The sequence below is a fragment of the Magnolia sinica genome, chromosome 3, assembly GCF_029962835.1.
Source record: "Magnolia sinica isolate HGM2019 chromosome 3, MsV1, whole genome shotgun sequence".
Lineage (NCBI taxonomy): Eukaryota > Viridiplantae > Streptophyta > Magnoliopsida > Magnoliales > Magnoliaceae > Magnolia > Magnolia sinica.
The window spans coordinates 32,755,444-32,827,532 of NC_080575.1; the positions used below are offsets into that span (position 1 = coordinate 32,755,444).

General features: G+C 40.0%; 1 protein-coding gene, 1 long non-coding RNA gene and 1 other non-coding gene across 3 annotated transcripts; 1 reads left to right on the top strand and 2 right to left on the bottom strand.

The window, feature by feature from the left end:
- Positions 1-12,738: 12,738 nt before the first annotated feature.
- On the bottom strand, positions 12,739-12,845 carry LOC131241632 (small nucleolar RNA R71). The gene has a single exon (XR_009169192.1). It is a non-coding gene; the product is annotated as a small nucleolar RNA R71 (small nucleolar RNA).
- An 11,561-nt stretch (positions 12,846-24,406) lies between these two features.
- LOC131241500 (uncharacterized) lies at positions 24,407-27,100 on the bottom strand. The gene is made up of 3 exons (XR_009169069.1): positions 27,006-27,100; positions 25,357-25,457; positions 24,407-24,726 (listed from the first exon to the last, which is right to left on the bottom strand). It is a non-coding gene; the product is annotated as an uncharacterized LOC131241500 (long non-coding RNA).
- Positions 27,101-46,314: 19,214 nt separating this feature from the next.
- On the top strand, positions 46,315-49,871 carry LOC131238849 (ankyrin repeat-containing protein At2g01680-like). The gene is made up of 2 exons (XM_058236444.1): positions 46,315-47,021; positions 48,702-49,871. The coding sequence occupies exons 1-2, from the start codon at positions 46,368-46,370 to the stop codon at positions 49,617-49,619; spliced, it is 1,572 nt and encodes a 523-aa protein (XP_058092427.1). The 5' UTR covers positions 46,315-46,367; the 3' UTR covers positions 49,620-49,871.
- The last annotated feature ends 22,218 nt before the right edge of the window (positions 49,872-72,089 follow it).

Below are 72,089 nucleotides of genomic sequence, written 5' to 3' on the forward strand. Positions count from 1 at the left end.
TCAGAATTTTCTAAATCAGAATTTTCTTGAGAAATTTAGAAGATTTAAGGGCGATAGATTTACCTTTAGGAGCTTTAAAGTTTAACTCATAGGTTTGTAAAGAACTAACTAGTTCTTCTACCCTCATATTGTCCATATTATGAAGTTCCTGGATCGCGGTTACTTTAGAATTGAACCGTTCAGGAAGTAAGCGTAGTATTTTTACACACACTTTACTTTCTAGGATTTTATCACCAAGACCCCACATAGAGTTTATAATGTCATTTAATCTTGTATAAAATTCCACAAACATTTCATTTTCTTCCATATGAATTTCCTCAAATTTGGTTGTGAGGAGTTGGACTTTAGATTTCTTGACAATTGAAGTACCCTCATGTGTCATTTCTAAAATATCCCAAGCTTGCTTTGCAGTATCACAGGATATAATTCTTTTGAATTCATCCAGTGATAGTGCGCAAGTGATTGCATTTAGTGCTTTTGCTTTGGCACTACTCTCACTTTTCTGAACTGTGGTCCAAGTGAAATATGGTGAAACTTTTATTGATTTTGAACGATCGATACCAGTTACTTCAGTGGTAGAGGGGTTTCATTTAGTCACTGTGGCTTGCCATACGCTCTTGTCCATGGATTTAAGAAAAATTCTCATCCTCGCTTTCCAATAGGCATAATTGGAGCCATTAAATGGTATAAAGAATTAGAACGAGTTATTAGGCTCTGATACCTCTTGAAAAGGCCTAGCGATGTCCTAAAGGGAGGGGGGATGAATAGGATTATGTCAAATTTAAAATAATAACAGCGGAATAAAACAATAGGATAGCCAAGAACAAGAAAGATAATAATTCACAATAAAGAATGTAAAGCAATCACAGAATCTAGTTGTTCTAAGGACAACCTTTCACCATAAAAACCAAGGGTTTATGGTAGGACAACCTTACTAGAACAGTTAGAGAATTAAAAGCTAAAACTATAAAGGAACAAAAAGGAAATAGCAAGAATTGAATTCTAAACTATTACAACATTCCCCACAGTGCTTGAAATGTAAATATTACAACATTCACATCCACACATACATCCCACAATTTTGAATGATAAATGATATAGAAATTAAGCAAACATTCAAACCACAATACACAAAGAATTATAGTGGTTCGCCTGTGTGTTCACCAACTATTAAACAACAGCCACACAGATTGCTACTCCACTCTTAATATCCTCACACAGGGGATATCAGCGTTCACTATGAAAATAGGTTTCACAAGTTCACCTAAAACCTTCACAATTGTGTCTTTCAATGAGCTTACACAATTCAAAAACCCCACTTCTGAGTTTTCGTGGCTCTCCTTAGATAACCAATAGATTGAGATTTTTCTAGCTTAATCTCAAACAAAAACCAAAATGAAGGAAATTTACAATACAGTAAAATACTTGGATTTCTCCTTTTGTAGCAACCTAGAAGAACCAATCGGAGTAGAAGTTCAAATTTGGAAGTTCAATATCCAATACTCATTTTAAAATGGTTCTAAGTTCTAATTGATTTTAAATTAAATCCAATTAGGGCTAGCTCTATTTGATTTTAATTCCAAGAAGTGGAATATCCCAATTCCTCTTTCAAATTAGATTGGAATGCAGAAACAAAATCAAATAAGAAAAAGCTAACAAAAGAGAATATTAAATATGCACAATTAGCTTAAGATTGAACACAGACTTATCTCAGAGTGATGCCTTGATTTTACTTGAATTGCATTATAAAACTCTGAAATTCGTGTTCTATTTATAATTGCAGAAATCCCATCTACGACTGGTCCTGAGGACACTATGACTGGTTGTAAACCGAATAGATTTTTAAAATTTTAAGCGCGATCGAATAAAACCGTTTCATGACTGGTCGTAGAGTGTCTACGACTGGTCGTGAGCATCCTAGGACTGGTCATGAGGTACCTGATTTAATCATTGTAGTTTGAGTCGAAAGTGCACGACTGGTCATAGAACGAGTCGACACTGTTCCTACAACCGGTCGAGCAGTCTCCAGGACTGGTCGTAGCTCAACCAAAAAATTTTAAAAAATTGCAACAACTTAGGACTGGTCTAGGAATTTCTTAGACTAGTCTAGCAAGAGCTAGGACTAGTCGAATAGAGTTCAGGACTAGTCTTAGAATAGACCAAACATCTATAAAATGATTGAATTATATACAAAATGACCTACCCTAAAGTCAATCTAAGGTCAATCATACCTTGAAAGTGAGGTATGAACATTAAGACTTCATTTCTTCATATGATAGTTGACCTTTGAAGATTGTGAAGCTTGAGATCTCTCTACTTGATGTAACATTGATCTTAAGATCTTTTAGAGCTTGAATTACACTTCATCTTGCGTTGTATACTAACTTGAGTCTTTGAACAAGATCACTTCTTTCGTTGTAGCTTGTTCGAAGTAGTTCTTCATTCTTGGCTTGAAGCAAAGTGTTTAGAGAGGTGACGCAATGTCTTGATCATATATACCAATGAGCTACACAAGGCATAGATTGATATTTTGGCACCACAAAATTTGACAACCAAAGGAGCATAAAACCATAACACTTACACTGACCTCAACAGTGGATATACCAAACCTGATACCACCGATCTTTTGGTCCGTCGCTAAAATATCTGTGAATTAAAAAAAAATATTGCTATATTTTTTTAAATTATTTTTTTATTTTGAATCTTACACTGGATAGTCATTTAAAAAATAATTCACATGATTGTTTAATAAGAATCCTATTCAAAAAATTACGATGAATCTTGTTCCGCCATCTACTATAGCAAGAAAAATGATAATTACAAACACGCTATGCTATAGAACAAAGTCTAAAGGAAGAGAAAATACATATTGGATGAAAAAAATGATTAAGATGAGTCTCGTGACTTCAGTCGAGTTAATTTGTTGAGTTTATGGCCTTGTTTTGGATAGACTCGACGAGTTGTAGAACTATGGATGATGATCTGCCTATTGGATGCACCCTCTTCGACACGAGATCAGTCCCTTAAAATATGAACTCACGTTAAGCGATTGTGAAAACAATTAATTAACCAACTAATTTTCTGAGTGCATGAAGAAATCAAAAGGGGAAATATGATCTCATAATGTCACAAAGAGTAGGAGATTAGCATGTATGTGTTATTTTTCTACATCCAACACCAAATTTATCCCAATTTGATTATGTGCTATTTCTCCCACCAATAACTTATTCTAGCATTTTAACACCATTTTATCGCCATTTAAAACTCATTCAGATGCAAGTTATAATAGATCCCAATGGCATCAAACAATTTATTTAAAAAACATGAAGGAATAACATCAACAATTAAGTAACATGCAAGATATACTCACCATGGAAGAATTCAATTGTTCTTGTAACAAACCATTATGAGCCCTCAAGTTGCTTAGGTTTCCATATTATGTTCTTTTCCTTCTGCAACTTGGAAATGTTCTCGGCAGCCAACACTGCATCCGATTGAAGATTGTTGTTGTATTACTGCAAACTCAATGTTATATTCTTACAACCACTTGTTAACATCCTGAAGAGATGCTATCTACAGAATCCAACAATACCCAGTTGGGGATTTCAATTGAGATTCATCCAAAATGAAAATTGAAATAAAATGAAATAAACAAATTAATTAAACTAAACATTCGCATGCCCTTTTGATTGGAGGTTAATGGCTCTTGATGGGCTTTTTCAAGCTCTCCTGACAAAGAAGCATGCAACTTTTCAGAAGCAACTCTTGCCTCAATCTCTTTCCTATGAGAATTTAATCACTACCTTTCTAAATGCATAAAAGGAAAGACACAAATATCAACAATACTTAATATAAAATATTCATAGAGAACTGCGATTTTCTCAAATTCTCACCAATTTATGGGCTTTCCCTTTTGTAAGTTTCATCATGCAAAGAGTCACATTTCCCCCAAAGTCTGTAATCATTTCAATTAACTCTTTTTTCCTTTTGCTTCATTTTTGCCTCTAAGAAGATACAGATTTCAGGTTGCTATCTACTACATTGGCCGACTAAAGAAGAGTTGGTTAAAGGCCTTTTTAAGTTGTCTAGGTAGTGTTATAGTTCACCTACTCTATAATGCTAAGAAAATCTTTTTCTAAATGCATAAAAGGAAAGACATAAATATCAATCACTTATGAATCACATTTCCCCCAAAGTCTACAATCATTTCAATTAATTCATTTTCCTTTTGCTTCATTTTTGCCTCTAAGAAAATACATGATTTCAGGTTGTTATCTACTACATTGGCCGATTAAAGAAGAATGGACCGATATTTGACTCTAATATTAGCTAAAGGCCTTTTTAAGTTGTCTAGGTAATGTTATAGTTCACCTACTCTATAATGCAAAGCAAATCTTTTTCTTTCTTTATTTGTTTCTTCTTCTTCTTCTTCTTCTTCTTCTTCTTTTCTTTTAGATGGTTATAGGAGCGACTAAAAGACATTGGAATTGTCTGTTACAGGTATAGGTTAGGTTGTAAAGGGTTGGGATGTTGGCATTGCTGGTAGCTGCTTAGAAGATAGAGAATTTGCTGCCAAAGTTGTGGGGTGCAAGATTTCTTCTAGCTACATTGTTGTGCTCACACCCTAACATGAGCGGGCAAAACAGATTGATGCGATGGATTTCTCAAAAACATCATGATAGGCTTTAGGTTGGTTTCAATAGGTCCTCACTTCTATTGGTGTGGTCCACTTGAGCTTTGGATCAACCTCATTTTAGGCTCATGCCCTAAAATGAGTTGGCAAAATGGATGGACTGCATGGATAAACCATATACATTACATGGCCCCATGGAGTCGCAGCAAGGTTGGTAAATAATTATCCAATAGCATCACCCATGCATGAATGCATGCATTACTAATACCTTTGTGTAAGTGTGGAGATTGAATGTCAGCCCTTGAAACACTTGGGCCCACCATAATGTTTCTAATAATTCCACTCCATCCATCATTTAGGTGGCATCATTTTAGGTGGTTGGCTCAAAAATGAGGTAGATTCAATATTCAAGTGTGCCACACGGTTTGTATTGAACTCTGATTGTTCAACTTCAATCATTTGTGGGGCCCATCGCAATGTATCTAAGAAATTCACTCTGTCTATCAGTTTTGCCAACTCATGTTATGAGATGAACCCAAAAATGAGACAGATCCAAAACTCAAGTGGGCCACACGGCAAGAAAAAGTGGAGATTAAGGGTCAAGGGTCATAGTCCAAACATTTGGCATCACCGTGATGTTTTTGAGAAATCCATCATGTCCATCTATTTTTCCACCTCAAGTTGAGACATGACCTAAAAAATGAGGCAGATCTAAAACTAAAGTAGGCTACACAACTAGAAGTAATGGGAATTGAATGCCATAATTATCAAACAAGTTTTTTTTTTTTTACTTCAGATTTCATATTCAGGCTTTCGATTTTAGATTCAGGCTTTAGATTTCAGATTCAGGCTTTAGATTTCAGATTCAGTCTTTAAAATTCAGATTCAGGCTTCAGATTTTAGATTCAGTCTTTAGACTTCAGCCATAATTATTAAACAAGTTTTTTTTACTTCAAATTTCAGATTCAAGCTTTAGATTTCAGATACAGGCTTCAAATTTCAGATTCAGTCTTTAGAATTCATATTCAGGCTTCAGATTTCAGATTCGGTCTTTAGACTTTAGCCATAATTATCAAATAAGTTTTTTTTTTACTTTAGATTTCAGATTCAAGCTTCAGATTTCAAATTCAGTCTTTAAACTTTAGCCATAATTATCAAACAAGTGTTTTTTACTTCAGATTTCAGATTCAGGCTTTAGATTTCAGATTCAGTCTTTAGAATTCAGATTTAGGCTTCAGATTTCAGATTCGGTCTTTAGACTTCAGCCATAATTATCAAACAAGTTTTTTTTTTACTTCAAATTTCAGATTCAGGCTTTAGATTTCAGATTCAAGGTTCATATTTCAGATTCGGTCTTTAGAATTCAAATTTAGGCTTCAGATTTCAGATTCGGTCTTTAGACTTCAGCCATAATTATCAAACAAGTTTTTTTTTTACTTCAGATTTCAGATTCAGGCTTTAGATTTTAGATTTAAGCTTTAGATTTCAGATTCGGTATTTAGATGCTTGTTGATTGATCCATGAGAGTTTATACACACCATCCAGCCATTTGTACCAGCTCACTTTAGGGTACGGGCTCAAAATCAAGACTTTTAAATTTCAGGTGGATCATAACACAGAAAATGATCGGTTTTCCATCGTAAACATTTTTGTGGGGCCCACTGTGACATCTATCTGTCATCTAACTTGTCCACTAGGTCACTTGGACTTGGATGTAGGGTCAGGGTTTTAACAATCCTAATTTTTGTGACCCACTTAAGACTTTAACTAAATAAATTAATAATTTTATTTTACTATTACTAATAAAACCAAACACTTGGCCTTTTTAGTAAGAGCATTCCTAAGGGATAGGTTGAGGGGTTGACTCTTAACATTGCATAAATTTTCTTTTGCCAAATGCACAAAAAATTTGGTGAAATATTTTAGAATTAGTATTCTTTCTCTATTTAAATGGAAGATTTAAAGAGAATTCTACCCAAATATCCTTCCAAAAGCTAATTCCAGGACCCCGACCCACTAAAAATCTAACTACAGGTAATGGCTTGATTAGACTCTTGCCAATCCGCCTAATCGCCCCCCACATATAAGATCCAACCAGATAAAAAATTTAGTCACATACAAAAAATACTGGACCTAGTATTATCAACTATTGTCACACCCTAAACTCGGAAACTGGGCTCAGAAAATTTTCGATCGCCAAATCCGGTGCCGATAGCATCCATAGAACCCCATTCTCAGCTCCCAGTGCCCATCCGCCAGGTTCCGATCCTGGGATGCTACGAGGAGGATTTTCAACATCAGTTCGATTCGTAATAAGCATAACCAAAGGCATAACCCACAAACAACAACCAAAAACTCTATCACATTTTCACTATGATAAAAAAACTTATAAGTACAATGCACATAAAGGGAAATACAATGATGATAGACAAAAGCTCTAAGATGATCTGCCACATGCTCAAGCCTCAGTACTGCTGCGATCCAACATCACCTGTACGCAACGGTCGTGCATAAGCTTATAGAAAGCTTAGAGAGTGGAGAAAGTGTGTATGTAATGTAGTAATACAATTATGCAGTATTAGAGTAATGCGGAATATATTGATGAATCCATGAATACTATTGGCCGTACCAAGGCCATACGATGCAAGGCATGAATGATGTCGGCCATACCAAGGCCATGCAATGCAAGATGCAATCCAAGCACACCAATCCTCATCTAAGTCCACATATCAATACAGCTCAACTCTGTAATATCACAGGGGTTTAGTACACTCCAAACCAGATTGCCACCCCATCGCACGTAACAAGGTGAGTGGAAGAGACCTCACTATCCGCCTGCCAATATCGAGCCCGGCTCGTCGATAACGGACCCATTCCTCGAGCTGGTCAAACTCAGCCTAGCTTTGACCCCTCCACTCGGGTGGGTAAGGCCACACCCCCTTCCAACCGACCACAACACAGTGAAAAGCGCAGCCTCCTGGTATTCGGCACTCGGCGCTCATGCATCTACTCGATCTAGACATTGGAGCAACCTCCTAGTACCATAAAGGTTTAGGAAATTTCACCCAGGGACATCTATAGCATCCCAAGTAGAATAAGATTTCTAGTGTCCAATCCTGCCAACCACGATACGCCTGTGGAAGCTACGGCCCTGATGTCACTAGGGCATACAGTATACATGTCACACAATGCGAGATGCATGAATCACGCAATCTAGTCATACAACAATCATGCGCGTACCACGCGCTCATGTGGGCAACTCCCTTTATCAGGGAGTCCCATAACAATCTGCCCAATGGCATGTGCTATGATCAATCACTCATCTCATCACAAGCATGCAGATGATGTGTATGGGCATGTATCATGATGCTATGTTGTCATATACATATAATCGGTATCGATAATCGGCATCAGCCTTGATAAATGACACCGATAATTAGCATCGATAATCGGCACCAATAATCAGCATCAATAATCGGCATCAACAATCAGCAATAAATAGGGTAGGGTCCATAGATGAACAGCCAATCAACCATAATATAAAGATCGACCCTCGGCCATGGTTATATCAAATCCGATAGCACGGAGCCATCCATCTATGGCAAATGGGGCCCACTTATTTGGGTTAAGCCACAAAGAAAATGATGAGAATGATCCTAACAAGGCCTAAGGGAAGGTCACAATGAGGACTTTCAACCATCATTGCCCATCAATGTGGTCATTTAACTAGCATTGCTCCCAAGGAGTGGCCCACACAAGGAATTCATACACAACATAACGGCCACACATACATTACATTGGGCCTCCCTCATGGGCCTCACATACATCACATTGGGCTTCATTCAAGGGCCTCAAATGTATCACAATGGGCCACACCCATGAGCGTCGAATACGTCACAATGGGCCGCGCCCATGGGACGCAAACACATCACATTGGCCTCATCTAGGGGCCTCAAAACTGGGCCTCATATATAACGAGTGGGCTGCATCATATGGGCCTTATGCATATCAAGTGGACCCCGTCCACGAGCCACACTAATGGGCCTCAAACACATCAAGTTGGGCCCATCCTTATGTATTTTTTAGATCTGACCTATTCATAGGTTAACATAGAGATGAATGAAGTGAAAACCAAATATCGACTTGAGTGAAAACTACGGTGACTCTTAAGAAGTTTGAACGGTGAATGTCATTGTCCCCATTAATTTTCGATGGTGGGAGTTGTTGAGGGTCGAATATTGCATATTAGACCCCAATTACTACCTGGATTTACGAACATAACACCGCTTAACAGTTTATTTTAATCGTGTTTGTGATGCAAGGTGAATCTAGGAGCGTGGACTGGAAAGTATGCTAAAAGCATGGATTTAATGCTCAGGCATCACCAAGGCATTGGACGGGGCTCTATGAGACCAAGATCGAGGATTTACATGCCAGAGATCAGAGAAATTCTAGCCACTCATCTTAAACAGGCCTAAAAGACGTCCAAAATGCAAGATCATAGGGTTCCCACCATCTGATCGGTTCAAAACTTTATACAGAGCCTAAGGACTATAAATTAACTGTACACGTCAAAAACCTGATTGGATCATTGTGAAAGTGGTCCAACGGATAGATCAGCCCCTGAAAACCTGATTTGGGGCCCACCTAATATCTGGATGCGCTTCAATGTTGGTTTCAACAGTGTACATGAGGTGAAAAAGTGGATGGATGGATTGGATTTTGTATATACATCAAGGCGAGACACACTTTATGAAAGTGGAGTGCACAGAAGCCGTGCACTCGTCGTGCACTGAGTAAACCAAGTCGGTCAGCAGGCGCTGACCCGACTTCTCTTACTGAAATGGAAGTTTCCATTTTCAATGGTGTGAAAACCGTAAGAGGGAGTTCTGTCGACTCCCGCTGGGCCACCATCATCACATTTTTTGAAGATCCACACCGTTCAGTGAATTCACGAGGTCAAACCGACCGTACCTTGATTCACCTCCTGCTTTTCTCGGATGCTACATGAACATGGAGGTGTAGACGCAGGTTTGGATGGTGCCAAGCAAAACGATGTGAGTCTCGACGAAGCTGATCCAAAACCAATCATGACCGACCGTTTTGTCATGGGGAATCGAATGGACGGACTGGATTTCGCATATGGAATCAATCATGGGTTCACCAACCACAGCGCAAGATTCCTCTATTTGCACGCTGTCCGCCAGCGACCGAACAGAGGATCTCAGTGGGCCACCATCATGATCCTTCTGATCAATCTGAACCGATAATCTATTCCAGGGGATATGCGCGACCACGACCACGACCACATGGATCTTTGGTCCTATGCAAGCAATCGCGAGAATATATCATCCAAACGGAGGATGGATGGTAGAGTAGAAATCCTAATGGGCCACATCGAATTCAAGCCATACCGTGTCATTTCTGAATGGATTTTCGAAAGGATTCCAATGGACGGAGTAGATTTGCTGGAAAAACCCGATCATGGCCCCCATTGATCACAGAAACCTCTATTTTCCGTATGTTTTACGCACTGATGTGAGTTCAGAGAAACCGGGATGATCTGGGTCATTCTACGTCCGTGGCTAAGATCGGACCATCAATCGTATCCATCCAAATCACTCCCCTAGGACGATCGATCACTCCCAAGAAGCCTGTCCGGATCATATTTCAAAATGGACAGTTCGTTTGCTGTTTCTACAGATTGCTGCGCAAGGAAGTTTCCAGATTGCGTAAAAGATACGCACCGCTTCTTCGTGCAGTAGTTCCTTGCAACTGACCTCTCCACCATCTTCCCTGCCTATAAGAAAGAGAGAGAGAGAACGTAAGAGGGGAGCCGGGGCATTCAATTTGCAGGGATCCAAGCTGGGAAGATTCCACGGCCGAGAAGTTGGCTTGCACGTATAAGAGAGAGACAGTAGAGTTTGATTTTATTCTTATTTTTATGTTTTTCCTTGGTTTTAGCATGACCATGCTAGGCTAAACCTCTTAGCTAGGGCTAAGAGGTGAAGCTTGTAGCATGATGGGAGACTTGTTGCTTGTGCCTTTTGTTTAGACTGAAGTGATGTTGATTTTGGTTTAATTAAGGGAATATTTTTAGTTTTTTTTATGGGCTGTTGTAACTAAAATTACAATGGGTCTGCGATAGCTTTGAGCATATTCCTTTCCTTATTTTGATTATGACGCCAGGAAGCCCTGTTGTTCGCCATCATATCACGGGCATGGTTGGATGTCGGTACCCTTCCTAACATTCATATCATGTTGTTGGTTGGTAATTAGTTTAATTCTGTTGTTTACTTTGTTTCCTGGGCATGGTTTAGTGATGGAATCCATTCTAATTCATATAACTTTCATCTCTTTAAAAACTATATCAAATGAAGTTTCGTCTAATTCTCATGGTTACACCCTTCAACTGGATGAAGATGGACTCTAAGTCCAGTTGAGTTTCTGATGCAAGCATAAGATCTCCTTGATCTCTACAAGTGGATCCTCTGAATCCCTAGTTTCCTTCCTCTGAATTTCTTAAGTTTTAGATCAGTAATTCACCATTATTCCTCAAAATCATTCGATTTAGATTTCATCTTAATTTAGTTCTAGATCTAGTGAGTTTCAGATTAGGTACAGGTTTCAGTCCCTTGGGATTCGACCTCGGTCTTACTAGTTTATTACTACATCATAACCCTATACTTGGGGAGTGAACAAGTTTTTGGCACCGTTGCCGGGGATTGACGGTTATGTTTTTCTGAAATTAACTAGTTTTAGGATTAGTTTAAAATTAGGATTTTTCTAACTTCAAGTTTAGATTTTTCTAATTTCTAGAAACTAACCTGTTTTCCTGTTTTGTAGGATCCTGACATAAACTTCTAAATTGGTAATCCCTTTCTAATTCCTCTACTTTTTCTAATTTTAGAATTAGAGTTTGAGTTTTAGAAATTTTCTAATTCGAGTATTTTTCTATTTTTAGGAAATAGTCTATTTTTAGAAACTTTCCTCTTTTGTTTTTAGAAATTAGGTTAGTTATTTCCCTTTTTAGAAATTCTTTCTAATTTTAGAAACTAACTCATATTTCCTTTTGTTTATTTTTAGAAACTTTCTAATTCTAACTCTTTTAGAATCTAACTTTGTTTCCTAATTTATTTTTAGAAATTTTCTACTTATAGATTTTTTTTAGAAACTAACCTTCCTATTTTGTAGGTTTTTAAGATAGAAATTTCTAATTCGGTAAGCTCTTTCTCTACTTTCTATTTTTCAGATCTCTTTTAGTAACTTACTTTCTAGTTTAGGACTTTCCTAATTTATTTTAGAAATTTTCACTTTCCTTTAGGAATTTCTTCTTTTAGAAACTAGTTTACTTCTATCTTTCTTTTTAAGGATTTTCTAATTTTAGACCTTCTCTTTAGAAACTGACTTGTTTTGTTTTCTTTTGCAGGTTTTTAACTTAGGGACTCCAATTTGGTAACTTCTTTCTAACCCTCTCTTTCTTTCTAGATTTGCTTTTCCTTTATTAGGATTGGGTTTCGAATTTGATTGAGGGCTGCGAGTGTTTCATGCCCAAGTGGGCCCGTGACAACACTCGACGACTCTTGACTGAAGGAGGATTGGTCGAGGGGTTGACTATCCATCGCAGGACTAGACACCACGCGAAATCCCCTTAGTTAATTGAAGTGATGGCTAAAAACCAATCTCTTCTAACCCAACCTAGGGTGGAGGACATTCAGGATGAGAATGAGGTGCATCAAGCACCCCCGCCTCTTACTTTACGAGATTATTTACAACCAGCGGGGGTGAGTACGCCCTCATGCATGATTTTTCCTGAAAATACAAGACATATGGACATCAAGCCAGGGGTTATCCAACTCCTTCCTAAGTTCCATGGGCTTGAATCTGAAGAACCATATCTACCTTTGAAAGAGTTTGATGAGATCATAGCCACTTTATATTTTCAAAATGTGTCTGAGGACACAGTTAGGCAGAAACTCTTTCCTTTTTCCTTGAAGGAGAAGGCTAAGACGTGGTTACATTCACTGCGTCCTAGATCCATTGGCACATAGAATGATATGCAAAGGGAATTTATAAAGAAATTTTTTCTACATCATAAAACGATTACCCTTAGAAAAATAATCATGAACTTCACCCAAAAGGAGGATGAAACATTTTACCAATATTGGGAAAGGTTCAAGGATTTGGTCAATTCATGCCCACAACACGGCTTTGAAACATGGCGCATTACAAATTTTTTCTACGATGGACTGACATCTTCCATGCGCCAAATGGTCGAGACAATGTGTAATGGAGAATTCATTAATAAAAATGTCGATGAGGTATGGGATTACCTCGATAGTCTTGCTGAAAAAACACAATCATGGGACTATTACCCAAAATCGAACACCACGTCTAGGCCGACTCAATCTAAGGAGAAAGGTGGATTGTATCTCTTGAAAGAAGAGGATGATCTCAAGTATAAAGTGACTATGCTCATAAGAAAATTTGAGGCCATGGAAGGAAAGAAGGATAAGGTTAATGAAAGTGTTTGCGGCATCTGTGATTGCAACATTCATACAACTTTCGAGAAGTGTTGAATGAACAATCCAATGTCGTAAATACTTATCAAAGACCTTTCAATGGACCAACCTCTAATAAGTACAATCCTGGTTGAAAAAATCATCCAAACTTTAGTTGGAGAAATGGACAAACTGCTATCCCTCAAGGTTTCTTCAATCAAAATCCAAATCAGGGGAAATCTCAAGAAGAACCGTTCAAAATTTCATGCAAGAGCTGACCCAGGCAATGCGAGATTTTATGCAAAAGATGGATTCACGTATGATGGTTATAGAAAAGGGGATGCTTCCTGCACAACTCCCCAATCCTAAACCGCATTATGAGATAAGTAATCTCAGCTCTTCGAATCAAATGGAGCACGCTAAATCCATCACCACTCTTAGGAGTGGGAAGATCATTGATAAAACTCTTCCGGTTAGGCCCGAAAAGCCTCAAGAACCAGAAGAGGACAACAATGATGGATCTAGTGAGGCCCCACAAAAATTAGAACCGAAACTTTTAGAAAAGCCAGTTGCTCCATTTTCCCAATGGTTGGTCGCACCAAAACCTCTCTCTAACTCTCAGAATATCCTAGAGGTGTTGAAACAAGTGAAAGTCAATATTCCTCTACTTGATGTCGTAAAACAAATACCTTCATATGCCAAATTCCTGAAAGACTTATGCACGACCAAACGTCGGCAGAGTATTCAAAAGAAGATCTTCTTGACCGAGAAAGGGAATGCCATCCTAAAGCAAGACGTGCCACAGAAATTCAGAGATCCTGGTAGCCCAACCATATCATGTGTAATCGGGGACCATCGAATTGATCATGCACTTCTTGACTTAGGAGCGAGCGTCAATCTGATTCCCTACTCAGTATACAGACAGTTAGGTTTGGGGGAATTAAAACCCACCCTAACCACACTCCAACTTGCCGATCACTCTGTTCGTGTACCAAGAGGGATAATTGAGGATGTGTTGGTCCAGGTCGATAGATTTTACTACCTTGTAGATTTTATCATCTTGGACACCGAACCCATCAATAACATGAACACTCTGATTCCTGTCATTCTTAGTCACCCATTCCTTGCCACTTCAAACGCAATTATCAATTGCAGGAATGGTGTCATGGCTATGTCTTTTGGGAATATGACATTGGAGTTAAACATCTTTTTCAATAACGGCAGAAACTTAGAGAATGATGACGACTTCCATGATATTAACATGATTGACTCTTTCGTGGAAGATACGACACCTCTGACCTTATCCTCTGACCCTCTAGAGACATGCCTGGCCCACTCCCATGATTTTGATGATGACATGATTAGGGAGACGTGTGCCTTGCTTGATACTACACCGGTACTTGAAGTTAACCGGTAGAGGCCACAATTTGAAGAGTTGCCCCAAACTGATGTAGTGCCTCTACCGTCTAACCTCAAGCCACCGAAGCTTGACCTAAAACCTTTGTCCTCTAATTTGAAATATGTCTATTTAGGTCAAGATGAGACGTACCCGATGGTGATCTCTGCCCATCTGAAAAAAGAACAGGAGAGTAGGCTCATATCTACTCTCATTGAGCATAAGGGAGCCCTTGGATGGACGATAGCGGACCTCAAGGGAATCGACCCCTCGATTTGTACTCACCGCATATATCTTGAGGATAATGCGAAGACCGCTCGGCAATCACAACGTAGACTAAATCCAAACATGAGGGAAGTGGTTAAGGTCGAGGTTCTTAAACTATTGGATGTGGGTATCATATACCCCATATCCGATAGTCAATGGGTGAGTCCAACTCAGGTAGTTCCTAAGAAGTCTGGGATCACCATCATAGCCTTGCCAATAATGAACTCGTGCCGACTAGAGTTACTACTGGTTGGAGAATGTGCATTGACTACAGGAAACTGAATACCGTCACGAGGAAGGACCACTTTCCTTTGCCCTTCATTGATCAAATCTTAAAAAGGCTAGCTGGTCATTCCTATTACTGTTTCCTTGACGGATATTCGGGCTACAATTAGATTGAAATCGCCCCTGAGGATCAGGAAAAGACCACATTTACATGTCCCTATGGCACCTTTGTCTACAAAAGGATGTCATTCGGATTATGTAATGCCCCTGGCACCTTTCAGCGATGTATGACGAGTATCTTTTCTGACATGGTGGGGAAATATCTAGAGGTCTTCATGGATGATTTCTCTATTTTCGGTTCATCTTTCAGCAAGTGTTTAGAAAGTCTTAAATGTGTGCTAAAAAGATGTGAAGAGAAGAACTTGGTACTTAATTGGGAGAAGTGTCAGTTCATTATTCGTAAGGGAATTGTCATTGGACATATTATCTCGTCCAAAGGAATCGAGGTGGATAAGGAAAAAATTGATCTTATCTCTAACCTACCTTCACCCAAGAATATACGGGACGTGCGATCCTTCTTAGGACACGCTGGGTTTTACAGAAAATTCATAAAGGACTTTAGTCTCATCTCTCGTCCTTTATGTAATCTACTTCAAAAGGATGCACCATACGAGTAGACTGAGCCATGTCAGGAAGCTTTCACTAAGCTTATGGGCATGTTGACTAGTGCACCCATCATACAACCACCCGACTAGAGCCTTCCTTTTGAGCTTATGTGCGACGCTTCTGATTATGCTCTTGGAGCAGTTCTAGGTCAGAGAAAAGATAAGAGGCCTTACGTCATTTATTATGTGAGTAGGACTCTAAATCCTGCCCAAGTCAACTACTTGACTATGGAAAATGAACTCTTAGTCGTAGTGTTCGCCTTGGACAAATTTAAGTCATACCTGATCGGATCTAAGATCATTATCTACATAGATCATGCGGCACTCAAGTATCTTCTTTCTAAGAATGACTCTAAGCCCCGTCTGATAAGATGGATCCTTCTAATCCAAGAATTTGATTTGAAAATTAAAGATAAAAAAGGAGTAGAGAACGTAGTGGCCGATCACCTTTCTCACCTTAATACTTCTGATTCCCTTAAGGTGACCCATATCAATGATATGTTCCCTGATGAACAACTGTTCAGAGTCTCCCATTCACCTTGGTTTGCGGATATCGCTAATTATCTTGCCACAGGTTCCATACCGACATATTGGACTACACAAGACAAGAAGAAATTCTTTACCAAAGAACGCAACTTTTTCTGGGATGATCCATATTTGTTTAAATACTACCCACACCAAATCCTGAGGAGATGTGTGCCAGATGATGAGCATCAGAGTGTCATCTCCTTTTGTCACTCACAGGCCTGTGATGGTCACTTTTCTGCCAAAAAGACCATAGCTAAGATTTTACAGTGTGGCTTTTACAGGCCTGTGAGTTTTACAAAGCTTGTGAGCGTTGTCAGAAATTGGGAGCATTGTCCCGTCGAAATATGATTCCCTTGAATCCCATTCTTATCATCGAGGCATTTGATTGCTGGGGCATTGATTTCATGGGACCATTCCCCCAATCTTTTGGAAATCTATATATTTTGCTCGCTGTAGACTATGTCACTAAATGGGTTGAAGCGATTCCGTGTCGAAATAATGACCATCGCACGGTCATTAAATTCCTAAAAGAGAACATCCTTTCCCGATTCGGAACGCCTCGAGCTATCATTAGTGATGGGGGCTCACACTTTTGTAATAAGCCATTCGAGAGTTTAATGAAAAAATACGATATCTCTCATAAGGTGAGCACCCCATATCACCCACAGACAAGTGGGCAAGTTGAGATTTTCAATAGGGAGATCAAACACATTTTGGAGAAAACGGTTAACCCTGACCATAAGGATTGGTCAATCCGATTGACTGACGCCTTATGGGCTTACCGTATTACGTTTAAAACCCCTATTGGAATGTCTCCCTTTAGACTTGTCTATGGGAAGGCTTGCCACTTGCCTATGGAGTTGGAACATAGAGCCTACTGGGCAATCAAAAAATTGAATTTCAATCTGGACAACGCTGGCTCGCTACGCAAACTTCAGTTGAATGAACTCGAAGAAATCCGGAATGATGCATACGAGAACTCGAGAATTTATAAGGATAGAATGAAGGCGTTTCATGACCAACGTATTCTACGAAAATTATTCACACCTAGTCAGAAAGTCCTTTTATATAATTCTCGATTACATCTCTTTCCAGGTAAGCTTCGATCTCGTTAGACTGGCCCTTACATTGTGGTCACTGCGTATCCTCATGGGGCCGCTGAGATAAGAGATCCTGACAATGGCAAGGAGTTTAAAGTAAATGGTCATCGACTAAAGCCATTTGTCGAGAAATTCGACGCAGAGGACATGTCCATGCCTCTGACTGATCCTGTTTACCAGGATTGATCTCCTAGTCTGATGGAGGTATAGGTAGGTTTCCTGTTTTCATATGACTAGGGTAGTTTGCTTTATGTTGTTCTAGGTTAATTTGCTTTCTACATTGTTTTAGGATAGTTGCTTTTGTTGGTTTCTCTCTTGTGCTATCTTGTTTTCATGCTGAGATCTTTGTGGAAAAGCTTCTTGATTCCTTCATCCGGGTATTATCTTCCCATCACTTCTCATTTACTTTCATTATCCCATGCGCATTACATGCTCATATATCTTTTACATTGAGGACAATGTAGATTTTAGGTTGGGGGTGGGAGATTAGGTCTCCTAATCGGTGTTTTCTTGGTTTTAAGCGCAAAATTGTGACAATTTTTAAATTTTTCTGGAATTTCATATGAATTCGAAGTGATTTTGACAACCATCTTGGATTTAGAATTACAAGATAAGTGATGTTGGAAATTTATGACTCTTGGATTCAGCTATTTGTAAGATTTCACAGTTACATTCGAACTATTAATCCATATTTAGAGGTTTTAAACATTGATTGAGTCATGATTTCACAAGACACATCTTGTTTGCACATTATGGTTTCAGTTCAATATTGAAGTGTAACTTGGTGATCATTAGGCATGGAAGGAACCAACCTGGGAATTTGTCCATCATGTTCAATAAGAAGAATGAAAGAAAAAGAAGAAAATACCGAGCTACAAGATAGCTGCCTGCGGAAAGGGTTGGGCGAACGAACTTCACCATATATTTGCTCCCTATAGGTGTAGATTCGATTCCCCATGGTTGACATTTGGGAAAAGTTGGGCGACTAGTCTTCACCATGGGTCTACTCCCTATAGGTGAGGATTCGTTTCCCCTCCTTGGCTTTACTCTTAAAAAGTTGACATAGTGTGAAAATCATCAAAAGCTGGAAGAATGAAAAGACGAACTATGAGGCAGGTTTGGGTTTTAGTTGTCATGAATTCTCTTGTTGGTTACCAATGATATCCTGAAATAGAGAAGTGAATTGTAATAATGTTAAGCCGAGATTACACTATACACTCATGGAACTCAATGTTTAGAATTGTTCTAATTGATGGATTAATATTTGAACTTGATTATGAAGTTTACCATGAGCTTGATTCCAGGAGAAAGTAATGCCCAACATTCATGAATCTTAGAATTCTGGTATCTCGATTATTCTTCATTAATCACTGGTGTTCACAAGAATTGTCTTGTAATTCTCAACTTATTTTTTCGCATACCTTGCTCGGGACTAGCAAGATGCTGGTTGGGGGTTGGGTTGAGGGTCGAATATTGCATATTAGACCCCAATTACTACCTGGATTTATGAACATAACACCGCTTAATGGTTTATTTTAATCGTGTTTATGATGCAAGGTGAATCTAGGAGCGTGGACTGGAAAGGATGCTAAAAGCATGGATTTAACGCTCAGGAATCACCAAGGCATTGGACGAGGCTCCATGGGACCAAGATCGAGGATTTACATGCCAGAGATCAGAGAAATTCTAGCCACTCATCTTAAACAGGCCTAAAAGACGTCCAAAATGCAAGATCATAGGGTTCCCACCATCTGATCGGCTCAAAACTTTATACAGAGCCTAAGGGCTATAAATTAACCGTACACGTCAAAAATAAGTCATTGGATCATTGTGAAAGTGGCCCAACGGATAGATCAGCCCTTGAAAACCTGATTTGGGGCCCACCTAATATCTGGATGCGCTTCAATGTTGGTTTCAACAGTGTACATGAGGTGAAAAAGTGGATGGATGGATTGGATTTTGCATATACATCAAGGCGAGACCCACTTTATGAAAGTGGAGTGCACAGAAGCCATGCACTCGTCGTGCACTGAGTAAACCAAGTCGGTCAACAGGCGCTGACCGACTTCTCTTACTGAAACAGTGGTGTGAAAACTGTAAGAGGGAGTTCTGTCGACTCCTATTGGGCCACCATCATCACATTTTTTGAAGATCCACACCGTTCAGTGAATTCACGAGGTCAAACCGACCGTACCTTGATTCACCTCCTGCTTTTCTCGGATGCTACATGAACATAGAGGTGTAGACGCAGGATTGGATGGCGCCAAGCAAAAAGACGTGAGTCTCGACGAAGCTGATCCAAAACTGATCATGACCGACCGTTTTTTCGTAGGGAATCGAATGGACGGACTGGATTTCGCATATGGAATCAATCATGGGTTCACCAACCACAGCGCAAGATTCCTCTGTTTGCACGCTGTCTGCCAGCGACCGAACAGAGGATCTCAGTGGGCCACCATCATGATCCTTCTAATCAATCTGAACCGATAATCTGTTCCAGGGGATATCCGCGACCACGACCACATGGATCTTTGGTCCCATGCAAGCAATCGCGAGAATATATCATCCAAATGGAGGATGGATGGTAGAGTAGAAATCCTGATGGGCCACACTGAATTCAAGCCGTACCGCGTCATTTCTGAATGGATTTTCGAAAGGATTCCAATGGACAGAATAGATTTCCTGGAAAAACCCGATCATGGGCCCCATTGATCACAGAAACCTCTATTTTCCATATGTTTTACACACTGACGTGCGTCTAGAGAAACCGGGATGATCTGGGCCGTTCTATGTCCATGGCTAAGATCGGACCATCAATCGTAGCCGTCCAAATCACTCCCCTGGGATGATCGATCACTCCCAAGAAGCCTGTCCGGATCATATTTCAAAATGGACAGTTCGTTTGCTGTTTCTACAGATTGCTGCGCAAGGAAGTTTCCAGATTGCATAAAAGATACGCATCGCTTCTTCATGCGGGAGTTCCTTGCAACCGAACTCTCCACCATCTTCCCTACCTATAAGAAAGAGAGAGAGAGAATGTAAGAGGGGAGCCGGGGCATTCAATTTGCAGGGATCCAAGCTGGGAAGATTCCACGGCCGAGAAGTTGGCTTGCACATATAAGAGAGAGACAGTAGAGTTTGATTTTATTCTTATTTTTATGTTTTTCCTTGGTTTTAGCATGACCATGCTAGGCTAAACCTCTTAGCTAGGGCTAAGAGGTGAAGCTTGTAGCATGATGGGAGACTTGTTACTTGTGCCTTTTGTTTAGACTGAAGTGATGTTGATTTTGGTTTAATTAAGGGAATGTTTTTAGTTTTTTTATGGGCTGTTGTGACTAAAATTACAATGGGTCTATGATAACTTTGAGCATGTTCCTTTCCTTATTTTGATTATGACGTCAGGAAGCCCTGTTGTTCGCCATCGTCTCTTGGGCATGGTTGGATATCGGTACCCTTCCTAACCTTCATATCATGTTGTTGGTTGGTAATTAGTTTAATTCTGTTGTTTACTTTGTTTCCTGGGCATGGTTTGGTGATGGAATCCATTCTAATTCATATAACTTTCATCTCTTTAAAAACTATATCAAAGGAAGTTCCGTCTAATTCTCATGGTTACACCCTTCAACTGGATGAAGATGGACTCTAAGTCCAGTTGAGTTTCTGATGCAGGCATAAGATCTCCCTGATCTCTACAAGTGGATCCTCTGAATCCCTAGTTTCTTTCCTCTAAATTTCTTAAGTTTTAGATCAGTATTTCACCATTATTCCTCAAAATCATTCGATTTAGATTTCATCTTAATCCAGTTCTAGATCTAGTGAGTTTCAGATTACGTATAGGTTTCAGTCTCTTGGGATTCGACCTCGGTCTTACCGAGTTTATTACTACATCACAACCCTATACTTGGGGAGTGAACAGGGGTTCGGTAGAACTTTAGATCTGACCCATTCTTTTACTCATGCCATAAAATGATATCTCAAATGGTTGGGCGGTTGGATACAATACATGCATCATGGTGGGTCCCATAGATAGACGACGTGGATGAAACAGGTGGGACCCACAGAACATGCTGCCGTTAGTACAGCAGCTAGGCAGCTGCGTATGATGCAGATGCTGCTGCTTCACGTATCATAGGTGGGTCCCACGTAGGGCCCACCACAACATTTATTATAAATATAATATATATATATATAATATTATATTTAATATAATAACAACGTCCAGGCCCTGGATGTCCTGGACAGACGCATACATCAAGGTGTAGCCCCACACGTGGGGTGGGTCCTAACAACGTCCAGGCCCTGGACGGCCTAGATCATACATCACGTGTAGCCCCACACGTGGGGTGGGTCCCACCGTCCAAGGATGGTGTGGATAAAATACAGGAGGTGGGTCCCACGTGATGGGCCACCCTCCCCATAAAATATTAATATTATATTATATATTATAATAATATTATGTGTTTTTTTGTGTAGCTGGTTAGTACACTCCACCGTCAGTTCACACTACACTGTTAGCCACACCCCACTATCAGTTCACACTCCTTTGCTGGCCACGTCTAGCGTCCATGGACGCTGGATGGACGGTGAGTATATATATTACAAGGTGGGTCCCTCATGGACATGGCCCACCTGATTTGGATCAATCTGATATTTATATTTTCCCTACATCCGGGCCTGTCCAGACGAGATGTCAGGTGCGTCCATTCAATGGACGGTAAGGATAAGATGCATACTTCATGGTGGGGACCATCCGGGTGGGCCACACGGCCATATCATCATTAAACAAAATGAAAGAGAGAGAGAGAGAGAGAGAGAGAGAGAGAGAGACGAGTGATGGAGAGACCCCAGCACTATGGGCCCTCCCTTCTATGATTCACAACATATATCAAGTGGGTCCCATTACATGTGGGCCTACCGATCAAAATCAACGGTGGAGATCATTTCTCCACAAAAATGCAAGGTCTAGATGACTGTATCATATAAGGAAAATAAACATCATGATGAGGTCCATGGAGAATGGCCCCATATGGAATGATCATGAGAATCATGGTGGGCCATCGGCCACACCTAGGGTCCAAAGGGGATCCATACCATTAATCGATAGGCCCCACTTGGTCACTCACCAAAAATATAAAAAATCTAAGCCTACGGAACACCCACCGTTGATCTTCTTGGTCCGATGGAAAGGTAGTCTCCTTGGCTTCTATCTCAATGGAAGATGATGAAAAATGAAGGGTTAAGATGGGAGATGAGAGGGTTAGGAAGTGGGCCACACACAAAACTCTCTCATGGAGGCTTAGAGAGCTTGGACATGGGACTCTTGGTTTCTTGGAAAGTGGGTTTGAGAAATGAGAGAGAGAGAGAGAGAGGGTTGTAAGGAGAGAGAGGGATGGGTGATGGAGTGATGGGTGAGGTGAGTGATGGGTGTGTAAGAGATTTGTTGACTTTTGGGGTAGTTTGTGTAAGAGAGGCATGGGTTGTGTAAGGGGTTGCTTAGGGATGAGGTGTGAGGTAATGTGTACTTGACATGTACTTGACCCTTGACGGGATTGATTGATTGATTGATGTGACATTTGGGTAGAGATTCTCTTGGATTTTGCAACGCGCGGCGTTTTCCTCGAACTGAACGCGGTCTCATATCTCCTGGCCTGGGTATCGCCTTGGTGCACGAGTCTCGGCATTGGAACTGCAACGACGGCGTGGTCACTAGGGTATAAGTCTTGGGTTGAGTCGACTCAGGTTTGCATGACTCGGCTTAGTATCGCGTGCAAACGTTGGATAAAGGTCGGAGGTTGCCGGAATTCAATCGGTAGGACCGCAGGAACCTACAGAATGGTACAGACTAAGATACGGGTCTTACAACTGCATACTAGTAACATACAACCAATATTGGAGCACCATACCATAAGCTACAAAAATTTCGTGTCCCCCTAAACAAGGTATCCTCCATTGATAACATATATATATATTAGAAGTTCTTTATTTTCATTTACATTCACAAATACATTCATCATCCATCCAAATATTAACAACATTTACAAAAAATAAAAGATATCCAACCAACTCTTAATAATAATTTGCAATTTAACCTACTGGGAACCGTCATACACCGTAATGTCTTATGGCAGAGCAGGTTCTGAGGAGTTACAAGTTGACCCTGACGACAACGTATAAATGAAGCAATAAAGATATAAATGATTCCAGATAAATTTAAGGTTTCGAGGACTTATATCCACCTCGCTCTTATTGCCAAGTAGTCCTGATGAAAATGCATCCACACTATAAGAAGGGGAAAAAAAGGGAATTTCTGGCTACACCTATACAATCTAGCATAAACGGCTGCCTACGTACCCAATGTTCAGAAGATTAGGATCAAGCCACTACATAGTTATTAATATTTAAATCAGAACATTTTACGCATAAGCAAAGAAAAAATCAAAACAAATCATAGCATTATCAGTGTTTTAGCTGACCGAATTCAGTATTGCGCCCTACATATCGCCTTTGAATCTTGAACCATCCACCCCAATCTTCATGGAGAGCTTGATGTAATTACTAAAATATCTATAATATGAAAAGCAAAAAAAGGCAGACATGAATACGTACAGATCATGTAATTTCTAGCAGCAGAAGTTAACTGAAACTGAAAACCAGAGAACACTGAGCATGAGTACGTATCATCTGTCACAGATCATGTAATTTTTAGCAGCAAAAGTTAACTGAAACTGAAAATTGTTGAATTCATGCCAGTACCTGCAACATTTGAACTCATAGAGATAACCATTTAGCATCTAAGACTTCCATATGATGGATTGATAAAAACAAAATACATGTTCACAAATTTTAAAAGAAAATTGAAAAGAAATCTATGAAAATGACTTTTAAAACAAGCTATAATGAGGTATCCTCCAATATGCAAATTTGTAAACAGGAAGAATGTTGTGAAAAGATGATCATTCTAATCCAGTTTACATAAAAAGTTCCACAAATCTGAACCCTAAGCCAAACCCCTGCCCATTCGAACCCATCCACCACTGCAATAGCTCTCTCCGCATCCTCCTCCAACTACATCCAAACAAATTCAAATCCTATGTATCAATGTAACCCACTCTTCCTAAGAGTGACCTACAGATTTCCCTTTTAACTTTGGTCCATCCTTGATCTTCCACTACAATCCTCTGCCTAACAGTTGTCAACAACGTCCCCCTTTCTAGATTTCTTTTTATCATATAATTTCCCTTCCATGAAGTTAGAAAACTAAAGAAAATGAACACTTTTTGCCTTGGAAAAGTTGTGGTGGAGGGAGTTAAAACAAATCAGGTCCTATAATTATTTCTATCAAAATCATTAAAAATGCATAAAATGCTACAGAAATAGACATGAAAGATATAGCACCATCATAGTTGACAACCTGTACACAAAACAGAAAATTCAATGTTAAGAAGAGTGACATAGAAGTAAAATTGAAAATGATAAAAATAAAAAATAAATTCCACTATTGTGTACATGCAATCAAAAAGTCTTCTCAATAAGAAAGTCTTCTCAATAAGAAATCACAAAATGTATTTGTTGGCGCCAGCAACCAAAGTCCCAGAAAACCCGTATGTGTAATATTAAAATTTGATTAACATATTTGAAATGAGAACCGATCACCTACAGACAAGGTACCACAACTTATGGTACCATACCCTCCATCCTGCCAACATGCTATTAGTGTAGGCCATCAGCACCATCAAAGCAATAGGCCTGACCATGTAGATGACCTAGCACAAAAGTCAATCTACATAATTAGGCCTTTGATGTCAGGCCCAAGCCTGCCCATTAACATAATATACAAGCCTACTAACGTCTCACACTGTAGAACCTAGGCCCAGGCCTGAGCCCAGCCCAATGATTAAGCAGGCTCACAGCAACTTGCAAGTCTAACATGTATCAGTCCAAGATATGAAACCCAACACACCAACCTAACCCATTGTCATCCCTAAATCCAATAGAACACAAAAACAAATAAAATAAATAAATCACAATATGAACCCCTCACCTGAAGTATAACGGAGGTTGTGGTGTTCGGATGTATCATCAAAAGGCAGATGCTATGCAATGTTCTCTTAAGGATCATCTCATACTCCCTTTCTGCATTGCCTAAACAATGGTTCAATGGTGCAAGATCAGAGAAACAAGATGACTGTAACTAATGATATTCACCCTAATCAACATCAATTTTGAATTTCAAATACAATTTATAAGGTTATCCTAATAAGGTGAGTATTAAACTATTAAAAAACTTATTTATTTTATTAAGCAGTAACCAGCTTCTATACATCAGGAAGTCAATATGGTCCAGGCAAATTATATTACTCGGCGATTCTTTTACACAGTGGTTTCACTCCAGATCAAAAAAAGCACGGGGCAGTTGCAAATATATATCTTTTCTCATAATAGAATTAATAAAGCTTACAATTATCATGAAAAGACTCTATGGCCTATGGTCCAGCTGAAGCTATGGCCCTTGATAGAGTGGAATGACAGAAAAGGACTCATGTAGACAACCCCAATTAGTTGGGATAAGGCTTTAGATGAGGATGATGATGACCATTATCTTTATCAGAGAAACTATTTCAATGACAAGAAGCATAATCAAATCAAAGGATAATACATCAAACCTAAATTTGAAACAAAAGTGGTTCCCGATTGGATTTTTGAGACGCATGTAGAGTCAGCCTGTGTATCAAAAAGTATTAAGTGAACCCTGCGATATATTTATTATCAAGTACTCTATTTCAGTACCTGTAGCAGAGATAAGCAATCCAGACTGTTCATCAATTAGTACCTTATCATTGGACTGCATCCCAAAAGTCATATTAGTTGATGATCCTAACCACCATTAAAGGATTATTTGTTTATGCTTACAAATATGAACCTAGAAAAAGGTCCAACCGTGGTCAACGTAAGGCGGCAAAATATATTCCAACTAGTAGCTAGGATCATCCGGTTGGGCGCATCCACAATGGGGTCCAACAGGTGGACTGTCACATGTGTGCAACATACAGAGAGATAGAGACCTTGATAGCTTAGGTATGTTTGTTTGGAACTGAATTTTTTCACTGTATGTATCACATTTTATTGGAAAAAATAATGACAAATACCCACTTACAAACCATCCCCTTGCCAAGACAATAAGATGCATGAATTTAACTATAATCCAACAACTAATGCTCTGTTGTTAAGTAATTACAGCAGGTGGTGTATCAAACCCCACTGATTTGAAGAGAAACTAAAGCCAAGTAAAACCATAAATCTGCATGACTGAAGGATAATGAGAATGTAAATTCTGAGCCGCAAACCTTTTGAACATAATGATAAGAAAATAGTGACTAACACAAATACAATAAACTACATACACATCCTCAAAAGTAAAGGAACTTGATCGAGCTATTTTCTTGAAGCTAATAATCCTGAACACTTTTTTTTCTTTGAAATTTGTCATGAAAATGTGTTCTTGAACTTGGAACCAAAAACCATACAAATCCTTGTTCCCACAGCTAATATAGATGAATATAATTAAATCTAGCATCTTGGTACTGAGCATTATAGAAGTTATCATTAAGCAAATTGAAAAACCTAGGCAGATTTATCACCTTTTTTTACCAATTAGCTGATGCATCATAGAGTTTGGAATGTGGTACTCACCAATATACCCCGTTTTTGGCTTCCAAATAACCTCAATTGAAGCCTTCTTAGGGTTTTCGTTCTATCTTGTTCCAACTTTAGGCCCATACACTGCCGCCAATACTATAGTATCCCCTAAATCATCAAGAAAAAGTTCAACCACATCTCATAAAAAGTAAAAAAAATAAAAACAAATTACAGGGTAGGTCCAGTAAGAACAAATTAAACTAAGTCCCACAACTGTTTCGAGAAGTGCCTCTTGGTTATGACTGGTGTAAAGAAGAGCAACATATATAAAAATCCACAAAACGAATAAACATACGAGTCAAAAAACCAATCAAAAGAAAGCAGAAAGTTAGTCTTTGGAGAATAAATTAAAACTGAATCCCATAAATTAGAAAATACTAAAGTGAAATGTGTGACAAAAGAAAGGGGAAAAAAGATCAACAAAAATAGTCTGAACCTAGTATGCGTTTAGCTGAGTAGTAAAGCCTATTAAAATCAACAACATAAAGTGGTGATTATAGCAACCTTGATGGAGTTGGAGCCTGTCTCATATGTAGAGAGTAGAGACTAAATGATGCATACCCGAATTGAAGATCATGGACATCCATGTGCATAGTTGTTATGCTTTAAGATGGTCATTGGGTGTAGGGTTATCAACAAGTACCTAGATGTGTGGATACCCTGTCTGATTTAAATGGATCTAAACCAAATGTTTAGACCCGTTTAAGGAAGGGGATTAGGTTTAGGTCCACCATCTTGGGCCTGATTAAAATTTGGGTCAGGCTGGATGACTAAATGAGCACTCAGTTAGTTTTAACTGGGGCAGGGCATGTTGGACCTCACTGGGTGGTGTTCCCAATTGATCTAAATAACAATATTATATATGTTAATATGCATTACTTCAACAATTGAATGAGGTCTGCTAAGTTCATATGTGTTTATAAGAGAGCCCATCCACACACACCCAAGTGTCATTGTGGCACATATGTCATCCACTCCATCCATCAGGTGGGTCTAATCGTTTAGATGCCCTTATCTAATAGAACCTAATTGGGACAAACCCAAACCCTACTTGAACCCAAGGTCCTAAGATATGATGAGTACCTAAACCCGACTGGATACATGTTAGGAGTAGGACCTCGATATAGTACCAAGACTCACCTAACCTGTTTACAGCTGTAGTCGAGTGTACTTGATTGTGGCTACTAGCATAGGGTATAGTCTATTTTAAAATAGGAAACCCAACACAGTCATCCTATTTCAGCATTCAGTAAAACCTATTAACATCCTTTTCTATATATAACCCAAGAAGCTCTGCCACTCATGAGATTGAGAGCATTCCTAGTGGCCCATGTGCCAACTTGCCATGTTTGCATGTGATATTGAGGCCATTCATCTTGGTCAGATGCATTTTCGTAGATTCAACATTTAAAAATAAAAAAATAAATAAAGAAATCCCCAACTAGTTAGGGATTAGACAAGACAAATCCCTAATGTGGAATTCGACAATACAAATCCCTAAAAAGGGATTCGACAATGTAAATCCCCAAATAGGGATTTGACAATACACATCCCTAATTAGGGATTTGTATAATAAATCCCTAATTAGGGATTCGACAATGCATATCCCTAATCGGGTATTATAAAATGCAGAAAGCAACAAAGAGAAGGGAAAAACCTTACATCATACCTGAGAATCCGAGATTTATGAGCAGCAGAAGGCCAAACTGCACAAGAGGGCCGAGGAGATAGAGAGAGAGGAGGGGCTATGATTTTGAGTGAGAGAAAGATAGGGAGAAGGAGAGGGAGAGCAAGGAAGAGAGAGAGGAGGGAGAGAGATCGACAAGAAGAGAGAGGAAGGAGAGATCCGTAGGAAGGGAGAGAGAAAGAGGAGAGAAGAGAGCGTATGAGAGGGGTTGAAATAGGGACTGATTAGGGTCGGTGCACTAACCAGTCCTCAAAACGCTTGAGAGAGGGACGTCACCAAGTTATGTGGGTCCCACTATGATGTATGTTTTGTATCCACACCATCCATACATTTTGAGAGATCATTTTAGGGCATGATACAAAGAATGAGGCAGATCCAAGGCTGGAGTTGACCCCACCACAGAAAACAGTGGAGAGAGTGACACCTACCGTTTAAACCTTCCGAACGTCCACCATCATGTTTATTTGAGATCCAACCTGTTCATGTGTTAAAGAAGATATGAAAGAAGGGAAAACACAAATATCAGCTTGATCAAAAACTTTCGTGGCCCTTAAAACTTTTTAATGGTGGGCGTCACTCTCCCCACTATTTTCTGTGGTGGGGTCCACTCGAGCTTTGGATCTGACTCATTCTTTGGATTATGCCCTAATATGATCTCTCCAAATGAATGGATGATGTAGATATAAAACATACATCATGGTGGGGCCCACAGAAGTTGGTGACATCACTTCAGTGGCGAGTCTCGCTACTCAACCCGTCAATATCTAATCTGCACCCTTGAGAGAGGGGGCTGGGTGACGTGATCAAGTTCTGTGGGTCATATCATGAGGTATGTGTTATATCTAAACCGTCCATCCACATGGCGAGCTCTCGTAAGGCTTGAGAAAAAAAATAAGACAGATCTAATTATCAACTGGACCACACGATCAAAAGCATGTAGGGGATTGAACGTCTACCATTAAAACCCTTTTGGGGGTCATAGAAGTTTTGGATCAATATGAAATTTGTTTTTCCTCTTCATCCAGGTCTTTGTGACCTTATGAACAGATTGGATGGAAAATATACCTCATGGTGGGCCCTACGAATTTTTTTAACGTTGAAAATCATCACCCATGCTGGTATTTGTAGTTGTAAGCCCCGTATCCTAGACCGTACCGTTCCATGGACTTTCGCGGTCTTCCCGGTCGAATTCCGGCAACCTTCGACCCTTAACCGGTATTTGTGCGCGACCCTGAGTCATACGCCGTCAACCTGAATCGACTCAAACCGAGACTTGTACCCTTGCAACCGCAGCGTTGCCGCGGTTCTGATGCCGCGTCTCACGTGCCGATCTGATACTCTGGCTAGGAGATGTGGGCCAGCGTTCGGTGTGAGAAAAACGCAGTGCGTGTAAATTCTGAGGGAATATCTACGACTTGTCACATCAATCAAACAACCAATCAATCCCATCATTTCAAGTACATGTCAAGTACACATCACCTTTTACCCATTCCCAAGCAACCCCAAAGTCAAAAAGTTCTTACACAAGCCCATACTTTTCTTACACCAAGCAACCCCAAAGTCAAAAAAAAGCTTCTTACACATCCATCACCCACCACATCCATCACCCATCTCTCACTTTCTCTCTTTACAACCCTCTCTCTCTCTCTCATTTTCAAACTACTTTCCCAAGCAAGCAAGAAAATCCCACGTCCAAGCTCTTTCTCTTCTCCATGAGAACTTTGTATGTGGCCCACTTTCTACCCTCTCATCTCTCATCTCAACCATCCAAACTCCATCTCCTCTATTAGGATTGAAGCTAAGGAGCAAAGGAAGCCAAGGGAGCAAGAAGAAGGCAGTGGGTGATTTTGAATTTTGTATTTCATTTATTTGTTTGATTTAAGGGTCCACATCTATTAGGACCCACCTTGATGTATGTTTGTATCAAAGAGGGGCCCATAGTGGCGGGGCCCCTCCATCACCTACGACATCCCCGATGGCTGGTGCGTCGACATCAGCAAGTTCTATAGCCCCCATAATGCATATGTTTATCTACACCATTCACTATTTGGACGATGGGGCCCATCATGCATGATGCATGTGTTGTATCCATACCATCCAACCATTTTGAGATATCATTTATGGTATGAGGTAAAGAATAAGTCATAATTAAAATTCAAATGGGCCCCGCCATCGAAATAGTGGACAATGACATCCACCGTTCAAACTCCTAAGGACCATGGTAGTTTCCAATTAAGTTGATAATTATTTTCATTTCATCTATCTCTTTGATAACTTATGAATATATCCGTTCTCAAATACATAAGGGTGGGCCCGATTTGATATACATTTGGCCCATTTGACTAGGCCCGATGTGATGTACTTGGGGCCAGTTGGTTAGGCCGATGTGATATACGAGGCCCATTGTTGAGGCCCACCTTAATATATATAAGGCCCATATGATTAGGCCCATCTTAATGTAGTTATGGCCCATCCATTGAGGCCCACCTGATATACATAAGGCCCATGTTATACGGCCCATTTGTTGTACCTAAGGCCCATGGGTTGAGGCCCAATTAGATGTACACAAGTCCATTACAATGTGTGACTTTACCATGGTTTGTGTAATGATGTTTATGACGGTCGTGCCTTGGGAGCAATGTTGGTTTAACGTCCACATTATAAGAATAATGTTGGTTACATGTTCACATTATAATTCTCCCTAGGGCCCATTGTTAGGCCCACACTTGTAGGCCATCTAGGCCCATCTTCGTTATGAACAGCATCTATCACCATATAACATGTTTAGTATAGTTCCATGATTCATGATCATACGCATCATATGTATGCTTGATATAAGAAGTGACTGATCATAGCATATGCCTTTGGGCAGATTGTTTAGGGGCTCCCGGATAGACGGTGTTGCCCTACATGAGCGCACGATATGCGCAGGATTGTTGCATGACTGGATAGTGTGATTCATGCATTCGCATTGTGTGATATGGTACTATACGCCCTAGCGACATCAGGGTCGTAGCCTCCACAGGCGTATCGTGGTTGGCAGGATTGGATACCGAAAATCTTGTTCTACATGGGGTGCTATAGATATCCCTGGGTGAAAGTCCCTAAACCCTTATGGTACCAGGAGGTTACTCCGACGTCTAGACCGAGTGGGTGCATGAGCGCCGAGTGCCGATTACCAGACGGCCGCGCTTTCCACTGTGTCATGGTCGGTTGGAAGGGGGTGCGGCCTTACCTGCCCGAAAGGAAGAGGCAAAACTAAGCTGAGTTTGACCAACTCGAGGAATGGGTCCGCTATCGACGAGCCGAGCCCAATATTGGCAGGCGGATAGTGAGGTCTCTTCCACTCACCTTATTGTGCACGATGGGGCGGCAATCTGGTTGGAGTGTACTAGACCCCGGTGATATTCAAGAGTTGAGCTATATTGATATGTGGACTTAGATGAGGATTCGTATGCTTGACTTGCACCTCGCATCGCATGGCCTTGGTATGGCCAACATCATTCATGCCTTACACCACATGGCCTTGGTACGGCTAATAGCAATCATGGATTCATCATCATATTCCGTATTACTCTGATACTGCATAATTATATTACTACCTTACGCACACACTTACACCACCCTTTAAGCTTTCTATAAGCTTATGCACGACCGTTGCGTGCAGGTGACGTTGGACCGTGGCAGCACTGAGGCAGGAGCGCATAGCAGATCATCTTGGAGCTTTTTGTCCATTATCAATGTATTTCCCTTTATGCTCATTGTACTTGTAGTAAAGTTTTTTATCATAGTGGAAATGTGATGGAGTTTTTGGTTGTTGTTTGTGGGTTATGCCTTTGGTTATGCTTATTACGAATCAAACTGATGTTGAAAATTCTCCTCGTAGCATCCCAGGATCGAAACCTGGCGAATGGGCACTAGGAGCTGAGAATGGAGTTCCAACCACCAGCCATTGGATGGTGTTAGGGGGAGTAGCCAATTTGTTCCCCTTATTTGTGGTGTGGTCCATTTAATCTTTAGATATGATTCATTTTTTGGATAATTCTCTAAAATGATCTCGAAAAATGGATGAACGGTGTGGGTTGATCCCAAATTTTCGATAAATCCAAAGCTCAAGTGGATGATGCCACATGAAATAGTGTGGAATAATGATTTCCACCATTGATACCTTCATTGGGCCCACAATAATATTTATTTGCCATCCAACCTGTTCATAATATAAAAAAGATATGGATGAAAAGAAAACACAAACATCAGCTTGATCCAAAACTTCTGTGGCCTCTAAGAATTTTTCAATGGTAGAGGTTCAATCACATTATTTCCTGTGGTGTGGTCCACTTGAGCTTTGGATATGCTTTATTTTTGTTCTCTAAACCTAAAATTATCTGTTAACATGGATGAAATGAGTGGATAAATTAAATAAATAACGGTGGACCCCACAGAGTTTACTCAGTATGCTAAGGGTACTGAGTAACTCACTTAAATGTAGTGGAGAGGGGTTTCCTTAAAATATTCATAATCATCTATTGGGCCTGCCTAAATGTGATTCACATATCCAACGCACTCATTATGTGTGTCCCACTTGGATGAGGGGTCAGACCAAGTTTCAGCCGCATCCAAAACTAATGTGGGCCCTACTAAGTGCTTTTATATTTTTTAGGATGTCTTCACATGGTTTTAGATGGTATGGCGCACCTGAGTTTTGTATATGGATGATTTTTGAGATATCTCATAACTTAAAGGGGACACATCAAATGCACGGTGTTGATATTCGACACACATCATGATAGGGCCCATAAAACTTACTAACATTAATTCTTAGGTTCTCACAAGGTCAATAACTTGGGTCACAATTTTGACCAGAATATTTGGCCCATTTTATATGTCTGGTCCATTTACTCTATTTTATTGATCCATACCCTCAATTTGACTAGTTACTCGCCCCGATCAAGCTACATAAGAGAAAGATATTGGGCATAGAAGATTAATCAACAATTTGAGTGAAATTTGATTTAAACATCTGAAGTTATTTACTCTTCAGTCTGAACTAATTAGATTGTCCAAAAATGGTTAAAGGTTCAATTAGTGGATGTGCCTGATAATTTATTAAAAAATATATTTTTGTTCACAGATAAATTTCAATTTCCATTTAAAAATAACATTTTTTTTCAAAATGTATATTTTTTTATTCTTAATTTTTCTTTGAAAACTTTTAACAAAATATCATTTTTATCATAAAATATTTCAAAAAAAATAAATTACAAATTCTAAATTTTATTTTTAAATTTTCAAAAAATTTCTCAAATTTAAAATTTTTTTTTTTTCCAAAAATTCCAAAATGCCGATTTTTTTCTTCAAAAGCATCATTTTGTTTTCAACATTTCAATTTTGTTTTTTAAAATGATATATATTTTTTTTCAAAATCTCAGTGTTTTTATAAATAACTTTTTCTTTTAATTTCAAATTTTGAACATTTTTAATTATTTTTCAAAATCACAAATTTTTTCAAGTTCTTTATTTTTCGTTTCAAAATGTTTGTTTTTTGTTAAAGTATCAATTTTTTAATATCGTTTTATTTGAAAATTTTCAATCCTTTCTAACTTCTCCAAAAAAAATTTAAAGCATTTTGTTTCGAACTCATCAATTTTTATTGAACTTGTCAAATTTATTTTATTTTTCAAAATGCAAATTCTCATTTTATTTTTCAAAATATTTTCATTTTTCAACATTGTGAAAATTTTCACATTTTTAAAAATCTTTTTATTTTTTTTTCAGGATATTATTTTTTTCTCGAAATCAAATTCTTTTTTTTTTTTCAAAATTATCAACTTTATTCAATATTCTTTTTTGTTCCCACAAAATAGATTTTTATTAAATCACAATTTTTACTTTTTCAAAATCTAATTTTTTTTCTCAAACATTGTTAATTTTTTAAACTTCTCAATATTCTTTTTCATGTGATATTACAAATCATTTAAATATTAGTTTTAAATTAAAAAATAAAAATAAAAATTCCGCTCATTTGATATAAAAACAAAATAAATTTTCTTTTTGCATTCAATCAATTGTTAAAAAATAATCTTAGATACAAATATGTACAATTAAACCACTGAAATTCTATTAGAAAACAATTATTAGACTGCAAAAAAAAGTTAATTTTCCACCATATTCTTAAAAAAATGAAAAAAAAATTAATGTTTCAAGGCAAAAGTCCTTTTACGACGGACCATGATCCATCGCAAAAGCAACTGAAAAGCGTCACCATTTGGAATTTGGGCGGGAATTTGCATCATCATATTTCGTCTCAAAATCAAAATTTGCGACGGATTTAGTCTGTCGCTAACTTACGACGGACCCATATCCGTCGTAAATCAGATTTTAGCGACGGATTTTGATCCGTCGCAAAATTCTGCGACGTTTGGACCGGATTTTCGAAAACGGGCTTAGTGATGGACACTTTTTTGTTAGCGACGGATTAAATCCGTCGTTAAACCAAGAGATTTTCGTCTATCACAAAAATACGTCGCAAATTCACGATTTTGGCTAGTGATGGAGACCATCTAAATTGAAATACTTATGGAGGCTTGTATGGGATGTCTTCGCAAAACCTCACCCATCATGCATTGTAGATTGTTATTGGCATGCTTCAATTCTTTCATTTATTTGTGAATATGAACATCTTGAATTGAAGTCGTTCGCTCGGCTCGATTTCCTCTTCCTCTTGCCATAAGAAATTAAGCTCAATCTAAGAACCGAACTTGCTCTGATACCAAATGATGTCGATCAAACATGCAAGAAAATAGAAAATGCTAAAGCAAATAGTAGAGAAGAAAATGAGAGAATAATTGCTTTGATTGAAGAGAGAGAGAGAGAGAGAGAGAGAGAGAGAGAGAGAGAGAATAATACATCATAGCTGACTTGGGGATTCACTCAATCATATACAAGAGGAAGATAATACATCATAGCTGACTTGGGGATTCACTCAATCATATACAAGAGGATCCACTCACTTTTAAAGATAATCAAGAAATTTTGAAAAAAAATGATGAAGTACACTAATGCCTTTTCCCCATTTACAAAACTATATTTATAGAGAGAGGTTGAGAGATATTAAATGGAGTGGGCGAGAGAGAGACGAGCTTTGAATTAAGATGAGCCCAAGGTGACCATTAATATCTTAAAAGTCACACTTCAGCACAGTATGGTGCATCTTAGTGTACTAAAGACTACTGCACTATTCACATGCAATGTACCTCTGATTAAATAGTATAAAATCTAAAGCAGTAGCATATTTTGTATTGGGGATTGTGGTGTCAACATGATGTATGCGTTTCATATCCATGCCATCTATCTATTTTCCCATCATTTCAGGGCACCAACCTAGAAATGAAAGAGATACAAAGGTCAAATGGACCACACCACCTGAAACAATGCGAATAATCACACCCACTTTTGAAACCTCTTAATGGTCCAATGTAACATTTATTTGTAATAAAATCTGTTGATAAGGTCGAATATCAGATTGATCCAAAACTTTTGTGCCCTAGGAAATTTTTAGTGGTGGGCGTTCAATCACCACTTTTTCCTTTGGTGCAGTTCACTTGTGCTTCAGATATGCTCCATTTTCTCGTTCGTGATCTGAAATGAGAGGGCAAACGGATGGACAGCGTGGATATAAATCACGTAGACTAGCGTGGTGTCGGCAACGCAGAAGCGGATTGGCTGATGTTATAGCGTGTGGGTACGTGTCGTGCCAAGAGAGCGCTGACGCTGCTCGAGCTCCAAGTTATGGAAAAGGATTGGCTACTCCCCTTGCCACCAGCCCCGTGGCTGGTGGTCGGTGATCTGTGGGCCTCACCATAATGTATGTGTTTCATCCATTCTGTTCATCCATTTTTAAAGATCATTTTATGTTTTGATCCGAAAAATGAAAGGGTTATAAATTTCAGGTGGACCACACCACAGGAAAACAATAGTAATTGGATATCCACCGTTAAAATCCTTCTAAGGCCCAGTGTACTGTTTATTTGACATCCAATCTGTTGATTAGATCATACAGGCTAATATGAAGGGAAAGAACAAATACCAGCTGAATCCAAAACTTTTTTGCCCCCCAAAAAGTTTTTAATGGTTGACAATCATTCAACACTGTTTCGTGTAATGTGGTCCAATTGAGATTGTCATATACCTCATTTTTGGTCTCAAACCATAAAATGATCTGAAAAAATAGATGGACAGCATGGATGAAACACATACATCATGGTAGGGTCCACAGAGCACCAATTGGCTTGTTAGGGGAGTAGCCAATCCGTTTCCCGAGTTATACGGACGGTTCAAAGGAGATCAAAGTCACGTGACCCCAAAATGATGTATTTATTATGTTCATATACTTCCTCCATTTTTCAAGATCATTCCAGAGAATGAGATTTTTTTAAGAAAATGAATTTGTAGAAGGCTCAACTGGACCACCGTACAAATAACAGTGGGATAATGATTTTCACAGTGAAAACATTCCTAGGGCCCACCATAATGTTTATTTTCCATCCAATCTGATCATAAGTTCACAAAGACCCGGATGAAAAGGAAAAATAAATATCATATGGATCCAAAACTTTTGTGAACCTGGAAAAGGTTTCAATGGTAGATGTTCAATCCCTCGCTACCTTTTCCATCGTGTTCACTTGATATTTAGATCTGTCTTTTTTTTCTCGGCTCAAGCCTTGTGACTATCTCACCAAATGTAAGACGGTTTGGATATAACACAGAACTTGCTGGCGGTAATACACTAGCTATATAGCTGGTGTAGATACGTGCCGTGCGGACACACCTCAAGCTCCGAGTTGCACGAACAGTTCAAATGAGATCAAAGTTACATAGCCCCATAATAATATATTTATTATATCTATACTATTCATCTATTTTCTGAAATCATTTTAGGGCATTAGATAAAAAATGTATCATATCCAAATCTCAAATAGACCACACCAAAAACAGCAGCGAGGATGATGATTTCACTATTAAAAAATTTGTAGGGTCCACCATAATGTTTATTTTTCATCTAATCTGTTAATAAGGTTAAAAATATATGGATGAAGAGGAAAAACAAATTTCATATTAATCTAAAACTTTTGTGACCCCGAAAAGGGTTTCTAGATATTCAATCACTATTTTTTGCAGTGTTGTCCCCTTGATATTTATATCGATCTTATTTTTCGGCTCAAACCTTAAGACGAGCTGGCCAAATGGATGAGCAGTTTAGATATAACACATACTTCATGATTTGACTCACAGAGCTTGCTAATATCAGTACATCAGCTATGTAGCTGGTGTGCGGTGTACCAGCCGATCCGCTTCCACCTGATTCACGTCCATGTGGACCTCCCCACGGCTTGACTGGTATAGCCTTTTTTAGAAGGGAATCTTTAGAAGAGGCCGCACTATGTTTCGCTAAGACACGTCATTCACCGGACGTCTGCTGCATTTATTGGTGCAAATGGCATTCTAATGCGCGTGCATAATGTAGAGCATGAAACATCCAAGCTCCGTGTGACCCATCATATTGTACATGTGAAATCCACTTCGTCCACCACGTGAAAACTCTTACATTAATAGAATTTACAGAAGATCATCCCAATGAAAAATTCATATGGGCTGAGTAATGTTACTTTTTGCCTAATAAAACATTAAAGTTCACGGGGTGTATTCCGCCTGATCATTGGCCCAAGACACGAACACCTGATGGACGGTATGGATATCACCAGGAAACATGGTGGGCCCATAGAATTTTGTGATTTACGCACTGTAACAGAGGATTCGGGTCCCTAACATCCACACATCTTCGTACCCTAGCATAGGATTCCTGGTTCTCACTGTCGTACGGGCACATGTGTAATAAACCTAGGCCATTCATCAAATGGGTAAAATGACCAAGAGTAAAATAATGTTGGCCACCACATCCAGGCTGATCAAGCTTTCACTTTTTGCAAAAAACGAGGCAGCACCGTCGGTCGTAATTTAATAATAGCGCAATAAGAGAACAGATAAAAAAGAAGTGTGGAATCCGCATCCCCCCAAAAGAAAAAGCCTAATCTTCATGCATGTAGCGCTTTCCAGGCCCGTCTTACTGACGCGGACTGCGCATTCACACTGCACTAATCAGACGATGCTCTATGGGCCCCACGGTGATGTATGTGTTTCATTCAAGCCGCCCATCCATTTTGGATCATTATTTTAGAGTATGAGCTGGCCCAAAAACGGAAAAGATCCAAGTCTCAGGTGGACAACACCACAGTAAACAGTGGTGATTGAACACCCACCGTTACAAACTTCTTAAAGCTCACTGTAATGTTTATTTTCCATCTAACCTGTTGCTTAGGTCACACGAAGCAAAATATCAGCTTGATCCAAAACGTTGGTGGCCGTCAAGAAGTTTTTAATGGTTGCATTCAATCCCCACAATTTTCTATGGTGTGGTTCACCTGAGGTTTGGATCTGCCACATTTTGGGCCCCATGCCTTGAAATCAGCTGGAAATATTGATGGACCGGGTGGATAAAACATATACACTATAGTGGGTCCCACAGGGCACCGTACGTAGAGAGTGGCTTCTCCAGGGTCGGTATGCAATCCGCATCTTATCTCGTCCCACCTTTCACTTCGTCCAAAAGCTCGGCAAAAGGATACCTACACTGTAAGACAGACAAATGTGCAACCAGAAAAGAAAGTCTAGCTGGCCCAGATTAACGTGAATCACGTGATGGGCTGCACGCGGATTCCTATGTTCCTGCTTTAGAAGCTGGCTGGAGCCATGGTGATTTTTTGTGAGAAATTTATTCCACCATCTATTTTTCGCGGACCATGTTAGCATATGAGCTATAAAAAATGAGCTACATCCAAATCTCGAGTATGCCGAATGATATGATTGAACGTACTCCTTCAAAACATTCATTGAGCTACAGAAGTTTCCGATCAAGCTAATATTTTTATGTTTTTAGTTCATCGATCCCAATAAATTTTGGTTTGGATGGCATATTAACATCAAAGTGGACCTCAAGGAGGTTTCAATTGTATGCATTTCCCTACCCACTTTTACCTGGTGTATATAAGGTAGACTTGAGATTTAGATCTGATTCATTTTTAATTAAGCACATGCCATAACATGAGCTTTAAAAACGGATGGATGTAATGATTTCTCACAAACATCATGGTGGGCCCCACCTATCTTCCAAGCATAAGAACTTGTGCAAGGGGTGTCCGAGGCAATCCGTGTCCTATTGGGAGCAGATTAGATGCATGCTGGCCGCACCCAAGGGTGTGGCCCTAGCTGTGGAGGCCCACCTTGACAAACCATATGTATATCCATGTTGTCCATCTGTTTTTTCAGATTTAGGGCATCCACCCAAAATTGATGCTGTTCCAAATCTTAAGTTGACTATACTATGGGAAATAGTGATGAGTGAAAGTCCCACCATTAAAAAATTCCTAGGCCCCACCGTAGTGTTTCTTAATGTTTATTTGGCATCTGACCTATTGATAAGGTCACATAAACATGAATGAAGGAAGAAAAAACTAAAAATCAAAAGAAAAACTAAAACAAAAACAACAAACAACAAACAAGATAAAAATGGAGGCAGGATCATCACCTAATCTGACATAGGCTCCTCAGCCATGTTAAAATTGAAAATTGCGACATTTCAGGAATTCTCAAATTTTGTCCCGACAGATGTTTCAACTTGGACATCCTTGAGGATCCAGTTCCTACATATCCCAAGGGAAAGCGTCCAAGGATAGATTGATTTTGGGGGATGGCTTGAATGAGCAGTTTTACAAGCCATCCCCTAGAACCAGTCTATCCTCGGATGCTTTCCCTTGGGATATGAAGGAACTAGATCCTCAAGGATGTCCAAGTGAAAATCACGTGCCAACTTATGCAAGAACAGAAGTGCATGATCACGTGCCAACTTATGCAAGAACAGAAGTGCATGATCTCTCTCTCTCTCTCTCTCTCTCTCTCTCTCTCTCTCTCACACACACACACACACACACACACACACACACTCTCTCTCTCTCTCCAGGGACTCTCTCTTTACCAAGCTGAGCAATTATCCACTCCTGACTATCCACTAGCTCAGAAATTGTAGGGCCCTCTGAACAACAAGGGGCCCATGAAGGGCAACAATCGCATCGACAGTTGCTGGCCCATGACCAGCAATGGTGGAAGTAACGTCAGCACCAAGAACCTTTGGGATCTTTCTTAACACCAATAGATCATCCTCCTCATCCTCGTCATGCAAAAGCCAACAAGGCAAGTGACAAACTGAATATTGCACAATGATCCAATGACGATACTCTATTATCGCAAGACTGGTAAGGTGGATAGTGAGTCACAGAGCACAAGAAGACAAACTGCCTCTCCATGTCTCTCTGGTAGTTCGACCAAATACCCGACTAAAACATTGAACCTATGAGTGCCTTGTGGCCCACCTTAATCCAATCATTGCCACAATTATGCTAGATACACGTCATGATCGGGCCCCAACATGTCATCTACATTGAAAAAGGCTAGCCTCCAAGTATTATCTAACCCTTGCCTCAAAATAAGCCCAATCTTGGCCATCTAGACCCGATCAGGACCATCCAAATGATGGATGAAGGATTAGATCTTTCACAAACCTTTGCCATTAGTCCAATCTTGACCATATGGACCTGATCAAGGTTGTCTAGATGATGGATGATGGATTGAATATTTTAAAAAATCAAAATAAAAACCAATTTTGACTAAACTTAACCGATTAGGACTGTCTAAATGATGGATGCCGGATTGGATCATTCAAAAATCACTGCAACTAGTCCAATTCTTGACTAATCTAGATTGATAAAGACTACCTAGATTATGGATGATGGATTGGATTCTCCAAAATCTTTGCAATAAGTTCAATCTTTACTAGTGAATTCAACTAGGGCCATTCAGATTTGGGACAATGGATTAAATTCCCCCAAGACTTCTACCATAAATCCTCAATCTAAATCGTATAATCTGGATCAAGCCCATCCAAGCTCAGAACAACGGATCAAGACGACTTAGAAAAAGGCTACTGCACCAAATCCTCAAGTAGAGTCACTTCCAAATAATCGATCGACGACGCTCACCCTAACATCGGACGGATCTATTCCAAGTATATGGACTAGAAAAAGCTTTCAAAAACATCCTTCAATAAAAACCCCATGGGACTACGTTCTACAGGTGAGTACTCATTTCGAGAAAATAAAAAAGATTAAAGAATAAAAAAATAAAAAAATGCGTATGACATCCCATAACCCGGCAGTTTCTCATACTCCTTAGTGGGTACCAACGCACAAGAAATAATTGATTCGAGGGAATTTGGAGTTTTTAATTTTCTTCGAAATCATATGCAGAACATGAGATGACGGGCCTAAACCTTTGATGTCAACCCGAATATCTCGGATAGCGCACTGAGCCATGATTGGGATGTCATAACCGCAATTACACAGAAAAAAGGCCTTAGGCAAGCTAGATTATTAAGCTCGAAGCCTCATATAACAAAAGAATAATTCAAAAGGGCGATAGTCAGGAACACTTATCAAGACTAATATAAATAACGTAGGAGATTCATAAAGACACAATGTGCAGGCAACTGCCCATTACCCATACTTGCCTCTGGGTGACACCGGAGAACTATAAATGCATGCATCTTACTTAACTACTTCAAACCAAACGATTATCTTTGTAAGGCCATAGAAAGCACATGGGCTCTAACTACTCCTAAATTCAACTCCCCAGCACATTCAATGCACACATATTAGTCAAGATGTGAAGGGGTTGCAGGAATTTCATCTGCAAATGGTTGATTTTAAGCAAGCCCGTCTAGCTACAACGTTGGTTCACTCACTTAATAACTTGTAAATCCACAGAAAGTGCAAGGACCAATCGTAACATCTTCCTCAACTCTCAAGAGCATTCAGATTAATCATCGACCAAACGAGTATTTCAATCAAGATGCTATGCCCAGTTGAGGCAAACTCATACTATCTTAAGTAGTGAGGGTGTCCACTTGTTGTGGTATTTAGTTGCTAACAAACTTTGCCAAAGAGGGACATCTGTAAATACCTTACTTATGAAACATAGCCACAAGGGCAAACAATCATGTGGCACCCTGCATGGCTTGTTTTTCACACATGTTCTTCTGCATGAAAAATTGTTGCCAAGTGACCATTGGCCCCTGGGGAGCTGACAGTTTCCTGACTTATTTAAATAGCACCCGTCCCTTGTCTAGGAGAGGTCAAAACGACAGAAGAAAACGGTCTGAGGAATTTTTGCCAAACTCCTTGGCTTCCGTTCCCTAGCAATGAAGAGACTCTGCCACCAAGGATGCTCTACAACTACCATATTTCTATCTTGGTATGCCATTGGTCAACCACAATAATCCAATTCATTAAAGCCAGCCAATCAAGTTATGAGTAGAATCAGGATTAGGGACGTCCAATTATCCCTTAAAAAAAATTAAGAAAATGGTGTTTGTCTTCTCTTTTCTTTTTCTCACATCTCAATTAAGCTCAGAACGCGGTACAGTCCACACACTCCCTTTCCTTCCAACGTCATTTCTTTTTCTTTTACTATTTTGCTTATTTATTTCTATTCTGTTTGCTTGCCTAGGGCCTCATCTTTATGAAGCAAGGTTATGATCTTTTATTTTTCTGGCATATTTTATTTTATTTTATTTGCTTGCATAAAATTTCGGCCCTGAAAAGCAAGGATAAGAGTTTACTTTTCTTTAACTTGTTTGACCCTCTCTTAGGGTGATGTGTATCGTGGCCATATGACTAACATTTCTTACGGATATATGATTTTTCTAAAAACTACATGTCCCTTAAAGTACAGACCACATGCAAGTGTAGGTAAGAGAATGTGCCTAACTCCTTTTGTAACTTAGACCCTTACGTAGACCTTTAAGATCGCATGCTAATCACATGAGTCATTCAGATTGAAGGATTTACTTGATTCTTCGGCCTTACCTAGTAAGTTTAAGGATCTGGCCGACCATTAACTGTTATCTCACCAAATCAGCTAGTGGGTGACTCCAACCATTTCAAACATATTATTTTGGCCACATTGAAAAGTTATCGCATAACCAAGAAAGTTACGATGGGCTAAACAAATCATATACATAGAGTCGACGTTACCACCTCAAAGAGTCAACCACACACAATAACAAAAACAACATTTAGTTAAAGTCATTCTTCTATCGCATGTTGCATATCCAGCATTGTGTTGCACGCGTGTCAGGGAGGATGTTCTTCACAAGAAAATAGTGATAATTGGACATTAAAAACTTCGTGTGGGCGACAAAGGTTTCTGATTAAGCGTATAATTGTAATCCACTTCATCCTAATTTTATTTTATTTTTACTTTATTAGGAGATTGGATGGAAAATGAACATTATTGAAACACTAATGGAGGTCATGGAAAGTTTTTAATGGTGGAGAGTTCAATAACAACTGCATCCTATGAAATGGTACACCTGAGATTTGGATCATATTCATTTTTGATCTCATGTCCTGAAATGATCTATCAAAACTGATGGACAATGTGGATATATATAAAATACATACATCAAAGCGGGCCCCAAGTGAAGGTTTACACCTTCCTAGGTATGGTAGGGGCACACCTAATCCCTTTGGCCTATTTTTTTGCTCGATCCTTGAAATGGTCAGGCAAAATGAATGAATGGTGTGGATATAACAGATACATCGTGCTAGGGCTTACAAAACTTGCCTCGTCACCACATTACAATATGAATGCGGATTTCTTGTGAAAGCCTTTTCCAGGAAGTTCTTGTGCTGGGATGCTTAGGTGGGACCCACCTTGATGTTTGTGAGAAATCCAATCCATCCATTCATTTTTTGAGCTCATTTTGGGACATGTGACTGAAAAATGAGATAGATCCAAAACTCAAGTGGGCCACGCAAAAGGAAACGATGGGGATTCAATGACCATTTATTGAAACATTTTTAAGGCCACAAAAGTTTCTTACCAAGCTAAGGTTTATATATATATATATATATATATATATATATATATATATATATATATCCCACTAGGAATGACCTTATATAAATGATTTGGATGGCATAAAACATCAAGGGAGCTCAGGAAGGTTTCAACAGTAGAAACTCTTTCTCCAGTTTCCCTCTCCTATGGCTAGTTGAGTTACCTAATTCTTTGATGCATGTCCTGAAATGAGCTCTAAAACAAATCGAGGGGTGAATTTATCACAAACATAACGTAGGTCCCACTTACCATCCTAGCGTTACAATGCAATCCTAACCCATCAATAATGCAGACCTGTCAGATGCGGGACTCAGGTCCTTATTTTCCAAAGGCGAATCTTTAGTCATCGACGGGTCCCACATGTGAATGAAAGGTGGACATATATGGCGATGCTTTAGTCCGCCTCATTGTCATTGTCATAGATCAACTTCAGGATCAGGATCTGCACGTACAGCAGCTGTCTGTGGACGTAATTGGGTACTAACAGCGTCAGCAGTGAGGTGGCTACTTAGCTGCTGTACCCCACACCAACGACCTCAGTTGTATAGGAATGTGGCCCACCTAGAAGACTCCAACAGTCCTTGAGTCCATTAAGGGTACTAACCATGAAACGAATATTAAAATTGTGTGAGCCCATTATGATTTGTTTATTATATCTACACGGTACATCCATTTGGCAGGATCATTTTAGAGTATGTATCCAAAAATGAGTCATATCCAAAGTTCAAGTAGACCACATTATAAATAGCAGTGTGGACAATAATTACTACTGTTAAAACATTCATAGGTTTAATATAATAATTTTTTTCTCCTTCCAATTTGTTTATAAGGCTACACAAACATGAACCAAAAAAAAAAAAAAAGCACAAATACATGCTCGATCCAAATTAAAACTTCCGTGACCCAAAAAAATTTTCAACTGTAGACTTTCAATCTCTCACTGTCTTTTGCAGTGTGGTCTATTGATCTTTAGATCTGTTTTATTTTTGAGTTCAACCCTTAGATGGATCTCAATAGATAATTATCTACCTTATGGTGGCTCCACATAATTTGGTGACGTCAACCCACCAGCGAGGTGGCTATGTGCCGTACACCAGCCAATCCATTTAGGCTACTGATAGTGTTATGTGAACCCCATCATGGTGTATGCATCCTATCTACACCTTCCATCCATTTTTGTAGACTATTTTATGGTATAAGCCAAAGAATGAGGCAGATCCAAATATCATATGGACCACACCACAGGAAAGAGTAGTGACTGAACACTCATCATTAAAAACTTTTCAAGAGCCACAAAAGTTTTGGATTAAGCTAATAGTTTTTGTTTTGGCATGACCTAATCAACAGGTTGGATGACAAATAAACATTACAGCGAGCCTTGGGAAGTTTTTAATGGTGCACGTTAAATCGCCGCTGTTTTTTTGTAGAGAGTCTACATTTCTACTCCAACCAGTGAACTATCAGTAGCCACCACGCTACTGACGCTGTCAGTACGCAATCCGCCTCCGCTGTCAACCTAGGCCTATTTCTACTCCAATGCATGCTCTGACTATCGTACTACAGCCCATTTGTAACCGTGTAAGTCCAGTTCAGTGCTAGGCATGGATCCGAAGCTTCGTGGAGATCGAGCTGCCCGCCATCATCCCCTCGATGAACCGCACCACCTCCAGGAAATCATCGATTATGCCCTTGTCGCCCTAGAGACTCCCTTGAACGTAGCATTGCTACAAGGGCACGTCGTGACTGCTTCCGAGATCCTAAATCAGAATCCGGCACTCTCACACGAACCTAACAGAAGCGGGTCTTACCCTTTGCATGTGGCTTCGGCCAGAGGCTACGAACAGATAGTGCAGAAGTTGTTGGAGATCGATCCTTCTCTCTGTCTCCTCCGTGACAAGGAAGGAAGAACTCCTCTTCATTTAGCTGCTTTGAATGGCCAAACTGGTGTGCTGGGGAAACTCTATCCAATTCACGCCAAGCAGAAAAAGCTCCGTAAGTCACTTGCTGGACGTCAGGCTGATGAAGAAGAGCCGATTCTACACCTCTGCGTGAAGCATAACCAGCTTGAGGCCGCCAAGTTTTTTCTGAAAGAAGAAGAGGATTCTAAGAACAACGCCTGCAAGAAAGATAAGAGGCTTATAACAACCAAGGACTGCAACGGAAACACAGTGTTGCACCTCGCTGCGGCTAGAGAAGATTCTCAGGCATCCTTTCTTTCTTTCATTCTCCTCTTCTTTAATTTTCTTTCCTGGGGCGTGCTTATGAAAAATTATGATATCGACCAAAATAAAAATAAAAATACTTGGGTTCATGAAATAAGTTTGTTACCATACATCCGACGTGTTGCTACTTTTGCAGCAGGGTGGTAGCAGTTAGATCTTGGGACTTGTTCAGATACCAATCAATTTATCACGAACTTTCTAGAATTATTTTATTTTCTTATTTTTCTTCAGTGGATTCGAGGCATTTCCGTGAGGAGTCTAAAGAAGTTTCGTGGATTCCGAATAGTTTTCCCCCTTGAAGAAGGCAGTGCTCGACCTCACATCTTTCCCTGCATTAACCTGTTTGTATGTAGGATCTTCCAATCTAGAAGATTATTTTTGGGTATTACCGTCCAGGTGAGACCCATCATATAAACGGTTTGGATCATTGCAAAATAACCTAGATCCAAAGGCTACTGTCATGTCATTAAAAATTGCAACACCATGACTCTCTGAGCCATAAAAATGGGAAAGTATTCGAGTTAGATGGTCCACCATCAGAGTTATCTCCCTTCCCTCCCATTGGAAGACAATTTTTCGACTATAGAACGCAGGGCCTGCGTAACAGCTCCCGGTTCCTGACTCCCACGGTTAGATGGCACACATGTTGGGCCATTCATCATGTAGGTTGCCCTGGGAACATGAGATGTAACAAATATCAGGGTAGCACACTCATTCAGTGGGCCACATTTGTTTCTGAATGGCCTATTTTTTTTAGTAGCCCTCTCCTATCTTAGATGTACCCTTCATGTTTAGTATAGAATCCACGCCAAGAACCACCTCCCCAACAAAAGGTTTCCTTGGGGTCAGTTGGGATGAGAGATTTCCCTGGCAAATCAAATCACAATTGATATGATTGAAGTCCTCTGCCTGGAATGCAACAAATACATTAGAATTCCCCCCATCCCCTCAAGAAAAAAAATAAAAATAAGAGAAGGGAAGAAGAAGAAGAAGAAGAAAAAAAACTAAAAGAAAAGGGATTCTAGGACATTTCTCACACAGTGAAAAGGAAACTGTAACCATAGAGAGTTTAGATAAAGATATTTCTGTGGTAAATCAAATCATGTCATATGATCACAATTCTCCTCCTCTTAGATTGCAAGGGATACGTTGGATACGCCAAAAAAGGGAATCCAATGCATTTATTACATGGTGGACAAAGGAATTTATAATAATTACAAAATTGATTTATTTTACCATAAAATTCTCTTCTCCAAAATGGCCTTTATACAAGTTTCAGTTGCCTGTCAACAAACATATATGGTCCTATATCTACCTTTGTGATGAATTCCATTGGCAGAAAATGATCCTTTTTCTCTCTCTCTATCTCTGCTTGGAGATGAGCTCGATATGCCTAAGCCTACGTTGTGACTGAGGATCTCAGGCAATGTTGAGATGGTTGGTGGTCTAGTAAATAAGCTGGCACAATAATCATGCTTCAACGATCATACTGGCCTTGGATTCTGGAGCTGCATTTAGCCAGTGAAAATTTTCTTTTCCAAAGTTCCCCATTCAACTATGCAGTAATGGTCGGAATCATCTGTTCTACTTGACATCCATCAAGAATATGGATGGTTCCGGCCATCCCATCTTATTGCCCAATGCAGAAAATTGTACTAAAAGAAAGAGAAGAACAGCTTGATGCTTTGAAAGATGAGGATCGACTAGTCCTAACTCACTTTTCTCTTTCAGATGTTGGGGTTTCTGCTTGGGAAGATCAAAGTCAAGGATGATTTGAACGCAACAAATAACTATGGCTACACCGCCTTAGATATCTCAAAAGATTCTTCCAATGACAAAATAATCAATGACATGATTAAAGCAAAAGGAGGTGTAAGCAACAAAATTGGAGGGAAATGGAACCCGTTCATACGGAATAGCTGGGACAATTGGTACATGAAAGAAGAAGTCTGGGCAAATGAGATGCACAATACATTGATGGTGGTGGCGACACTGATTGTAGCAGTCACATTCCAGGGTGCAATCAACCCTCCTGGAGGCGTCTGGCAGGATCCAGAATCTTCGAATTCAATCTCTCCATCGCCATCTCCCATGCCTTCCTCACATGTTGCTTCTCTTACAACTGGAACAACGATTCATGATAACACCAACAATCAAGCATTCCGATCGTTTATGCACACATCTTACTCTACGCAGCCTGGGACGGCCATTCATAATAATGTGAACTTTACTGGGTTCAAAATATTCATGTATTTCGACATGATCGCGTTCGCTGCATCGCTGTCTATCATTCTATCCCTGGTGAGTGGGTTTCCACTTAGGCGCCAGTCTACAACTTGGGTGTTGGTCTTCACCATGTGGGCCGCATTGTCCTCTATGGCTATGGCTTTTGTGTTTGGCACCAAAATAATCATCGGTTGTGACAACGTCCTTAAAAAAATGCCTTATATTCTATATAGCTGGTTGGGAGCCATGGTCCTAGTTTTCTTATTCCACTGTATCATCCTTGTAGTCCGTTTATGGGGTGAAATCAAGAAGCCTTGGGTCTACCTGTGGGATAAGCTCCAACAGACCAGGGACGCGACCGAGGGGAAGAAGGACAAGGAGGCGGAGGGTTGTTGCTGGCCATGATGGCTTGAGTGATAAGTGTGTGCTTGGACCCTACAGATTTTATGTGGTATGATGATGAATGTGTGTACTCTTTTCATGTGTTTCCTAGCGTTGCTTTTGGCATTAAAAGGCCAGGATGACTGAATGTACAACATCAGCAGCAACGTTTAAAACTTGAAAACTCGATGAGTCCAGTGACTAGGTTGAGTACTTCTGAGTTTTGAACACTGTCCAAATTTAAGGTGTTAAATTTGTTAATGTTGTTGCGTTGGTTAGTGGAGTCTTTTCAACTTTTGTTGAGTCGAGTCAACCGTGGCTTAGATGCGTCTTTTTGAACAAATCGAGTGTTTGTCTTTATCTTTATGAAATCTAATTGAAGTGGCTTCTCTCTACTCACTTGTACTTTCCATTCGGTAAAAACCTGGTCGGTGAATGTTAAAACTTACAGCCTTATCCAACATTGTGCATTCTTGTCACCCTATTTTTTTTCCTTTATAAATATGCCTATAGAGGATCATAGATTTGTTCATGGCTATGATGGAGTGAAAAAAAGAAGCTAAGAAGAATCGATAACATTCAACATATTTTGACTAGTCGACTAATATGGTTAGAGTTTAAAATTTTGCCAAAAATTTCAGATTGGTTGGATCTTGTTGACAAGTCAAAATATTGTTTGACAGATCAACAAATCGGATCGATAGGTCGAAATTCACAGAATTTCTAGTTTCAATCTCTGGATGTTTTTGAGCTATTTCGATAGGTTGACTTGACGCGGAAATTTGTGCATTTTTCATAATTTATTTCATTATTCAATTAAGACTCTTTAGATTATATTTTAGGGTTTATTTAGAGTTATTTAAGCAAGCTAAACTCATTTTATTCATCTATCAATAAAAATTCTTAGAAATTAGTTTATTTTATCGTGGATTCAAGAAATCTCTCTTGTGGATTCATGGCATTTATTGATCGAGGAAGACGGTGATCGACCTCATCACGTCCTTCCATACGTCAATTGGTATTACAATAAGGTTTTTCCTCAGTTCAATGATATCTAACGATGGATCGGACAACAATCCCATGGACAATACTCCAGGAAATTGTCCTTTAATAGCGGTGGCTCTCGAAGTGACACAGCGAGAGAATCATCAAGTCATACAAGGGCTACAGGCTTCCATCGATTACATGATGAAGGCCCTAGGGCAATTCTGTGTTCGTGGCGATGATCCACCTTTGATAGGCGTTGCAATTCGCAATCACACAGATTGCAGGGCGATACTAGCGGTGAATCATAGAATCACACCTAAGGAGGTGAGATCCGATGACGAGGTGGTCGATGACATGATCCTCTAACATACCGGACGAGGTGGTGATCAAATAGATTGAGAATTCAACATGAAAGTCAATCTTCCTAGCTTCAACAACCAACTCCACATCAATGACTTTCTTGATTGGTTGCTTGAAGTCGAATGTTTTTTTGGCTACATGGACATCTCTAAAGAGAAGAAGGTTAAACTTGTGACTTACAATTTAAAGGGAGGATCATCAGCTTAGTTAGATCAGCTTCAACTCATAAGAACGAGATAGATGAAGGCACCAATATACACGTTGCCACAGATGAAGTAATTATTGTGTGTGATTCTTCCCCAGTGATTACGATCAAGTATTGTTCCACCAATACCAAAATTATCGACATGGTAGTCGATTAGTGAGAGATTATGCAAATGAATTCTACCGTTTGGCGGCACGAAATAATTTAATTGAGATTAAATCGTAAAAAGTCGCCGATTCATTGGTGATTTGCATGTTACAATCGAAGATCGAGTTTAGATGCAACTCATTTGGACGATGAACGAAGTGATAAAATTGGCCACTCGAGTAGAGATGCAGCTTGAAAGATCTAATACACAGGTCTATCCTACTAATAGGGTAGCCACAGTAGGTCTTTCACAGGGAGCACCATAGACCAAGGTGAAAGAACATGTAGGGGGCATCCTTAACCTCCTACACCTTTGAACCAAGAATCGGAGAGCGGACAAGTGAGACCCCAAAGAACAGTGACCATTGCTGCCTATTTAAGCATGATCCTAAACCCTAATGGTTGACCAAGGCTAGACTATTGTTGTTGATGTGGCCAACCGGGTCACCTATCGAATAATCTCCTAAGTGGCAAGTGGCTAACCTAGCCATTAATGATGGAAGCACAAAAATTATAAATGAAGACCTAGAGATTAATGAAGTAGAACACAGTGAATAATGAAGTGGTTGAAGTAGATTGGGTTCTACAAGATTATGGTGAATATCTAGTAGTAAGAAGGCTATTGTATACGCCAAAAAAGGAGGTACACCCACAGTGACATAACATCTTTCGAACAATGTGTAAAGTGAATCGGAAAATCTGTCATGTGATCATAGATAACGGAAGCAGTGAGAATATTATCTCTAGAGTCATAATGGAGAAGTTACATATGAAAATGGAAGAACATCCCTCTCTATCACAATTAGTTAGATTAAGAAGGTCAGCGAAACGAAGGTAACTGAACAATGCACTATTTCCTTCTCAATTTTTAAATATTACAAGGACCAAGTAATCTCTGATGTAGTTGACAAGAAGGCTTGTCATATGTTACTCAGTCGGACGTGGTAATCAGATCGTGATACCACCCATAGAGGATGAGATAATATATACATTTTCATCAAGGATGATCGAAAAACTATACTCTCCCCTATAGGCCTGAACGAACAACCCAAAGCTTCTAAAGTGGAGAGGCATTCTCTCCTAACGATATGAACTTTGCGGAGGAGTCTAAAGAAATGGGGGAAGTGTATGCATTAGTAGTGAAGGGTGAAGATGTGGGAACCACGAATATCCTGGAGAAATTGAAACCCTTATTGCATGAATTTAAAGAAATTTGGCCTGAAGATCTTCCCAATGGGTTGCCCCCTATGGGGGATTTCCAATACCACATTGACCTTGTCCTGGGAGCTGGTTTGCATAATCGTCCTCATTATCAGATGAGCCTGAAGGAGTGTGAGATTTTATATGGACAAGTAGAGGAATTGATCCATAAAGATCTAGTTCGAGAAAGCGTGAGTCCATATGTCCATCTGTAAGGAATTTCCCATACCATGGTTGGATGATATGTTGGACATGCTTAAAGGTGCAAACTTTTTTCTAAATTGAATTTGAGGAATGGCTACCATCAGATCTGAATATGGATGGGTGATGAGTAGAAGACAACTTTTAAGACTAAGAAGAGGTTGTATGAATGGTTGGTCATACCCTTTGGTTTTTCGAATGTGCTTAGTACATTCATGAGGTTAATGAAACAAGATCTTAAACCATTCATTGGGTGTTTCATGGTGGTCTACTTTGAAAATATACTTATATATAGTCAGAGTGAAGGAGACCATATGGAGCATCTCAAGCAAGTGTTACAGGTGTTAGCCGAGAACAAGTAGGATTTTCAACACGACACTTGCGTTACAAGGTATTAATGCAATAATTTGAATTACATAACAATGATTCACATGGTGAAGATGAATAATAATAAAACTCGAAGCATGTAAGAATAAGATAATCAAATCAATTCAATCACATTTTTAAAAGGAAAAATCCTCACCTTTATTTGCCTGCTCATCCACTAGCAAGGTTAAACGCCCAGAGGTAACTTTAAGATCAGTTTTTATCCTATTTCATATGGTTTAAATGGTTAAGATTAGGTCCATATTTAACTAAGTTTAGTGATCTAAAAGATACCTTGATTACGGTATGGTTTTAAGGTTATTATATGTTTCACTTAGAATTTTCTAAGGTTCTAGGCGTATTATTACATTGAGTAGAGTCAGTTCATCATGGTGGAATTCTCTACTTCTATTGCTGGAAAAGGAGGAAGAAAGAGGGAAGATTTGAAAGGAAAAGAAGGAAAGGAAATTTAAATTCGGACTTGAGACGTTCTCGGTGCAACAACTCAGCGAGTTGGAGCACGTACTCGATTTTCTTCTCCCTTTCTTCTTCATTGTTGGTGGCTGGTCGGAATGACTCTGACGAATCCTGGTTCCTGTTGAACTTAACGGGTTCTGGGCGCTACTTCCGATGCCCAATCCTTTCTTCTCTTCTCTCTCTTTCTCTCATTTCTTTCTCTCTTGTTGTATGCATTCTCCAGGTTAGGTGGTAGAGAATATTTATAGTGTATTAAAGCTTCTAGACCATTCAAGTGTAACTCGTATGTTAGATGTAACACCCCGGATTTTTGCCAACTTGGAGTTAGGCGTCCTTAGGCAATAGGTGAATTTTGACACCTTATTAACTTCTCAGAACTCAATCTCAAGGTCTTAAATCTATTTTTTAACCCATTTCCTTCAAAATATCACCTTTCACCACCCTATTCTTCAAATTTTTCTAAGTACTTTCATATTAGACATTAATCCTAAAGTTTAAATGATAAAGAACAATAATGAAATTAAAATTTATTATAAATAGTGAATAAATAAATAAAATGAGCTTTTTACCATTAACCTTTTGAAATCTCATAAAATAACTAGGCTATTTGGATAGATCAGCTTCTCCTACCCCAAAATCATATATTGCATGTCAAATAACTCATTCTGGTTTGTAAAATACACATGTTCCAAATATTGAGTGGCGAAACCACCATTAGACAGGACAGCGAGTCAGCGATGGCATCGCCGTGATGGCGAGGCCTCGCTGTCCAGCGGGCCACAGCGGGCCGGGCTGCCCGTTTCCTGCCGTTTTCTGTAATTTTTTTTTATCCGATTTCGAAAAGTCATATCTCCCTCGTTATAACTCCAATTTAGGTGATTCAAAAGTTAAATTGAATCTTAATAGGTCTAGTTTTAGATAAAAATAAGTAAAAAATATAATAAATTTTTTAATATAGTTAAATATAGGTCGTTGTCACAACTATTCGAAAATCATTAGTTTGTACAGCTGCTGCTTCTAGAATTTTTAGAATTTTTCTACAACACAAAATCTAATGAAATTTAGTAGAGATGAACTAGACTTGATGATGAACTACTAAAAAATAATTAAAATAATATACTAATTAAAAGTGTCAGAAAGGGGCATAGAACTGCCCTAGGACCATATTCTGTCGTAATTAGGGCATAATTTAGTTAAGTACTAAACTGAATACTCAGTAGAATTAGCTTGAACCACTTTAAATATAAAATACAAGACCCAAAATAAGTAAATCACTAATTCTACGTTACCTAGAAACTTAGGATCAATTTCTAAACCCAGTTGCTCTTGGGAGCACTTTGAAAACTCCGCATAAGACCTGGACCACGCGTCGAAAGTCCGATGACGGCGAAACTATAAGGTTATGACCTCCTTGCTGGGCTTGATAACCATCTCAGAAATTGAGTCCTAATAGTATAAAGAAATGCACAACTTGAGCCCGAAGCGAAGTGTGTGAGAAACGCGAATACCTTTAGAAAGTGAACTAGAACTTAAGTAAATTGAGTTGTTCGCTTGCAGGCCAAATCTAAGGATTCAGACCATCAAATTCTGACCCAATTACACCCTCAGATTAGGAAAAATTTTCAACACATGTCAGGGTACTTGTGGCCCTAATCGAGTGACGATGACCGTTGAACTGAAACTGGCCCTCCGCGGTTGATCTATAAATCCGATTAGACCGAAAACTTAACCTGGCATAGATCTATCGTCAGGGGACTTACTCTGGACCTTATGCAGAAAAGGGGCCTCCAGATGTGCTCTGTTGGGCCGAAACGGCCACCGTTTGGCTATAACCTAAGTCTACCATGGCCCTAGGGCCATTACCATCAGTTCTGGGCCTATATAAGGGCCTTAAACCCATCTCCCTCTCTCCCATAAGAATTTCTCCAAACCCTAGGTGGGAGAAGAGAGAAAAGGAGAGGAAAGAGTGGAGATCGAAGGGAGATCCTTGGAGTTTGCTGCTGTCCTTCTGTTCTGCTCACGCCTAGATTCACCTTTCCACGTCGCTACACCATCGAATTCAACTCCATTTTTAGGTAAGAAATCCCAACCCTAATCTGATATAGATATCAAAATAGAGTGATAGGTGAAATAGCTAACCTATTTTAGGAATCAGGTAGCCGTTGTGTCGTAGACAGTAACGTAGTGATCGAACCGCGTCCAAATCGGGTATACCGATGAAAAGTGCGGACTATAAACGTTTAGGTTATGGTTTTCAAGGCTTTCAATGTCAGTTAATGATTTATGACTAACTTGGTTGCTATTACATATGCTTAGATGCGATGTTTTTCGTGTATTACACACACACACACACACACACACATATATATGAACTATGTTGAAATTAATGCATTCCATGTGTTTGTTGAAATGTTTGAATGAAAGTGAAACCATGATTTATGCTTACCATGACTATTAACCTAGAATACATGATTGTTGTGTGTACGACAACTCCTTCGTGAAAGGATTTGCCATAATATATGCTATAACTAATTTAGTCTATGTATAATACAAAATGCATTCCATGTATTTGTTGAAATGTTTGAATGAACATGGAAATGCGATCTGTGCTTGCCATGATTGTTTGGTTGAGAATACATGATCATTGTACGCGTGGCAACTCCCTTATGAAAGGATTTGCTATAATATACGTTATAACTGATATATTATATGAATGTTGGTACGGGTAGTCTAAGTGTTTGATAAAATGCCTGAATGAAAAAATGCTTGTTGAACTGTATTTAATGAGGGTGTTGAGATAGGATTCTCAATCCCCTTATCTATAGTTATAACTTTCTTTATGTAACCTATCCTACTACTGTGTGATTTAGGGATGAAATGCCTGTGTATTATAGCATGTGTACTATTTGTTTGTCGAAATGCTCAATTGAGATTTATATTTTAGATTGATTGTCACATGCCATCTTTGACTATCATATGTAAATGCTATTGTTTGGAGTGTGATTGGGGCTACGATGTAGTCCAGGCAATCGGTAATGGTTTACGATTGGTGGCCGAACTGTTTTAGCCACGACGGATACGTTCGATGAATCCGAGTCGTACGGTGATTATCGACAGTGGTTAGGCCACGAGGAGTGCGTATGCACTCCATGTCGATTAATTCAACGTACGCTCGTACCAGTCGAGCTTGTCAAGTAACCCGATTGGCCCAATGTATGTTCACCATGTATGGACGCTACTGCTTGAACCTAAGGTACCAAACTTACCAGTGAAAAAACCCGTTTAACCTTGGTACCTCGATCCGCTAAGACTCATGAGCCGGGCATGGTGGTATGGGACACCGTGTTCGAGCTATCGGCCTACGCTGGGGCGACGAGCCTCTCCGTAGTGACCAGTGAGTAACACAAATTCGTGAGCCGAATACGGTGGTACGAGACACTGTATTCGAGCTGTCGACCTACGATCAGGTGACGAGCCCGTAGTGACCTCGAGTATACTCTAGGACTACGATCAGGCGACGAGCCTTTCCGTAGTTACTTCGAGTATAAAACAGGCCCACCCCGGCGCAGCCTGGCTGTGGTCCCCAGTCGAGTTGGTGACAAGTATTTGAAAATAGACTGCCAGTTGGTAGGGCGTTGGTGGTGTGACCTCGAGTATGAATTAAGTCTACGCTGTGGTGACGAGCCCCCCGTAGCAAGCAGTAATATAAATCTTGCGAACTTGCCTGTCGTATGTGACTAACTAGTATTGACGACCCTAAAAGGATCATTTGTTTGGGTAGTGATATAAAGGGAGGTACCTTAGCTTCCCAACCTATTGTATGAATAAGCCTAATTAAGAACTTGGCTAATCACATACATGTATCGCATTTGCATGTGCCTTTAGCATTGGTGTTGAGCACAGAGGAAGGGGTGCATGTCACGATCATAAGATGTTGTCGCAAGAGGGAGTGCAGGCCAGGGCATGCATCATTATAACATATCATCCTTGCATTAACCAAAGTACTTAAGAATGCTTGCTGTATTGCTTTATCATTACTGCTGGACTAAATTGATAACATGTTAACCTTTGCGTTATAGTTCCACTGAATTAGTTACTCATTCCCACCTGGGATGGTGTTTTTAAAACACCACCCAGACTCTGATTTAGATGCAGGTAATGGTGGAGTCTATGAAGCTGAAATGTACTTCATGGATGAGGAGGAAGAATTCTCATACATTCCATTCTCAGGCGGGTCTATGTAGACCTCATGCTGATTCAATGGGATTACAGGGGTTTACGGATTAGTTGGACATTTACATTTTGGTATTTTGTATAATTTGACACAAAACATGTATATATTCAGCCCTGTTACATATTCATACTCGGGGGATTTAAAACCACTTATATACTTTATATATCTATCATAGTCTTCCGCTTGCTTAATAATCATCATAATCTATGTTGCATAAGTGATGCGTTGGAACTCAGGAGTTGAGCTTTACTCGACCCCCGATTTTGAGGGCGTTACATTAGACGTAATGTACGGGAGTGAATAGTGAAAGTGTTGTTCGCAATTTCCTGATTCCAGTTCTCCCAAGACTCTTCCTTCCATCAGGTTATTCACGTATGGATTATGATGGCTCATTAATTGGTCATTTCAGATACCTAGATCGGATGATTCGTGAGAAGTGGACATTAAATCTTCCAGTGATGAAGATAACATTCGTTTTAATGGCAGATCTTACCTTGGTTTGTTTTTATTGATGTTGTTACTTCTGGGCAGTCTGGATTGATCCTTTGATGCTTGCTGGGCAACTATATTGAAAGTCTAGATCAGTTTTCCCGATGGTTTCCACGAATGGTTGCAACAATGTTTTCTCCACGTTATCTTTTCTTTCTCCCAAGTTCAAAAAACTCGGCTTCCCAGCGTCATGGAGCTTTCTTAACTCCTATGGGATTCTAGATTGGAGTCAGAATTCCCATTGCCGGAGATTGAATGGTTCATAATCGATGGATCTGCCACGGCTGAGAGATTCGGGTGGAGAACTTTCGCACGCACGCTTCCTTTAGATGTTGTGACATCATGCAGAAACCATCCAACCTTGGCTTAACTACCGTGGCAAGGTGGGGTCCACTATGATGAGCTTTGAGGAATCCACTTCGTCCACCTGTTTCCCTGTATCTTGTTAAGACACGACACTGAAAATGGGGCAAATCCAGCACTCGGTTGGTGTTCACTCCCCAAGTATAGGGTTATGATGTAGTAATAAACTCGGTGAGACCGAGGTCGAATCCACAGGGACTGAAACCTGTACATAATCTGAAAGTAACCAGAACTAGAACTAGACTAAGATAAAATTAAAATCGAATGAATTTAACAAATAATGGTGAAATATATATTAATGTAAAACTTAAGAAATTCAGAGTAAGGAAACTAGGGTGCCAAGGATCCTCTTGTAGCAATTGAAAAGTTACCTTGTATGATTCAAGGATACAATTGGAATCAGAGTCCTATCCTATCCAGTTGGTAAGAAGAGATTTATCAGATCTTTGAACTTCTCATGAATCTAATCATCAACAGATACAATTGGTGCAGATTTAGAAGTAATTCCATCACCTAACCATGCCCAGGAGACTATGGAAAACAACAATAATTTACCAATTTCACAACCAATCATGAGAGAATTGTGAAAGTTAGGAAGGGTTCCATCACCCAACCATGCCCAGGAGATAATGGTAAACAACAGGGCCTCCTAAGTTCACAATCTCATAGTGAAAAAACATACTCAAAGCTATTGCAGATCTACTGTAATTTGAGTCATAATAAATCATTAAAAACTAAAAGTATTCCTTAATAATCAAGCTAGAATCCATAATAGTTCAATAACCATGAATCAGAGCAAAGCTACCATCCTAATCATGCTACAAGCTTCACCTCTTAGCCCTAGCTAAGAGGTTTAGCCCAACATGATTAGGCTAATTCTCAAAAGAAAAAGAAAAGATGGAAAAAGAAAACTAAACAGAAAAAAACTCTATTCTCCCTCTCTCTCTTGTGCTTCACATCCCAAAACTTGGATACCCCTCTCTCTTTCTCCTTTCTCCTTTTATAAGGAGCAAAGGGCGGTGGAATATGCGTAAGAAGGTCAGTTCTTGCGTCGTGCGTAAGTCTTACGCAGTGAAGACAAAAAGGACGTAACACCCTTGCGTTTAGAAAGAATTTTGGGATGCTGACTGTTCGGCGGGGCCCTTAATCGATGCTGTCTTGGAAATCCAGTCCATCCATTGTCTTCTCCTCGGAATTTTGACAAGAGATGGAAAGTTTGGGTCCGTCCGTTGATGCGGCCCAGGGAAGCAATCATGTTGTAACTGCAGCTGATGGTCATCTGTTGATTACTGTAGTGGGCACGTGTGCATATATGATTGCAAACGGTCAACTAGGGTTCGACTTTCTCAAGCTCATATTCATGATAGACAGTCCAGATCATCGATTTGATCATCAGTGGTGGGCCACCACCTCCCGGAACGTCCGGTTTTACTAGACGCGGGACGTACGCACGTGTCTTACGCTGAGAGGTTCGGTGGGGCCCACTTTGATTTTTTTTTTGAAAATCCACACTGCCCATTAGATTTAGCTTGAAAAACCAGTTGGAATTGACTGGTTTTGGGTTAGATTCGGTCTGGCCCACGTGGTTTTCTGCTCTGCCGTCCGTCTTGTGTTTGGACAGTGGAAACTAGATCTCTCCTTTCTTTTGAAATTTCTCCACCTAGGCCTGAGTGATATGGGCCATGTAAATCTCATGGACGGTCCGGATTGGACCTTTGATGTACGGTGATGGCCCACAAGACCAAGCTCAGATGCTCTGTTCAACAACAGGGACCGTCAATTGCTGTTTTCTGAATTTGAGTCGGTCAAGAGAGTTTGACTGTCATTGACCATACAGTGCACGGCTAGTGCACATGTGCACTATGCACATCCCACATAAAGTGGAGTCCAATGTGCTTCTTGTGAGAGATCTTATCCGTCCATCCTTTTTCTCATCTCATTTAAACCGTTGAGACCAATTTTGAAGCATATCCAGATAGCAGGTGTGCCCAAAATTAATAGTTTATGGGCTGATCTGCCCATTGGGCTACTTCCACAAGGATCCAACAGCTAAAATTTGACTTATACGGTTAATTTATGGTCCTCAGGCCATGCATGAAGTTTCGAGCCGAATGGATGGTAGAAGCCCTGTGATCTTGCATTCTGGCTAACTTTCAGGCCACTTGAGCTTCAGTTTCTTGATTTTCTCGGATCTCTTGCATGTAAATCCATCGATCTGGGTCATTTGGGGTCCGTCCCTTGCCTTAGTAAATTTTGAGCATTAAATCCATGCTTTTAGCACCCTTTTGTAGTCCAAGCTCCTAAATACACCTTGCATCACAAACATGATTAAAGTAAGGCGTTAAATAGTATCATGCTTGTAAATCCAGGTAATAAATGGAGTCTAATATGCAATATTTGACCCTCAACATAACCCCCAATGAGCATCTTGCTAGTCCCAAGCAAAGTATGTGAAAAATAAGTTGAGAATTATTTGAAAATTTTTATAAACTTGAGTGATTTTTGAAAACAATCCAGATATTAGAAGTCTAAGATTCATGAATGTTGATCATTAATTTCTCCTGGAAGTAAGCGCATGGTAGACTTCATAATCAAGTTCAAAGGTATTAATCTATCAATTAGAACAATCCTAAACATTGAGTTCCATGAGTGTATAGTGTAATTTCGGCTTATCATCATTAAAATTCATTTCGCTATTTCATGATACCATTGGTAAGCAACAAGAGCATTTAGGACACCCAAAAACTAAACGTGCCTCATAGATCATTCTTTCATTCTTCCGGCTTTTGATTTTTCCATTAAAAGTAACGCCAAGAAGGGGAATCAAATCCTCACCTATAGGGAGCAAACATATGGTGAAGATCGTACACCCAAACCTTTTCACATATCATCCATGAGGAATTAAATCTACACCTATAGGGAGAAAACCTATGGTGAAGATTATTCGCCTAACCCTTTCCAAAGGTATCTGTTGTTTTTTTTTTAGCTAGATATTTTCTTTTTCTTCAATTGATCATGACGAGCAAATTTTCCAGGCTGGTTCCTTACATGCTTAGTGATTACCAAGTTACAATTCAATATCGATCTGAAACCTTAATGTGCAAGCGAGATATGTCTTATGAAATCATGACTCAATCAATGTTTAAAACTTTTAATCATGGATTAACAGTTCGAACTTAACTGTGAAATCTAACAAGTAACTGAATCCAAGAGTCATAAATTACCAACATCACTTATCTTGTAATTCTAAATCCAAGATGGCCGTCAAAATTACTTCGAATTCACAAGAAAGTCTAGAAAAATTTTGAAAATTTTTCACAAATTTTTGCTCAAGACCAAGAAAACACTGATTAGGTTACCTAATATCCCACCCCCAACCTAAAATCTACATTGTCCTCAATGTAAAAGATATGAACATCTAATGCACATGGGGCATCGAAAGTAAATGAGAAGTGATAGGAAGATAGTACCTTGATAACGAATCGAGGGAAACTTTTCCACAATGATCATAGCATGAAAGCCAGTCAGCATGAGAGTGAAGACATGAAAGCAAACTATCCTAAAACAATAAATGAAGCAAATTAACCTAATGACATAAAACCGTCTATCCTAGAATAACATAAAGCAAACTACCCTAGTCCTATGAAAGCAGGGAAAAACTATTCAATCATACCACAAGGTTCATCTTCCGGCCAGTATCTTGATAAGTTTCTCAGTAAATTCCTCAACAGGATCATCCAAAAGCTCTTTTTGTAATAGGCTTGGATGCCAAAGAGCATGACTTTTCAGAGAAACTTATGTACCTCATTAAAAAAATTTTGTTGAATCGCTCGAGGTATCCAAAGTATATATGATTCACCTGTGACAGAAAAAGTTTCAGTGTTATCCCATGGTGAATCAGAGACTACAAGTAAATGAAGTTAAGAAAACTTCGCAAGAAGTGACGTAGTCTTAACACATTCCGAAGTGTCAGACTCAGGTTCCATTGTCAGCTCCTCCTCCTTTAATGGCAGATATTTAGGATCTGGGGAAGAAGAGGCTTCCGAATAAGGGTTCTCTCGATTGGTAACAACTATCGAGATATTCTCTTGCAAGGCATCCATTATTTCTTTAATCACAGGCTCGTTTGAATCTGAAAATGTGCCAAGCAATTGTCCAAAGAATTGAGAAATTCAGCTAAGCGTGACTTATGTTCCACATTGGAGCTCGTGATGATCTGCTCAAGGAATCCATCATCCTTGAAAGTGGATGGAGGTACGCTCTCTTGCTCCAGTCCTGCACAAACAGGTTGAAAATCAATAGGGGAAGCATCGATGTGATCACTCTGTTCATTGAAACTAGTCAATCGAGGCGTTGAATCGTCAAAACTCGACAGTTCAGTTGGTGGCCTCAACTAGGTGGTTTCAAATTCTAGAGTCGTATCAAGCAACTCGTCCATCTCCCGAATCATATCATCATTCAATTCAGGAGAGTGTTCTAAACATGTCTCACAAGAGATAGAAGGGTTGGTTGTAAGGAGCTCATCCACTTTTAAATCAGACATGTCAGGTGAGTGGAGTAGCTCATTATGACCGCTCCCTTCGTGTACTTCTTGATTATTGACCTGGACCAAACTTGAGATTAATTTTAAGGGAACTGGGGCTGTACATTCATGATCGTCATCCCAATACTCATCATATTCTAGTTCAGTGCAGTGCATATTTGGGATGGGATCACTTTCCTCACATTCTATTCCCAGATTAGGTTGAGGTTCACATAAACCAACCTCTTCCTCATCATTGAAATCTTGTGTATCCTGTGAGTGAAGTATGTCATCATCATTATATTTGAAAGACACCCATGTATCTTCACCATTCTTTTGAATAGTCATTGAGATCGACTCATCGGAAAATTGAACCGTATGCTCATTAATGGAATCCAACTCATCATTCCAAATTTCAGATTTCTTCAAAAGTGAGTCAGGATTACTTTCCTCGCATTGTATTTCTGGAATGAATTGTGACTGAGATGACCAAGCCTCCTCTACCTTATCAAGGGGCGAATTAAGCGCTTCCAACGATTTTTTATTTTCCGCAAGACAGGCCATGTTACACTGAAGTGAATCCTCTTGGATCGTTTCTAGTTGGATCTCAAAGGTAGGGGATCTAAGAGAATAATCATTATAACATGTTATTGGTTCATCTCCCTAATTTTAATATTTCCACTGATTATAGTCATACGGATCATAGGTGGGAGAATCTGATGGTTGGTAATATATATTATCACTCATAATATAATCACGCATTGTTTTCTTTTTATTGGATGGGTGATAATAATTCTCACTCCCATAGTTATGATAACCCTAACATTTACGTACTATTTTGTTAATTCGTGGGGTATAATTGTTTTCCTGTATATGATCACGTAAGGACTTCTTAACTGGTGGATCTTTATATTCCGATCGGTTCTCAATGATAGTTTCAGAAAAGTTTTGAGACATAGGTTGATTTCTATCATAATCGTTATCCCAATATATATTATTCTTCTCAGCATACTGACGTTCCCACTCGTGCATATACATGGTGAAACCCTAACTCTGAATCTAATTCTAAAGGAAAAATCATATAATAATATAGAAAGTAAGTAGAGGAGAAGTTAGAAAGAAGTTACCAGATTGGAGTTCCTACGTTAAAATCGTACAAAAGGAAATAAAAGAAATTAGTTTCTACAAATAGAAATCCTAAAATTAGAAAGTTTCTAAAACAATTAGGAAAGTTCTAAACCTAAAATTAAAAAGTATGTTAGTTTCTAAAAATAGAAGAAATCCTAGAATTAGAAAGTTACTAAAAATAAAAAAGTGAAGGAAAGATGAGTTAGTTTCTAAAAAAGGAAAAATTTCTAAAACTAAAACCCTAATTCTAAAAATAGAAAAAGTAGAGAATTTAGAAAGGGATTATTAAATTAGACTTTTATGTCTAGATCCTATAAAACAAGAAAACAGGTTAGTTTCTATAAATCAAATAGAAAAATTCTAACTTAAAATTAGAAAAATCCTAATCTTAAACTAATCCTAAATCTAGTTAAGCTCAGAAAAATGTAACCGTCAGTCCCTGGCAACGGCGCCAAAAACTTGTTCACTCCCCAAGTATAGGTTGTGATGTAGTAATGAACTCGGTGAGACAGAGGTCGAATCCACATGGACTGAAACCTGTACGTAATCTGAAAGTAACTAGAACTAGAACTAGACTAATATAAAATCTAAATCGAATGAATTTGAGGAATAATGGTGAAATATTAATGTAAAACTTAAGAAATTCAGAGGAAGGAAACTAGGATACCAAGGATCTATTGTAGAAATTGGGAAGTTACCTTGTATGATTCAGGGACATAATTGAAATCAAAGTCATATCTTATCCAGTTGGTAAGAAGAGATTTGTCAGATCTCTGAACTTTTCATGAATCTAATCATTAACAAATATGATTTGTGCAGATTTGGAAGTGATTCCGTCACCTAACCAAGCCTAGGAGACCATGGCAAACAATAACAATTTACCAATCTCATAGCCAATCATGAGAGAATTGTGAAAGTTAAGAAGGGTTCCATCACCTAACCATGCCCGGGAGACAATGGTGAACAACAGGGCCTCCTAAGTTCACAATCTCATAATGAAAAAGAACATACTAAAAGCTATTGCAGATCTACTGTAATTTGAATTATAATAAATCATTAAAAACTAAAAGTATTCCTTAATAATCAAGCTAGAATCCATAAGAGTTCAATAACCATGAATCAGAGCAAAGCTACTATCCTAATCATGCTGCAAGCTTCACCTCTTAGCCCTAGCTAAGAGGTTTAGCCCAATATGATTAGGCTAATTCTTAAAAGAAAAAGAAAAGAAGAAAAAAGAAAACTAAACAGAAAAAAACTCTAATCTCCCTCTCTCTCCTGTGCTTCACGTCCCAAAACTTGGATACCCCTCTCTCTTTCTCCTCTCTCCTTTTATAAGGAGTAAAGGGCGGTGGAATATGCGTAAGAAGGTCGGTTCTTGTGTCGTGCGTAAGTCTTACGCAGTGAAGACAAAGAGGACGCAACATCCTTGCGTTTAGAGAGAATTTCGGGACACTGACTGTTCGGCGGGGCCCATAATCGATGCTGTCTTGGAAATCCAGTCATCCATTGTCTTCTCCTTAGAATTTTGACCAGAGATGGAAAGTTTGGGTCGTATGTTGATGCGGCCTAGGGAAGCAATCCCGTTGTAACGGCAACTGACGGTCATCTGTTGATTGCTATAGCGGGCATGTTCACATATATGATTACAAACGGTCAACTAGGGTTCGATTTCTCAAGCTCATATTCATGATAAACGGTCCAGATCATCGATCTGATCATCAGTGGTGGGCCACCACCTCTCGAAACGTCCAGTTTTATCGGATGCAGGACGTACGCACGTGTCTTGCGCTGAGATGTTTGGTGGGGCCACTTCGCTTTTGTTTTGATAATCCACACCATCCATTAGATTCAGCTTAAAAAACCAATTGGAATTGACTGGTTTTGGGTTAGATTTGGTCTGGTCCACGTGCTTTCTCTGTCGCAATCCATGTAATGCTGCACTTCTTGTATTGCGACAATTTTGTTAAATGAAATGCATGTTGTTTTTCCATGACTTGTGATGTAAATGCTGTGTGGGTGGATTATGTGGATGTTGAATCTCATAGGTTGCATCCTCTGTTGAATGTAGGGTATGCCTCCTAAGGGCTCGAAGACTTCGGCCCGTCTCTCTTTGGGCGAGTCGCTTGCCAGGATTTTCCCCCTAGGCGATGGCCAGACGGATCCACAGTCGGGCCTGTCTCATGTTGGTGTTGGGCCAGACTCTCAGCCAGCTACTGGCCCCGCTGTTGGGCCGACTCCTGTGATACCACCCATGGCTCCTCAAATCACGCCTTCGGTTCCTGAGCCGAACCGTGCATCTGCATCGACGCCTTATGCATCTTTGTCTGCTCCGCCTCCTGATAGGCTTGAGCAGATGATGATGTTGATACAACAGCAGCAGATCCAACAGCAGCAGCACTAGCAGCAGCAGTTTTTGTCTTCCATGGCTGGCATCTTTGCTCAGTCGATGGGGGCGACTCCACACCTATGCACCCATCTGGGAACACTAGTGCTAGCGGCACATTTGAGCGATTTCAATACTTACGTCCTCCCACATTTGCAGGTTCTCATAGACTCGAGGAGGTCGAGTACTGGATTGACCGCATCTCTAAGATGCTGAGACCGCTTCACTATTCTAAGGCTGAGCAGGTCGAGCTTGCTTCCTTCATGTTTAAGAAGGAGGCCAGTTTATGGTGGGACAGTGTTCTCTGCACAGTTGCGGAGGGTTTTGAGTGGATGTGGCAGGCATTTGAGGCTCGCTTCCACGAGAAGTATTTTCCGGTCACTTACCGACACGAGAAGGAGAGTGAGTTCCTTTGCCTCCGTCAGGGAGGGATGTCAGTGACTGAGTATGAGAACCGATTTACTGAGCTAGGTCGATATGCTACATTGCTTCTGGGTGATTAGCTGATGCGGATGTGGCATTTTTCTGAGGGGTTGAGGCCTGAGATTTGATTGAAGATGTGCTGTGCTAGCATATCTTCTTATGCTGAGTTGGTGAGCATGTCCCTGCGAGCTGAGCAGGATGGGGACAGGTCGTCTCGTATGCGAGCACCTATGGTTCCCAGACCACCACCTGACTTTCTGAGTACACTATTTCTCGGCAAGAGGCCACGGGCATATTCTCTTCCGAGACGTGTAGCGTCACCAGCTCAGCCGTTGCGTTCTGACTTGCGCTATTCGTACTGTGGGAAGATTGGGCATTCGGATCGTAATTACTTTACGTGAATGCGGGACAGTGGATTTACTCTGCCATAGAGGATCAGTCGTCCAATGCCTCAGGTCATATCAACTCCATCCCTTCGTTCAGCGCCAGCTCACCCATCTTTTAGACCTTCAGTACCTCGCTTCAGGCCACCTCAGCGGCCCATGGTTCCACCATCAATCGCCCACAACAGGCTCGAGTTCACGCGTTCACAGCTGAAGCACCTGGGGCTGACTTGGCATCGAGATCTTTTGAGGTTACAGCTCACATTCAAGGTATTCCCTTCTCCTTATTGGTGGATACTGGATCCACACCTCTATTATATCGTATGCGGTAGTTAAGCGCCTGAGTTTGGGCACTGTTACTATGAAGGGAGTGACACTCACTACCGCTACAGGGACCTCCTCTGATATTACCAAGAATTGTATGGGTTGTTTGATTGATCTAGGAGCAAATCGATTCTAGTTGATCTGTTTGTCGCATCTCTATATCATTACGATGTCATTTTGGGTATGGATTGACTCACGAAGATGCGAGCAGAGATTGATTATGAAGCTAGGCTGGTGACAGTCCATGGACCTGAGGGTGAGACATTTACTTTCCCTGTTTAGGTCAGTTACCCTTTCCGTTTTGGTTGTTATACTTCTCTGTTGGAGAGTATTGCTGGTTCGACGCATGAAAGCACGCTAGTAGTTTGGGATTTTGAAGATGTATTCGAGTCGATTCCTAGATTACCCCCTCGGCGCGAGATTGATTTTACTAATGATCTCATGCCTGGTGCGACACCTATTTCATTGCCCACTTATCGCATGCCTCCGAGTGAAATGGAGGAATTGAGGAAGAAGATAGTGGCTTGTTGAAGTTGGGCTTTATTCGACCTAGTGTGTCCCCTTGGGGAGCACCTGTTCTGTTTGTCAAGAAGAAGATGGTTCCTTGCGATTATGTATAGATTATCATAGGTTAAATCAGGTGACAGTGAAGAACAAGTATCCCTTGCCCATGATAGATGATCTATTTGATCAGTTGAAGGGGGCACGGTACTTTTTGAAGATTGATCTGCAGTCACGGTATCATCAGTTGTGCGTCAAGGATGAGGACGTGTAGAAGACCGCATTCAGGACTAGTTTTGGTCATTATGAGTTCCTTGTGATGTCGTTCGGTCTTACGAATGCACCGGCCGTGTTCATGGATCTGATGAATAGGGTGTTTCGGCCATTTTTGTTCCGATTCGTCATTATTTTTATCGATGACATTTTGATATACTCTACGAGTTGGGAAGAGCACGAGGAACACTTAAGAGCGGTCTTGGATACTCTCAAGAAGAATCAGCTTTTTACGCAGTACAAGAAATGTGACTTCTGGAAGGAGGAAGTCAAGTTCCTAGGACATGTGGTGTCCAAGGAAGGGATAGCTATCGACCTCGCTAAGGTAGTTGCAGTTCAGGACTGGAAGCAGCCTGGTTCGGTTACTGAGGTGAGAAGCTTTCTGGGTCTAGCAGGCTATTATTGACGCTTCATACGAGACTTCTCGAAGATAGCCAGACCGTTGTCTCAGTTGACACGGAAAGACTTGAAGTTTGCTTGGAATGACAAGTTGACGTCCGCCCCTGTGCTAGTATTGCCAGAACAAGGGGTTAAGTATACGATATATATTGATGCCTCTCACGTTGGTCTGGGTTATGTCCTTATGCAGAAGGACAGGGTGATTGCATATGCCTCGAGACAGTTGAGGAAACACGAAGAGAATTACCCTACACACGACCTGGAGTTGGCAGCTGTCATTTTCGCATTAAAGCTCTGGAGACATTACCTCTACGGAGAGGAGTTCGAGCTCTTTTGCGACCATAAGAGCCTTAAGTATATCTTCACATAGCGTGACTTAAATTTGAGGCAACGCTAAGGGATAGAAACATTGAAAGACTTTAAGTTCGTTGTCTCTTACCATCCGGGTAAGGCAAACCTTGTGGCAGACGTATTGAGTCGCAAGAAGGCTATAGAGTTTGTGGCTCCGCTAATGATAGCAGAATGGGACATGATGGAGTTTTTACGAGACTTTGAGCAGAAACTCATGGTGGAAGAGCCGTATGAAGTTATCTCACACATTCGAGTACAGCCCCTCATTGACGAGAGGATCATTGCAGCTCAGGCAGATGATGAGCTATTAGCGAAGATGAGAGAGCAGGTTAGTACAGATGAGGACTCCGAGTGGAGTGTTGGTTCAGATGGGGGCCTACGATATCGTGGCCGGCTATGTGTCCCAGACATTCCTGACTTTAGATGGAAGGTTCTCGCGTCAGGCCATAATTCTAAGCTTGCGATGCATCCAGGTAGCTCGAAGATGTATCAAGATATGAGAAGATCCTATTGGTGGGACAACATGAAGGTTCACATTGCTGAGTTCGTATCTCGTTGTCTCACGTGCCAGCAGGTCAAGGCAAAGCATCGCCGACCTCCTGGACTGCTTCAGCCGATGCCCATAGCAGAATGGAAGTGAGACTTCATCTCTATGGATTTTATTTCAGGGTTACCGAGAATGAGGAAGGGATATGACTCTATTTGGGTGATCGTCGACCGATTGATGAAGTCGGCTCATTTCTTACCGATCAGAGTCACAAACTCTGCAGACAAGTTGGCTAGGTTGTACATCAAGGAGATTGTACGTTTACACGGAGTTCCCTTGGAGATTGTGTCTGACAGAGACATGCGATTCACATCTATCTTCTGGACTCGTATCCAGGAAGCGATGGGTGTGAAATTGAAGTTCAGCACCACGTTTCATTCACAGACATACGGGCAGACGGAACGTGTGAATCAGGTTCTGAAAGACATGTTGCGAGCTTGTGTTTTGGATTTCAAGGACAGTTGGGATGACTATCTCCCTTATGTAGAGTTCGCGTATAACAACAGCTTCTAGGCGAGTATCGGCATGGCTCCCTACGAGGCATTGTATGGTCGCCGGTGTAGAGCACCACATTGCTGGGCGGAAGTTGGCGAGCGTAGTTTGATTGGCCCAGAGTTGGTTCAGGCGACTTCAGAGAAAGTTAACATTATTTGACGTCGACTTCTGACAGCCCAGAGCAGGCAAAAGAGTTACGCTGATACGAGGCGGCGACCGCTTAAGTTCGAGGTTGGAGACCATGTATTTCTTAAGGTTTCCCCTATGAAGGGAGTCCTGCGGTTTGGTAAGAAGGGAAAGCTCACGCTGAGATTTATTGGTCCATTTCAATGATCGAGTGGGAGCAGTAGCATACCGCCTTACTTTGCCCACACCACTTGCGAGCGTGCATAACGTATATCATGTTTCTATGCTGAAGAAATACGTTCATGATCCTTTGCATATTATTAGTTGGGAGCAGGTGCAATTGAGCGAGGATGCCACATATGTACTACGATAGACGCGTATCCTAGACAGGAAGGAGCAGGTATTGCGTAGCAAGGTCATCCCTCTTATGAAAGTACTGTGGACGCATCACAGTGAAGAAGAGGCTACTTGGGAGACTGAAGCTGAGGTCAGAAAGAACTACCCTCAGATCCTTGAGTAGTTTGAGAAGGTACGAATTTTGAGGACAAAATTTTTCTTTAAGGGGGGTAGATTGTAATGACTCGAAAAATTTCGTGCAAAGACCCGAGTACTACCTCAAATTCTTTAGAAGTTATATTGGGTTAATTAGCGCTAAACTCGATTACTTGTGAAATTAGCACCAATCACTTTAAATTTGATCTGCAAGACTCAAAACCTATAGAATCGTTAGCGCTATGTTATCCTGAAATCTAGGATTCAACACTAAATCCAGTTGCTCTCGGGAGTACTTGAAAATTTTGTATCGGACCTGGACCGCGCGTCGAAAGTCCGATAGCGATGATCTAAGACAATTATGATCACCTTGTTGGGCTTGACAATCACCTCAAAAATCAAGTTCAGATGATGTCCTGAGTCGATTTGCTTGAGTCTAGGGTAAAGAGTGTGAGAAATGTGAGAAATTAAATATGAATATATGAAATCTGAGTCGTGTCGTTTGCACGCCGATTTTAAGTAATCTGACAGTTGGATTCTAACCCAAATTTACCCTCGGATCAGGGAAGATGGCCCAGGCATGTCATAGTACCGGTGGACCTAATCGAGTTTCGGTGACCGTTGAATTGAGATTGGTCCGCCATGAGCGATCTGTAAATCCGATCGGTACAAAAACTCAGCCTGACCTAGATCCATGGTTAGTGAGCTTAAGTCCGACCGCACGTGGAAAAGGGACCACCAGAAGCACTCCGTTGGATCGAAATAGACCCGATTTGGTTATAACCTAAGTATACCTTGGCCCTGGGGCTATTTTCATCAATTTTAGGCCTATATAAAGACCTTAAACCCTCACTCTCAAATTTCATACGAATTTTCTAAACCCTAGCTTAAGAGAGAGAGGAAAAGAAAGAGAAGGTGAGAGAGAAGTTGGTGAATCATCTTGAGATTCTTCCCTGTTATTCTGCGTCCCTAAACCATTCCTTCTGAATCATTATTCTGGTGATTCTAAGTTCATTCTTGGGTAAGTCAATCAAACCCTAGCCTGTTTTGGAGCTTAGAATAGTCTAAGTGTTGATGTAGCTCTTTTTATTCATGTCTTAGGTTATCTAGTCGCCGTT

Coding starts and splice junctions, on each gene's coding strand:
- LOC131238849 (XM_058236444.1), top strand. CDS start 46,368: ATGGATCCGAAGCTTCGTGGAGATCGAGCTGCCCGCCATCATCCCCTC. Junction 47,022..48,701: donor TTAATTTTCTTTCCTGGGGC/GTGCTTATGAAA, acceptor GACTAGTCCTAA/CTCACTTTTCTCTTTCAGAT.